The sequence below is a fragment of the Magallana gigas genome, chromosome 1 (assembly GCF_963853765.1).
Source record: "Magallana gigas chromosome 1, xbMagGiga1.1, whole genome shotgun sequence".
Classification (NCBI taxonomy): domain Eukaryota; kingdom Metazoa; phylum Mollusca; class Bivalvia; order Ostreida; family Ostreidae; genus Magallana; species Magallana gigas.
The window spans coordinates 13,579,851-13,651,939 of record NC_088853.1 but is presented as its reverse complement, the minus strand read 5'-3'; the positions used below and the strand labels follow the sequence as shown (position 1 = coordinate 13,651,939).

The 72,089-nt window shown below is 33.7% G+C and overlaps 2 protein-coding genes across 9 annotated transcripts; both read right to left on the bottom strand.

Moving 5' to 3' along the window:
* Positions 1-16,902: 16,902 nt before the first annotated feature.
* LOC105335421 (neogenin) lies at positions 16,903-56,209 on the bottom strand. Of its 8 annotated transcripts, none has more exons than XM_034465668.2 (28): positions 55,904-56,208; positions 51,933-52,095; positions 46,673-46,803; positions 43,196-43,483; positions 41,820-41,985; positions 41,222-41,364; positions 40,655-40,927; positions 39,856-40,033; positions 39,229-39,374; positions 38,630-38,812; positions 36,753-36,904; positions 36,207-36,465; positions 35,459-35,656; positions 34,810-34,905; positions 34,143-34,323; positions 33,367-33,512; positions 31,694-31,801; positions 30,852-31,049; positions 29,113-29,232; positions 27,438-27,609; positions 26,771-26,979; positions 26,372-26,515; positions 25,718-25,885; positions 24,260-24,286; positions 23,595-23,684; positions 22,237-22,437; positions 20,415-20,551; positions 16,903-19,452 (listed from the first exon to the last, which is right to left on the bottom strand). In XM_034465668.2, exons 1-28 carry the CDS (start codon positions 55,983-55,985, stop codon positions 19,354-19,356), a joined length of 4,458 nt encoding a protein of 1,485 aa, XP_034321559.2. In that variant the 5' UTR covers positions 55,986-56,208; the 3' UTR covers positions 16,903-19,353. The 8 variants fall into 8 exon arrangements, with proteins under 8 accessions (XP_034321559.2, XP_034321561.2, XP_034321564.2 ...); XM_034465670.2 differs by having other exon boundaries at positions 29,122-29,232; XM_034465673.2 differs by lacking the exon at positions 22,237-22,437.
* Positions 56,210-58,941: 2,732 nt separating this feature from the next.
* LOC105332725 (riboflavin kinase) lies at positions 58,942-67,573 on the bottom strand. The gene is made up of 4 exons (XM_034465667.2): positions 67,405-67,573; positions 63,351-63,502; positions 62,674-62,776; positions 58,942-61,870 (listed from the first exon to the last, which is right to left on the bottom strand). Exons 1-4 carry the CDS (start codon positions 67,559-67,561, stop codon positions 61,701-61,703), a joined length of 582 nt encoding a protein of 193 aa, XP_034321558.2. The 5' UTR covers positions 67,562-67,573; the 3' UTR covers positions 58,942-61,700.
* Positions 67,574-72,089: the final 4,516 nt, after the last annotated feature.

Below are 72,089 nucleotides of genomic sequence, written 5' to 3'. Positions count from 1 at the left end.
AACTCTTTCACTGTTTTCTTTTCGTAATGTATGTGATCAATTGAACTATACTTTTTAAAGCTGCATGGTCTGATTTTTGCCTACTACTATATCAAATAATTTTCCACACAAACCAATTATCTTAGAAAGTTACCGTATAAACTTTTGCTTATGTACACTTGCAGAATCAACCTCCTTTCAAAGTTAAAAATTTCTTTATAGGCATACAAAAAAAAATGTATCATGGGATTGTTTAAGAAAAGGGAACGTTTGGTTTCGTCCCATTAATGTTTCAGCTTATTCCCACCTGTTATGCATCGACTTTAAACAAAACAAACGTCAGAAATATTAGTGAATAAAATGTGTGAACAAACTGTGCAGGTTTATTTTTGATATGCTAGAACATTATTCCCATTTAAACTCTATTAACAGCTATGTCAAATTTGTAATACAATCACCACCGCTTTAACGTCAGGGGCAAATTTTAATAGGAGGCGAAATAAGGTGATACCCTTTTAATGTTGTTTGTTTTGTAGAAAATTTTTCTATATTATTACGTCATTGAAATATGGCCTGCTTGACAGAAAAAGCTACTGTAAAGTCTAATATTATACACATACTTAGAATATCTATCGTTTAAAAGCATCACAATATTTGATATAAAATTGGACATGGCAACTTCAAATTAAACTCAACTGATTGTTTTAGTTTTTATCAACATTACTCAATCCAATCAAATACTTATGTAAAATTTCCCATTTTTTTATCTCTTAATATAGAGAAAAAGAATTTCTCGTACTATGACAGTAAGACTAACATGGCTACAGTTATGGAAGATTATGTCAACATTGACAGCAAGAAGTACTTGCATGCATGATGCAAGTTTAATTAAGGTGATGACAATCTAGTTACATCTATTAACTACAAATATGTAATGCCACCTAAAAAGGATATTTGTGTTGCTTTGAAAAAGTTTTTAATTATCTGCAAGGACAGTCAACGTACCTGACAAACAATTTTTACTATTATTGCGTACAACATTTTACAACATGCATAGATATGAACATGCAAATCACAGGGATGTTAATTATCATGTTTATATATATCATGTACAGATCTATACTTGAATATGTTGTGTACTAACACAGTTTGATGGTGTCGTTGATCAAGAACCAATGTGCAAGGTTGTATATTCATAATATAAAGGCTGATGCATGGGGAAGAGCTTAAAGCCATCGCCATTTGTTTTCGTCCAAAATATTTTTAACAACAAGCGGGATTTAAATGCTCTTAACAGTAACGTTAGTCTTTAAAATATTTTATCATATGCCAATTAAAGTATTGATGGATATTATCTTGTGTGTAAAATAAATGATATGGTAGTACAATGGCTAAATTCAGTAATTACATTGTATTTACGACACGTGGTCGTGGGAAAACACGTCTTCGTACATCACTGTGATTTCAGCACAAAATACTACGTATGTTCCTTATCACATTGTTTGCGTTAGCTTATTAAATGATTTGTCGAATACCTACCAGATCTCATGCATACTTCGACAGCCACAAGCATCGTATCTTTCCAAAAGCTCGAGTCGCACAAGCTCAGCGCACCTGTTTGCTTCCATGCCGGCCATTTTGTTGACAGCTAAAAATAGTCGACGTCACCGATCGATACAAGCGTCGGAAAGGAGCAGATCGGAACCAAACGACATTTCAGGTTTTCATTGAAAATGAGTAAATGGTGATCATTTTTACACAGTGAGGGGGTTTGATATTTGGTTTAACTCTCTTTAACAAAAATCAAACCCCAAAAGGAATCAATTACCAATGATGGAAGTTATTTACGCCAAATAACATATCTAATGAATATTCATGAGTTCAAAGTTTACTAAAATAAGCCCCGCCTCCAAATTCCAGACTTAACAGTGCTGCGTATACACCAGAATTTTCCTTTGGATAAAAAAGCGGTTAGCAACTTAGTGCATTATATATACTCAATGACGGGATATTTGTTCTTACTCTCAGCAACATTTTAGATATTTTATATGACTTTATTTACAGCATCACCTTAATGAAATCCCCATATTTCACTTGCATCGCTCAATAAACTACATTCGTTATGTATCAAATAAATATAATCGAGGAACATTAGAAATGTACACATTTTGCGTTGGTTTCAAAAGTTAAAGTTAAATTTTCTTACTAGAGAGACCAATTGAGTCTGTAATGTATATGATTAAAAGAATTACCTGTCTATGAAAATGTCAGACCAAGGTATATTGACTGGTTCATGACTTCAACATCCTCATCATTAAAAGGTCGCTTAACATTTTGGTCTGCCATCCAGATTCCCTAAATACTACTATTTCAATGTGCTAACATTTACAGATAATCTCCAATCGTTAAAATATGAATAATATATATCAAGCAATTTGTGTAAACCATCAGGCGGGTCAGAGTTTAAAACTATGTCATCCGTATAAAATTGTCAATACAATGATGATTCTTGAATATTACCATCTTGGCAAAGAGATTTAATGAAGGAATTTTCAAAATCATTTGAGTGTAACGAAAAAAGTACAGGAGATAACGCCACGCCTTAAACAGACTGTGGACAAATGTATTCGCACGATCGCGTTCATTTTTGAACGCGTTTATCGCGTATTGTACAATTCAGGTTGTCTTTCTTTGCATAGGCACAATTCAACCCATCATGAATTGGGGATGTAAATACGTATCATGGCGTATCAGAATTTAGGTGAATAATAGGTTCGTTGAGCCAGGTGTATTGACATTATATCTGTAAAATGAATTTTGTAATTGATAATAAACTCATGTCACTATAATAAACTATTCACTTACTTACTTACTTACTTATTTACTTACTATTTACAACTATTTTTATTTTTTATGTACCAGCATCGATCTCTGACCAAATGTCCCTTTTCTTGATTAGCAAAGAGAGCATGACCTGATTTTAAAATGATCACGATATATTTGTTGCGCCTCAGATGAGGCATATTGCATATTTTGTATTTTGGCATATCGTAACGAAAACCGAATAATTTAGATAACCAGTTGATTACAATAAAGATATCTAGAAATAACTATGATAATAAATTATTGATATAGTGTCACTAGTTTTTCATAAAAATGACTATAATGAAGTGTTGCTAGTATCTTTTATAATTGCTATAAAGTAGCGTTAATAGTGGGTTTTTTTAAATTACTACAACAAAGTTTACTTAGTATCTTTTTAAAAATGATTGTGATATGTTTTAAAAATAGAGCTACTAGTAAACATGTTTCTTGATATGACTACAAATTCTACAATATAGAATTATCATAATACAAGTAGTATCTCTTACCTTTGACTAACCCAAAAAAATACTGGTAAAGAACTATGGTAAATTGTGTCTTAAATACGAAAGTTTATTGACCTCATTGAATTTAATTGGTCGATACCTAATCAATGGTATGATGTCAACGTCATACCATAGTTCAATTTATCATGTTTGCTACATAAAAAAGATATTTCTTAGAACGATGACTAACGAGCTGACATACGAGGACCGTTCAATAAATATTGCCATCGTTGTTACAAAAAATAACACAGTAAGATGTTTTTTTTTATTTTTTTTAATGGTTACCTTCAAAATATTCTCCTTTAACAGACGCACGTAATTTCAACCGATTTATCCAAGCTTTGAATGCATTCATAAAATGTTTTTTGGGGGAATGGTATTCATGTACAGATAAATGACAGAGCCCAACTTTTTTTAATTTAGGAAAAAGAAAAAAGTCACAGGGGGACAAGTCAGGTGAATAGGGAGGATGAGACAAAACATATTAGCCTTTTTTCACAGATGATCTCACAATTTGGGATTTACGTGCTGGATCGTTGTCATAAAGAAGAAGTCGAATGTTGCGAATTCAAGACTGTATATAGGGGTTATATATCAGCTTCTCAAAGGAGTATTCGATGATGAAACGTGGTCGGATAAACGGTCATAAACAAAATATGAACTAAATCATGCGTGAAAAGAAAATCAAAGGTCAATTGAACCCTGTAATTTAATGGAATCTGATTAGTGATATTATTTATTGAACGCCAATTCAATTCAATTCAATTTATTCTCTCAAACCATTATCATACAATGGTACATGAGGTACAATAACATATTTGCATTAAATTGTGATGTCAAGGGTCTAATAAATTATAAATAAATTATAATACATCATAGTATTACATGTGTTAGTAAGCATAAGTAAGTAAGAGAAAAAAAATAGTAATAATACAAAAAGTGGTAGAAAAAAATAGATCATCATATAAAAATTTAATACAATGTTTCATTGGTGTTCATTACGCGGAGAGTAATAATAATAATAAATGCTAATATAGTTTAGGCTGGACAGCAGAATTGATCTTGGATATTCAATATAAAAGAGCTTAATTTTTTCAATGTTTTGATGTTCGTTGTCATCAGCAGTTCCCTAAATTTAAATGTACTTGGTTTTTGAAAATACTTGGTACATAGGAATTGCTTACGTAAAGTTAAGAAAAATTTACACTCAAGAATAAAATGGTATTCGTCCGCTAATTTACCACTATTACAGAGTGTGCAGCTTCTGTCATTTACAGGAATTCCATACCATCTACCGGTTTCAATCGGTAAACGGTGATTTGCTGTTCTGAATTTAATAAGTGGTTTCCAAAATTTTTCAGTAAGAATGCCTAAGTATTTTTCAAAACCAAACTTTTGTTTCAAAATTTTATATATTTGACCTTTAGATGAATTATCTATATCTTTTGCCCATTTCTGAATGAACTGGTCCTGCAATCTTTGTTTGATGGCGGCAAAAATTCACTTATCATTAACTATTGCAGTACATTGTTCTGTCCAGATATTAGAGAACCCACATGAGTCTAAAATATGTCGTATAAAATCAGTCCATGGATTTACACAGTCATAATTATACATATATTGGTTTGCTAAATATTTGTAAACAGTAAACACAATCTTATTGTCTTGACTTTGGATCATTTTTGTACAATAAGAAATCATTCGAGAATATACAGTTACGTATAAAGGATAACGACCTGATTCACCATAGACCATATACGTTGGAGTACTACTTTTCATACATAGAATATATCTTAAAAATTTCAAATGGATTTTTTCAATAATATCTATATTCTCGTAATCCCAGATTTCACAAGCATAGAGCAAAACCGGCACTACTACTTTATCAAACAAATCAAACTGTTGTTCCATGGGTAGATAAAAAAGTCTTATTTTTCTTATAATACTATACATAGCTTTCTGTGCTTGCTCAACGAAGTGTTTTTTTTTGCTTTACAAAAAGATCCACTTCTGGAAAATACAGTACCCACATATTTGAATTCACTCACAATTTCAACAACGTTATTATTATAATAAAAAATGTTTTTTGGCTTAGGGCCTTTTGAAAAAACTAATATCTTTGTTTTTTCTACATTGACATTTAGTTTCCATTGGGAACAGTACACATGGAATTCGTCTAGTGCTTTCTGGAGATCATCAGCGGTCTCAGACATAATAACCGTATCGTCTGCATAAAATAACAGGCAAAGTTTCAAGTATAACATCAACTCATCTTCAATGGAAGAACTAATACTTTGTAACCCAACAATATTTTTATCTAATAAAAAATTTTCTAAGTCATTAATATACAATGAAAATAAAAAAGGAGATAAATTTTCTCCTTGACGCACACCTATATTACAACAGAAAAAATCAGATGACATACCGTTCATACATATCTTAGATTTTGGCCCTTCCTAGCTAGTTAACTTCTGTTGCTATTTTCATATGCATCTGCCTTGCACTTTATGAATTCAATTTGTATATTTCTTGATTAACGGTTATATTGATAGATGCCCTTTTAACTACGCCTGTGTATTTCTTTATCTCATCAAGATGCATAACATTGAGCTACTTCGTGCATCTGATTAAAAGCAAACACGGCTGGATGGTTGATGCCATTTCCGGACTATAATAAAGAGTTTTGTGTAGAGATAGATTTAAGTATTATAGTTTTAAACCTAAAGTTTATGTTATTTCTTTTACTAAATACTAGTTTATAGGTAAAGAAATCTTTTCTAAATTTTAAGCTAGATCTGATGGTTATTTTGTTGACCATCCAGCTTCCTTACTTATTTGGTTTTGCTTTTTGTTCCTGGATTTGTAAAAAAAAAAAAACAAAGAAAAAAACAAGGCATATATGACATTGCTATTTATAACAATAACTGAAACTATTTAATTTCCCCATATTAGTTTTGATCCCTATCTAGTTCCAAATAAGAAATAAGAGCTCAAGGTCAAATTTAGGAAACTGAGTCAATTCGTAGATACAAGTGACATACTACATAATTGCATTAAAATGAAGCACAAACCACCTTCCCCATTGGCTAATTAACTACAGTCATTATAAGCTTATTTTTTATGCATTTACTGCTTTATTTAAAATATTTTACGTCACATTATACTAAGGTGCATATGGAACAAAGGGTCCTCGACACTCAACTGTTTATATCGTCCACGGTTGTTGTCTAAACCTGAAGTGTAGTAGGTGATACTTCGGTCTACCGACCCGCATGTCCCGAATTTAAACCAAGCAGGACATTTGGGTTTTTTGTATACAGTGAATTTTTAAAGTTGATTTTATCTTTTTTTCAGTCATATTCAAGTCGAACGCATGCTAAATTTCCATGCTTTAAGACTTGTTCTGACACAAGATGTCTGTTCTGCAAACGCAGCTCTGATGCAGAGGACTCTTCTAGCCCCAGTACTGGCCGGATTTACAAAATTTATGCAAATACTTCTTGTCGTACTGAGAACTGTATATACCTCATCAATTGTAAATTTTGTCTGAAACAATACATAGAGGAAACAGGAGACCTCCCCAAGCGCATCAATAACCATCGTTCCACCATCAAAACTAAGAAAATTTAAGAACCCGTCGGGGAACATTTTAACTTAGATGGTCACAAATGGGAGGACATGATGGTTTTCGTTATTGATCACAACCCAGACTGGACAAAAGCGGAGAGAAAAAACAAAGAAAAGTTTTGAATGCATATACAAAAGGCATTCCGCCATTTGAACAGACTTATATTTCCACTATATAAATTGTTAACAGGGCCTTTTTCCTTCACATCAATGCCAATTGCCACGTCTTTATCATGTTCGACAAGCTAGTGTAATAGAAGCCTAGGCTCAAACACGGGACCCTTCAGCTTAAAAACCAATGCTCTACCGACTGAGCTAAAGGGTTACTCCACTGGCTTGTGCTAGTAGGAGCGTAGCAGTACTGAACCTAGCATATACCTTATGCACACTTTTACATTAGCAAAACAATATAGCATATTCTAAGTTCTCCATTCAAGAGTACCTACGGATCTGTATTCCGCCTGCCCCCCCCCCCCTACCGTCTCAGTCAGACATGTTAAAAAACAGTCGACCAGAATCTAATTCCTTAACTTTATTCAAAAAGTTCCTACATATTTAAATTCTATCTGCCTTAAGCTTACCCCTTTCCCTGTAAGATATGTTGAACAGGTCATTGAGAAGAGCATTTGAAAATTCTATAAAACGAAACCTCAAACTTTTTACATGATGATGATGATGATGATGATGATGATGATGATGATGACACATAATACAGTCCCCACCACAGAGGCAGTTATAGTTTTATAATCCCAGTCGGCAGACCACTCTCAGAGTTACTGTACTTTTTATCTTTACTGTCTTCCCCATCTAAACAACACAAAACAAAAGTGCAAGCATTTGCATGATTATTTATAGGTGAAGGGAAAACTCTCAATTCCTAGAACCATTCACTGCCAATCAATCCAATCTTAGTAGAAAGTGTAATTTCAAATGTCACATTTCCATAAATGTCATCACATAAATTACATTATAAAACGATTTCATAAATGATTTATCTATCAAAATGGAATCATCAAATTTAAATGTGCAAAGAAAATTATTAAAGGTACATTATGTAGCCTTTACAAAAATTAAGTATATAAAAAAAAACAGGTCGAGACCACCAGATTTTGTGAACTCGGCATAAATTTGCATGCTAACTTGGCCATCTGTTTACTTTTATCGACAAACCAATCAGGTGAATGAGTTTCAAGGCATTGAGGACTACTACAAGTTTCAGTGTTAACAAAGCGTATTGAAGATATATACCATTTTGAATTGTCCCTTGGAAACTCATTTTGAATGATTTTTCGGAATTAATGAAATAAATATGGACAATTATGTCTAAACTTTCATTTCTATGGTCAAATTTTCAAAATATAATGCAGATGAGGCCTTATGTCAACCTATTCAAATGCCCCATTGTACCGTTTTTTCACGTGATACTCAAGATTTGGGACAACATTATATAATTAGTAGATTGCGCATTTATATTTTCTCCACAATGCTCAACGTACAAAATACTATATGTTACATAGCTTGCTATTCTGCATTTGTATATATGTGCATTTCTATTACCGTGGCTATTTACGTATGTTAAAATTGTACAGTTACTTGTCTTTATTTCTAGTGCACAATAATAAAGTCATCAATAAACAATTTTGCAGAATTTTTCTGATCAAAGTCTGTTTGTACCTGTATGCGTATGTTTGCCAGTCTTCTGATACTGATCGGTGTTTGAAGCAACAATTGATCAACTAAAACAACAGTATTTTTCAATGTGAGCATGGAACAAAGTTAATGGTTCTAAAGTAAAAATCAAGATGTACAAATATTCCGGCAAGCAATATGATATTGTGTATAAAACAGAAAAACTATTTTATTAGGTAAATAACAGCTTTAAGGTGGTGCAGGATACTTGCATATTGTTTTGTATACTTCCTATTGAAATAAACAATAAAGTATAAATATAATATTTTCCTCCAAAATAATGTTACCTGACATTGAAGCGCAATGGGTTAGAGCAATTACATGTCTGTAAGGGCATTGGAGTCCGAGGTCTATTTTTGGTAATTTTACTATTGATATAAGTGAATTGTCATTGGGGGGGGGGGGAGATAGGGTTTGGACCCCTCACTCCTACCCCTTCTCTAAATCCATGCACATAGAAGCAAATCTAAAACCGGCAACCCCCACGGAGAAGGGGCATAATTTAATATTGTTTGTAATGGTAATATATACTTTCTATGACATGAAATGTTAAGATTATTGATTAACTTAAAATTCACATGCAAACAGTTCAACCCCAAATTGCACATAAAGTGCTGCTCATGTGTATTATCATATGGGAAGGGATCTCGTCCTTCAGTTATGAAAATTATAATTTTTAAATGTATTACCAGAGCTTGCATGTGACCTTCATTTTTAATTAAACTGGTACAAAACAGTGTTTTTAGGGGCAAACACTTGGTGCAGGTATTACTGTCTAATGACAGCGTCTAGTTTTGTTTTTATTTTAGCGGCATTCACTAAAGCGTATTTCGGTCTGCTTCGTATCTGCTTCATTTTTAGGTTCTCCATACCCTAGAAAAAAGTTTCGCATACAAGTCCAACATTCTATATTTCTTAATGATAGGGAAATCTAGTATGCGGTTGACTTGAAAATGATCAATTTGGGAGAGAGAACCAATTTTAAAAATTCAACGTCATATATAAAAAAAAACAAAAGGCTCTACTGAGATCGAACTCGGGACATGCGAGTCGGCAGACCAAAATATTACCCATTACACTACAAAGTTAACATGTTAAATTCCTTTATATGGAAATCTAGCATGTGGTCGACCTATAAGTGTCTGATAAAAGATCAATTAAAGGAGAAAATAATCTTTTAAAAATTCACTTCATATAAAAAAAACCAAAACACTGTTAGGTTTACACTCGAGACATGCGGGTCATTAGGCCGAAGTATCACCCACTACACTACAGGCTTAGACAACAACCAAGGACGATATAAACGGTATCATGAGTTCAAATCGCCATGTTGTGATGTACTGTCATTAAAAGTAAAAGTATTGGAGTGTCGGGGACCCTTCATTTCACTTTTACCTTGGTAAAATACATGTATAACGTAAAATGATTCGAATATGGCGACAAATGAACGAATAAAATGGCATACTATTACTGTAGAAAATCGGTCGAATGGATGGGAACGTGGTTTGTGCTACTGTCCTTTCCGATATATTTCATTTTCACCCTGCGCACTTATTTCATTTCGGAAACTAGATAAGGATCAAAACTAAATATGTGAAAATGAAATAGTTACACTTATTGTTATCAATATCAATCTTATACCGGTATATCCCTTGTTTTTTACAAATCCTGGAAGGTCAACAAATTAACCATCAGATCTTACTCAAAATATTTCTTTATCTTTAAACTATTTGTAGAAGAAATTCCATGTATTGTAGGTTTAAAACTTTAATATTTTCCTGTATCTCTATACAAAGTTCTCCATCAAAAGGAGATGAATATGATCCGAAAAGGGCCAAGACCATCTAGCCTTCTTAATCAGATGCATGCACGAAGTAGCTCACTGTGTATTATATTGTGGAGATAAAGAACTACTTATGCGTGGCATCAAGGAATATATAAATGATGTACAGGACAGGTGCAAAAAGCAACAGAGGTTAATAAATTTTTTAAGTCATTTTTCTTTTCATTTCCTCCATCGACCAATTAAATTCAATGAGGTCACTGAACTATCGTATAAAAAAGGCAATGTGCCGTAGTTTCTTTACCGCGATTTCTTCAGTTGATCAGAGGTAAGAGATACTACTTATATTATAATAATATTTTAGTCAATTTAAGATAAACTAAAGCATGTAACTCTGTTTTATAGACGTTTTAAATATATCAACATCATTTTAAAGAGATACTAACTAAGTTATATTATAGTTACTTTTAAGAGATACTATCAACACTTCTTTTAAGTAATTATGATATGCTAGTAACGTCATTAGACATGTAGTCATTTTTATGAAATACTAGTAACAGTATGTTTTAGTTATTTTTAGAGATACTATTGACACTATATTGTAGACTTTTTAAAAGGTATAGAAACACAAGCATTTTTTAAAAGTAATTTTTTCTATTTAAAAAAATTTTAAATTTATAAAAAAAAAATAGAAACACTTCACCACACTTTGCTAAAGATGTGGGTTGAAATAGAATCATTCATTTCTGCTTCGCAGCAAATATGATGTGAAAAAATGTTAATGTACGTAGTGTAATGATTCAATGGACCAAAGTTAATGTTTAAACTGGCAGATGATATTTAAAGATGATATTGTTGAAGATAACATGAAATAAGATGAGTAAGGTTTGAAATAGCATTTAAGTTTGTTTGTTTTTTTCTTCAAAAATGTACTGTTATAATATTGTATACTTCCTTTGAAGAACTACTGATGCATTTCACATTTCTATTTTTATATTTTATTTTGGTATCTTTAAAGCCATCAAATGGTTATCAAAAATTTTATGTTTCCGTTACGATATGCCAAAATACGAGGGTTGTTCGGAAATTTTTGAGGCAACACAAATATCTCTCTTTCTTAGAGGCAAATTTTAATGAAAGGACTTTATATGATAAGGGCCTAAAATGGCCCCCTAAAATGAACATCATCATTCTACTATCATTCTTTGTTTTCTTAGAACAGATATATATGTGATGTGTTTACATGATATTCGTTTTGGTTCAAGTGCCCACAATTTAGAAATATGATATTGTAAAGACAACCTTTTCCCGCCATTTTTGCATTTTTAGCGTAAAACAGCTTGTTTCAAAGCAGTTTTTCCTTTCGAAAACATAGAGCGCATTCTTGAACAAATAAAATATTTTAATCAGAGATGTATCTAGCCAAGACTAATAAGTGACACAAAAATTGTCCTTGTTCAAGCATGCGCTCTATATTTCCCATTCGTAAATAGATAAGAAAAATGTCAATTTTTGGCTGATTTTGATTGAATTATAGAAATGGCGTCACTTCTGACGTCATATACTGCCAATGAGTGCAAATAAATCAAATAAATAGATAAAAAATATATTTTATATCAACTCTTCTAAAAAATTAGTGAACATTTTATTGTACCCAAAACACTTAAAAAATGGCGAATTATGGGGGCCAAATTTAACTCTTATCATATATAGTTCTTTGGCATGAACATTGTAGAAACCTAACCAAATAAATGAGCAAAGTAATATTACAAAATAAATAGTTTGTTTATGACAGTACATAAACAAGTCAGTGGTCGGGGTACCCGGCGCAAAATGAACTCGGGGTTTAAAAAACTTAAACATTTTTATTGTAAGTGTTGATAGACCTACAAATACTGATAAAAGAAATCAAATTGTGTATGTTCATTTTGCTATTTATTGTGATTAATTTTTGTGTCAGTTTTACTAGTGTTTGAGTTGAAATATGAAGAGTGAACTTGAATATTTCCCAAGCAATTGAAATTAGACGGTTTATTGAATTTTGACGTCAAGGCGGCGGAGCGAATATACATAAAATTGGTGTGAACTTCGGAGGAAGACCTTTTTTTACCAAGAAATTGTTTAAATAAAAACTATACGATGGAAAAAGGCCAAAAGTTTCAGTTAATTGGTTTTTTTTTACTGATTGTCTTACTAGAATTAAAACAAGGTATCTAAATATGAAGTACTTCTTCATACAAACTGATTTTAACAGTTCTAAGATATTTACTGAATGAATGTAAAAGAAGTTTCACAGTGTTGACTTAGTAAAGGTGAAGAAATAACCCGATTTTTTTTTTACAATGACTGTTGCCATTCTAAAATAAAAAGAAACGATGAAAGATAAAGAACAGTTCATGTTTTCCGTTCGTGTTTTAACATACGACCAAGGAAAAACGTTAAAATTACGATGCGATGATTTTTTGGTTGCGCCGGTCATTGGATGTAGGTAAATTTATTAGTTTACCAGGAACAAACAAATGATGTCATCAACTTCAAAATGTTTACGTTAATAAAAGACATCCTGGTTTATTTTTTGATGAAATTGCAAAAAATTATTATTTTTTTCACACGGGAGTAGAGTAAATATCTCAAAAATGTCCGAACAACCCTCGTACAAAATGTACAATATAAATGTAAAAAAAAAGAAAAGAAAGGAAGGACATTAGGCCTAGGGCTGCGTATTACAAAAAAAACTTACGACTTACAACCAAATTAATGAATGCTAATTAATCACAAACTAATCAATGTTTTATTCTCATGTCTGTAGAATATATGATGGACATCATAGTAGTTGTATAAATAAAGTTCTCTCTAAGTTTTGTTCTTTATATATCATTTCACGAGACTGAAAATATGTATGACTTTGTCGTAGGTTCTTTTGTAAAACACAAGTCACAGATCGATGCTGGTACATAAAAATGTAAAAATGGTTGTAAATAATTGATTCCGTTTGATTATCGAAGAATAAGAATTTATAAGGGTTTTTAAACTGTAATTCGTGTGAACAAGAAAGAAAACTTTCAGTCTACAATGTAAGAGTAAAACATAAAATAGCCCAAAAAAGCGTTAATTTTTATTTTCAAGCAGATTCTACGTATTAATAAGTACTAAACAGCTGAAAGAAAATTATCATTTTACATTGTCTAGAATGATTTATATTATTCTATTGTTTATTATGCACATGTAACTCAAGTTACACTTTTTATTATGAACTTCTCTCAAAATTATCATTGAAAGTAAAGAGTCTGTTGATGGACCGATCGACAGACCGACGGAACAACAGACCGACAGACAACAGCAAAGCAATATGCCATCCCTTCTTCGAGGGAGGACATAATAAAAGTTTATAATGCATTATCAGTTTTTTTTATAGATCATCGTACAACAATGAACGGGTTGCTGTTGCTCGCTGTCGCTCTCGCTGGCCTTGTTGCTGTCCAGGCAGGCAAACGTCAACACGTGTGGGGTGGATTGAACAACGAATGGGGTATATTGAACAACGGAAGGAACGGCATTTGGGGTGGATTAAACAATGAATGGGGTGTATTGAACAACGAATGGGGTATACTGAACAACGAATGGGGTATATTGAACAACGGAATGAACAACGTTTGGGGTGGACTGAACAACGAATGGGGTAGATTGAACAACGTTTGGGGTGGACTGAACAACGAATGGGGTGGATTGAACAACGAATGGGGTATATTGAACAACGGAAGGAACGGCATTTGGGGTGGATTGAACAACGTTTGGGGTGGATTGAACAACGGATGGGGTATATTGAACAACAACTGGAATCATCATGGCCGTTACAGGTAAATGGGGGTGTAATTTAATGGTTTCAGTTTAAATCGGAATTCAAATTGCAAGTGAGTCCTATCGATTTTCTTCAACTCAGTGTTAATACTAAAGAATATCAAAAGTATAGTATTTCATAATTTTTCTTCAAATTAAATTTCATATTTTCATAAGGTTGAGGAATCGAAATAGAATTGCACCTTATCTCCAGGATAATTGCTATATCATTTTCTAAAAAAAATAATCTTTATTTAACGCGCATGTTACTTACACAACGATAGTATACAAATAACCATATTTATGATGTAGAAAAAAGGTCATCGCATGGGAAAATATATTATTTCTTATAAAACAAATTTTTTTTTTCTAAAATACTCTATGATTATTTGTTTTCTTTTTACAAAATAAGACACCACACCGGGGGTTATCACAAAAAGACCGCTGTGTATTAACCTGGGCCTTACATCAGGGCTGGACGTCTTAACTGATATTTGTAAGTAACAGTTATATAATATATAATACAATAATATATATATATATTACACTTTCGTTTGCATTTCTACCACTTGTGTTGTTAAATCTTTCTCTCTCTCTCTCTCTCTCTCTCTCTCTCTCTCTCTCTCTCTCTCTCGTCATTTCTTTAAGGAATGATGAATCATTCTTTGGGTATTATGAGGTGATACAATACGGTGGGTGGGGGGGGGGGATCAAATGCAATAAAGCCCGTTAGGATTCATGATATTAAATGTGATCACGGATTTGACCATCTCATTTAAAGAATGATTTCTCATTCCTTAAAGAAATAACTTGAAAGAGAGATGGTTAGAATTTATTAACATAAGACAAGTGGTAGAAATGCATATGAAAATATAAAATTTAACATTTATATAACTATATCATCAATTGTACGATTTAATAATGAAATGAATGTACTGGGCCATACATTACAAAATCAATTTGTAGCATCATCATAAAACACAGGAAAATGCAACTACTTGGACAATTTCTCGTGTTATAGAAATATCTCTCTCTCTCCGTATCTCTCTCTCTCTCCGTATCTCTCTCTTTCTCTCTCTCTCCGTATATCTCTCTGTATCTCTCTCTCACACAACTTTTCTTGTTTAATTCTTCTCTTTTTTTAATTTACAGGACACGGCTTGTTAATGGAATACTCCACTACTTTTGTACTATTCAATAATTCTTGAACGTAATAAAAGATAACGCAGCTTTTTGTTTATTCTTAATTTCCAAATCATGTATATGATATTGTGGTATTTTAATCAAATCACAGGCATATAAAGTCATACATTTTTCTCATATTAAAAGTTTATGACAATTTAAGGTAGAGGGTAATATATTCAAAATGTTTTGCTATTTGGTAATTAATAAACTGTCTTAGACTATTTCGGAGGGCAAATCTCTTTACTGTGAGAAAGAAAAAAATAAAGTGATAAAATTCTAAATTTCACTTCAGTAAAGGCTTTGCCAAGAGCATGGCAAAAATGCTTTCTAATATATTTAAAGCAAGTTCCCGAGGGAGATTCTGCCTTTCATTAACCTCTGCTAGTAAATTTACAATACGCCCAAGAGCTACATCTCTCACCTGAACAACAGTGCCTTGTTTCATTTTATTTAAACAATTTTTAAATATGAAACTCTTTAAACTCATTGTAGTATACATGTAATTATATTTTAAGATTTGACAATACATTAAATGGACGTGGTCACGATTTTGACTTACCACCTTTTTTATGTTGACCATTAAACACATCTTAGTGCCCAAGTATTAATTCGGGGGGTCACAGTTTTAACAATTAAAAATCTACACTAACTGAAGATTCTTGCATAGCAATCTCAGACATTGGAACAGTGTGGTTTTTAAATAAAATATATTTTTTTTAAAATACCAATACATTAATATTTGGATTATGATATTTGAATTTCTCTTGGGAACAAGTATTTGTCCGGGGTCACGATTTTAACATTTTAAAATTTACACTAATTCAGGATGCTTGCAGAGTAATCTCACAATTTTTAGTTATGTTGTTCTTGATAATTTTTTAAAAACATTTTTCATATACATTTCTATGTTAAAATTTGAACTCCTCCTGGGGCCCCAGTATTGGCACGAGGGTCACAATTATAACAATTTAGAATCTACACTACATGTATCTTAGGAAGCTTGTATAGAAATCTCAAAAGTTTTAGCTTTGTAGTACTTAAGACCCATCCTGGGGTCCGAGTAATGGTCTGGGGTCACCAATCACCATTCTAACAATTTGGAATATTCACTATATATACAAGCTCTGGTGTAATGTTAAATATTGGCATTTCTTAGTGCAGTAGTTCTTGAAAAGATTTATAAAGACACACATTTTACAATTATCTACTTTGCATATAGGTTTTCCATTGATTTTTACAATTTAGAATCCCCTTTTCATAAGGATGCTTTGTACCAAGTTTTCTTTAATTTCGAACGGTGGTTTTAGAGAAGAAGTTAAAAATGTGAAAACTTTACAGATGGACAGACAGACAGACAATGACAGACAACAGGGGATCAGAAACGCTCATCTTTAACCTTCGTTCAGGCAAGTTAAAAAGGTAACAAATCCAAGATGTTTTATTACATAAATTTTATTATGAAAGATGTTTTGTTCAGGGTCAAAAAAAAAGTCTACGATAAATCAAACACAACCAAAAGCGATGCCAGTGACATCATGCATCACGTGATTACTAAATATAATAAAATACGGACCTACGTGTAAAACCAGACGACTGTATATATAGACTAAGTACACAACCATCGATGATAAGCAGTATGTCAAGAAAACACCAAAAGGATACACAGAGTATCATTGCTTTATAAAAAAAACAAGTAAAAAAAAAAACAACCAATAATATAAAGACGTTTAGCGATATCCTAATGGCATTTAAAATCAGTTCAATATCAAACTTCACATTAAGTTTAAAGTCCGAGCTATAAAAGTTTTCAGTGGTAAATATGCCCATCCTTTTTTTTAAAAATAATAAACATTAGGTTTTCGTTTTTAAATAAATTGCATAAAAATATTACAGTTCACGTATTAACCATGAAATGGACAGGTATATTATAAACACATCACAAGTAAATAATGAATATGCTAAAAATAAATTAAAAGGGCAAATTCAGCAGGTTAGGGTCAGAATCAAATAAGTCTAGGTCAAGGTCAGGTCAAATATTCAAAGGTGACCCGTGAAATACAAATAAGAAACACGTGTAAAGCCAAATTTCCAAGACGTTACTTAAAAAGTACAAAACTCAAACTAAAATTTCTGTAGTGGTCAAGCCCCTAAATATGAATAGATATGGTTCGTACGTTTTGTTCAAAGTCAGGAGTAAAAATTCCAAAGAATAGGTCAGAATTCATTGAAGATTTTACTCAAAACTCGTACCACTGGTCTGATACAAAAGGATAAGAAGGAAAGTAAAAGATGAAGATAGTAGACTTTGTATAAAGATGTATGTAGAAGTTAAATACAGTTAAGTGAATTCATATTAAAAATGACACGAAATGTAGCAAGACCTGAATAAGTTTGAAAAAATGAAAAACATTGCCTACAACCTTATCTTGTAAAATCAAAAATATATAAATTTTAACACAGATTCCAAACTGACAGTAATCATGATGAAAACAATTACATGGCTTTGTAAACTATGCATGCAGAACTCTAATGATTAAAATAAAATAGCACCACAAACAGTTATATAATCTGGTGGGTCTTTGCACCCAATGTATTTGATTCTATAAACATTCCAATGATTTGTGTTATGATAGGCGTTAGAAAATAGCGCTAATATTATATCCTTTGCAATTTACATACACTGTTAACCAACTATAATTCACTTAAAGTAGATTTCACAGATTTTTCGGAGACAAAGAGGACATTTGTCATCATTCAGGCTAATAATGCCTTAATTTGTTTTAGGTTTTATTCAAAAAGATATAAAATGTTGCAAAAACTCACTGCAAACAACCTTATCACTAGTCAGGGGCTAAAAAGAGCAAAAATTCAAAGTTGTCGCAGAAAAGTTGGTTTCCAACAATGTCACTGAAGAAGGGAATATCTGGGGGGTTTTCTTCAAATAAACAGATGCAAATACCGGTAGATGTTTTCTGTATGAGATTAGCATATATCACTCAGTGACAAAAGTAATCATTTGTAATACATTTGAGCCGATTTGATGAAATTGGCTTATAATATCAGGAGTATTCAATGATAAAGTTTTGGCTTGGACATGTTCTATGAAAATGTTGTTGATGTGTTGATTCGTTTGATACTGTTTTACTAAACATACAACAAGACAATATGTGTATCATGTAATGTATAATGAAGGCAGCTCCAACATGTAAGACAACCCTATCTCTCTTTGAAAGCTGAGCATATTCTTTATCAGAATGAGGTCACATATTCAAAACGAGGCTACAGACTCAGAATGAGGCTGCAAACTCACACCGCGGCTGTAGACATCAAGTTATTCCCCCAATACATAAAGATACACGTGATATCATTTCTTTGACTGTTTTTAAAGCATTTTAATATTGACACAACCTAGAAACAAATCTCCCTTAAATAATGATTTGAGAGTCCCTCAATGACCTAAGATATGTTTCATCACCTCTTCTCCTTGAAAACACTGGTTTTTCCTTAAGTTTATAAACAACCTTTCACTTATCAAGTATAGTCACACTATACAATGTACAGAAAAAACATGTGAAAAAAAAATCAGGATCATGCCTTCCACACACGACAGAAATGATATTATAGTTTATCTAAGGTTTTCCCTTGACTTCTGTTGTTTCTGAGAGCAATCATGAATTCGTCCTCTTCTGGTTTGATCCCAACAGAGGTCAGTATTTGAATAATACATTCTTCTTCAGAAGTTATTTGTAATTCCACACATAACTTTCATGGTCAATCTCCCACTTACTTTGTGAGGAAATAGAAACACATGGCACAGTGAAATATATTCAAGGGAGACAACTCCATGAAAAAAAAAATGTCTTCGTTTCAATCTATGCTTCACTTCTAAACCTCAAAGTTTTGCTGCGTTATGGCATTCAGATCTTTCATCAGACAATCCAAATTAGCCATTTCTGCTGAAAGTTCCTCAGTACTTTCTGACTTCTAAAATAAAAAAAAAACTCACTTTAAAATTGAAATAAATCAAAGTAACATATATTGCATAAAAATTTCATCTCTTTCTCAGCAATAGTGATATCAAATTGAGGCAAAATTCTCAAAAACGTGTGAATGGGCAAAATAACAGCATAAACATTATCTAATACAAGTTTGGACTAACAAGCAGTAGTCATTTGAAGAAAAAATCTGATGAAAATAAGAGAATACATGCAGTTATTTTAGCAAATTCTTAAATTTCACTGTCCCTATATACATTTATGAAATTTTGCTTTAAAAAATACAATTTTTCTCAAAAATTTCAATAACTACAATACAATATATAAAAAAAATAACAGTGAATTTCATCAGATATTCAGAGGTAATAATATAGACATTTTTACCCCTGAAAAACTTAACAAGGAACAATAAGTCAATCATCCAAGTGCGAGTTATCCCCCTGGTCAATGCTAACTGGTTAATGAACCTTAAGGTCAGACGACATGTTCCTCGAGAATCTTTTTTGTATCTCCTCGTAATAAAAAGTTCCAATAAAAAATATTAATTTTATAATTATTTTAAAGATGATTCAAATTTAATTGGATGTGGTTATGTCTCTAGATGGCCGAGTGGTTAGAACCGTGGCCGCTCACTGCCAGAAGCGTATAGGTTCTAGGGGTCGTGAGTTCAAAGCCTCGCCCCGGAAAAAATAGAGTTCCAATATAGTGAATTTTGCTGTGCTGTATATGTATTTATTTTTATATCAGCAATTCAAGTGTATTTTCAAGAAGATTATATAGGAAATTGCATACTCTAGTATTTTGCAGAAATGCCTGGTAAGGTACCCTAATTTTTTGCAAGAAGGCTTGTCAAAGTAGTAGTAAACCATTAACAAATTCCTGGAAAAAGTTATCTAAAATTGAAGAACGTGTCGTCTGACCTTAATCTGTTTCTAGACACCTGGAACTTACCTGTATGTCTGGATCTACTCCGGCCTTCAGCACGACGTCTGGAGCTTTGGGCTTTATAACAGGTATGGCACGGGGTTTGATTGGAGCAGAGGTGAGAGGAGGCCCGGCCTTCTTATAGGGAGACTGCTGGGGCTTGACTGAAATAGAGAAAGACGGGGGTTACTTCAACGAAGTTGTACTTTAATAGATTACACTTATTAAGAGGGGCATTTAACCATTACTACATGTGAAAGATAAAGATAGGGTTACTCCAACACTGTCTATACTTGCAGACTATTTTAAATTGAGGAGTTTTGTACCATAAGGTCTTACTGTATTTTTCTTTTTAAGTACTGAGTACAAGTTTAGAAAAGAAAAATTATGATGTAACAAAGTTTTGGAAATGGGAAATACAACTAAATTCGCAGCAGTTTTTGCATTTAGCAATTTACTCGATGGAGTAACTTTAAATATTTAATCATCAAAAAATTAAATGGTTGTTAACAAAAAATATGTACTTTACTTTTGTAACTAATAAATGACAACTTTGCCTGAAAAAAAAAAGATGCTGACTTTTTCCTTAAAGTACATCCATTTATAAAAAAAACATTTTTTACAAGTCTTATTCCTATGCTGACATATAAACAACTACATGTAGTCACAAAGGGAGATGAATAATGAATGGTTTGTCAATCGTAGAAGACAGAGAACCAAGACTTTAGTTCTAATGATAAAACCGAGAGATTTCCATTTTTACCGCAGAGTGCTGATGCTTCAATTCAGCGTCTTTTTCAACAGAATGTAACTAAACTGAAATTTTGTACATTTGAAAAAGTATTATATGAGTACGTTTTAATCTGAAACAAGTTTTATACAATCTTCTACAGGATTTGTTTTTCATTTGTTTATGTTATTATAAATGCATTGAAATACTGTGTGGTGCAAACCCTTTTTCTCACAAACAAAAATTAAAGAATTGGAGAACAGAGAACCCAGTATTGCCCAATTACTGGCCTATAATACTACGATACAAAGTGGCACGACATTACACATCGCATGCAGAATAATATAACAACATGCAAACATTGAAAATAAAATTTGAAGCATAAAAAGGTAAATACATCAGCAAGAGGCTAATCTGTCAAAGAATGAGGGTGATGTAGATACAGTAATGTTTTCATTTTTATCATTTCAGTGGGTTACAATTGTTTGAGGGGGTTACTACTGTGATGATAAACTATACTTCTTTTTACACTGAAATATTCTGCAAACTTGGCACACATAAAAATTCTTTTGGCTTACCCCAGGTTTGATAACAATACACCTATTGATTGCACTTTAGTAATGAATAGGGAAGACTTTAAAAATATCACATATTGCAACATCTGTGAAAATCAAAGACCACTAATTCAAAGAATATTTACTTGGTCAGAATCAAACTTTACACACATCCAAAGGTTTATTACACAAAAAGAGCATACAGATGTCATACTATGAGAGTTTAAAGAGGAATGAATATGATTTGTACAATACCCTGTTACAGATAAAAAAATAATGCAGACCCTCAGCTTGTGTCATGATTATTTACCAGCCATCAAAACTCGCTGGATGATTTTGTTTGACTGGGCCTTTTACAAACCACATGTATATCAACTGACATCTGACATATATGATTCGTGAGTAATTTGTACATCCTCTGCCAAGGGGCAAAGGTGACCTTTGGTATTACTAAGTTTATTATGTCAAGGTCACTAGTCGAGGAAAAGTACCAAATGAGACTCCTTTGCAAAACTCTCTGAAGAGAAGAGCCTTGATTTTACCATGATATCCTGCCCCACCTTACCTATCTGATGTTTTGGGGTGCTATGGTGATGAACCCCTGAGAAGAGATTTGATTGGTTATGGGGGTTTGGGGATGTGAAGCTTCTCATTGGTCGGTTTCCTCTGGGCAGACTGCGGTGGCCGTCAAACTCGTGCTGTCCTGGCGCAATGACGGCCATTGGTTGGCCTTGACCTAGGGAATGACAGTCAGGGGGCTTCTGGCCTGAAATGGGGTCAAAGGTCAAAGGTTCAAACAAAGGTCAGACAACTAAAAAAAAATGATAAGCCAAATCAAATAAGTGGAAAAAGGCACTTTTTAAGCAAATTATAACAGACTGAAGATGAATTGCGAAATAATAAATTTGTAGAGTTCCAATAATTCATGAATTTTGCACGAAAATGAAACAATAGCATGAAGTTAAGCATCAACTTTGAAAATTAAAATTAAAAGACAGACAGATTTCTGAGTGCAAAGAGAGAAGCGATATTGTGAACTAAAACTAGACAAATGCCTAGTGCACCCATTAATCTAGTAAAAAAAAATTAATGATATTAACTTGACAAATCAAAGAAGCACTAACAGTTGGATAACAGATGTTGAAAATTCAGAAAATGAAATGAAAATGTTATAAACAGAACAGTGTGACAAGTATGAAGAACACCAAAATCCAGACACAGCGACAGTCAGATGGATGGACAGACAAATGGACGTTATCAGACGGCAACAGATGGATTGATAGAAACAGAGATAAATCATGAGTTAAAAACACAAAAAACACAAATGGATAAGTAACAAATGGATGAGTGAGGGATGGAAAGAGGCAAACTGTACAAAATGAGTGACTCTGTTGAAAACTCTGCTCTTGTCAAAGCTCTGTTCATTCCTACTGAATCAATTTGATTGTGAGGAATTTCCTATCACTTTTATAAACATCTACTCTGGCATTCAGCTTGCATAGTTAAAAAAGGTGAAAATTGCCTGCAAAATAAAATCCTTCGAAACAATTTTGATCTTCAGACAAAAGAAAAGGGGAAAGGGGGGGGGGGGGGGGGGGGGTGTTATGGATAATTGAGAGGAAAAGGTCATATATATCTTAGCAGGAGTGGGTTTTTGACAAAATGTTCTTCATAAATTTCTTTACAGGTTTTTTTTTGCTATCATTTTATGGAATGTATGTTAGTATTAAAGCATGGATATACACATGGATATACACACACATACATGATAGTTATTGGTCAGGACCAGTAAGACAATTGTCCATACTGACGCACAGACAGACAAAACACACAAACTGACACACATGCATACTGACACACAGACAAATGCAGGCTGACACACAGACAGATGCAGGCTGACACACAGACAAAGGGAATACATGCCATAACCAATGGATCTACTGGAAAAGGAACGGTCGTCATGACAACTATGCAGGCTGGATGTGTCATCTTCATCATAAATGGGACGCTTGTCTGTGAAGCAAAAGAATTTGTCATTTCACTATATGGGAGGAAGAACACACAGAAAAAAAAAACCATAAAAAAGCAGGGAAACAATAATCAAAAACAATACTTGTTAAAAACATCTACAAGTTAAACTCTATTTAGATATATCTACACATATTCATTTAGAACTCTACTCAAATTAGAGGAAAAAAAATTGAAAAGAAACATATCATCAAGTCTATTTTCTAGGCTATTAAGAAAATCATACTAATTTGGTTGGATGTTTAATTAACAGGAAAACATAGAAACTATATATGAATTAGACACCCAATTCGAATTTTTTTTTACCCTCATCCTAAAATGCCCAGGTTAATAATTTTTACCCTCATCCTAAAATGCCCATAATAATTTTTACCCTCATCATAAAATGTCCATTATAGTTACCCTCATTCTAAAATGCCCATAATAATAGCTTGCAAGTTAAGAAGTCAAGTTTACAAGACAAATGGAGTGATGGTAAGAGGTCTGGCTTTGTTGATACTACATATTAATGAGAGATCTGTTAATTAAAGGATTTCAGATTTATAGGATAACAAACTTACATGCATAATCTATCGGGTAGGCTTGAACTACAAAAGAAAAAAAACAAACACAACATCAATCATGCAATCTACGGAATATAATCAAAGTCAATGTTGCAAAAAAATAGAAAAAAATGTATCAAAATTTGTGGAGAGAGGCATTAAAATATTTGCTGCTGTATACACAACCAATGATTTTATGTTGGCATAATTCTATTGTAACTGAACTAGATGAGGGGTGAAAAATCAACAACTTTGTGTGACACACTCTGTATGATATTACAGTAAATGTTGCATTATTTAATTGAAAAGAGCACAATGCAACTCAAACAACAAAACAGTGGGGAAATATCCATGATTACAAAGGCCGTAAGAAAACTCAATGCAATCCTGTCAAACAAGATAAAGGAGGGAATACCAAATAAATGAATTTGTGTAACACTTTCTATAATCGTAATGTTATGTTAATCTGTGGTAACACTGCAATGGGTTCAAATTGCCAAAATTCGGCTCAACATCACAACAGCAATACTCTTGCTACTACAGCCAGTGGATGCATTTCCTTCGATTACTGTGTCAATCAATCTAAGTTTGAAAATCCCTAAAATTGACACAGAAAAACAAGTCTGCAGGCTAAAATTGTAACATTTAACCATATTTTTTTCAACTCTTGGCATTGACTAGAAAGAGAGACAGAAGCTGTACTGTAACATAACATTTCTGGATGCTTCTGAAAATAAGAATACACTTCAGAGTCTCTTTTAGGGGCTGTGGTTGTTTCATGAGGCTTGGATGGTTTTTATTGTAAATACTTTTTTTACAACAGAATCTGTCTCAATCTTTCACCTTTTTCTAACTTTGGAACATTTTTGTAACCAAGATTTTTGTCACCAATTATCAAATCATAAGCTATTCATACAACCAAATTCTCATACATTTATTTGCAACATGTATCTGTAACTGAAATAAAACCCTATAAATCTTTGAAAGAGTTAAAGAGAGAGGTTACATCCTTTGTATATTGTATTTTCAGGAAAAGTCAAATAAAAAGTTTCTGTCGTTTTATTTCTTTCTAGTACTGGTATTGGGGAAAGGGGGTGGGGAAGGGGGGAGAAAGATAGGCTTATGTGAAATTTAATATAGAAACTGGATGGTCAACTAACTTAAAAAACATAAATCTGTGTAATCTGTGTGGTGGATCGAGCATGTCTTGGGGTGGGTGATAGTTCACAACAGTAATCTGTGAGGTGGATCCAGCACTGTCTGGGAGTGGTTGGTAGTTCCACCAGAAATCTGTGAGGTGGATCCAGCATGTCTTGGGGTGGGTGATAGTTCCACCAGAAATATGTGTAGTGGATCCAGTATTTACTAGGTATGGGTTATTGTTCAGAACAGAAATCTGTGAGGAGGATCCAGCATTATCTGGGGGTGGGTGGTAGTTCACAACAGAAATCTATGAGGTGGATCTAAGGTACTTACTTGGTGGTGGCTGGGGAAGATCCCCGGCGTTGACTCTTGGTCCCCCACTTGTGTACTGCATGTTGTACTGAGTCCGGGGGAATCCTGGCCGAGACATTACCCCCGGCTCTCCCCGATCCAGGTTCGGGTTGAGCGCTCCATTAGGTAAAGCTGTCACCATTGCAATGGCTGCAGAGATAAAAAATCAGGCGGGATTAATTGACATAGCATACTGAGAAGACGTGCACTTGAAATAGGATATATATTTTATTTACTGGTGTTATGGTTCTCTCTTTACATAATATGTTATCATAAAAATTGACAGTATATAGTAAATATCTGGATGGTAATATCAGTATAAAGAATTATGGGAGATCTTGCCCATTCTTTGGTTGGTAATGGGCAGCAATTTCATAAACTTTAAAATATCATAAATTTTCTAAAAAACCATTATAATTGGTCCAAAAACTTCTTATTTAGTATATTATGCATGTCTGTTATTTTTCACATTATCCTTGAAGCCATATTTATCTGTGATTTAATGCAAAATCAGTTTGCCCATATTGCCTGCCATTTGTGCAGTGAGCAATTATTGTAATTACAGTACACAAGAGACTAATCACACAAGGCAAGAGAAAGACTTCTGTTAACACCAGACAGACAATAAATACATACGTTCCCTAGGTGGAGGTTGAGCATCCACTGGAATCATTAAGGGTTTTGTTGCCTTGGGGCGAATTATCCCAGGACCGGGTTGTCTTGGGGGAAGGAACCTCTCTCTTTCATCGTGATCAGAGGGTGGATGGTAGTACATTTCATCTTTTAATGTAAAAAATAAAAAATAAATTTATATAGGAATGCAGTGACAATGTCTTGAATTATAATCCAAACTTAGAAATGACTAGAATATGACTTGAATTTTAACTTGAATATTGGAATGTCAAAAACATGGGTTGAATTATAATTCTGTAATCACAATGCAAACTTATAATTTTTACAATACATGAAAAATAACACATATATAATCCATATATTCAAACTTATTAATGCCTTGAACAAGACTTGAGTTCTTACTTCTGTCCTCGTGGTAGGGTGGCAGGTCGTCCATTGAGCGGTAGTCGTTGGAGCTTCGCCGCGTGGTGCTCATGGTCAGCGTACTCTCACTCCTCTGACCTTTGTCGATGTTCTTCATCTCCATGTTGTCATGGATCCAGAGGTCAGGGGGCTTTAGGTCACGACCCTGACCTTTGCCTTTCACAGGAGACTGCTGGTTTTGTTGAGCTCTGAAAGAAAAAGATAAGCCTTTATTTGATCAGACTTTTTCATTCACATCATTATCATGTCTGTATCATTTAAGACGAGTAGGAAAGCACTTTAGTATATTCTAAGTTTTTCATTCAAAAGTTCCTACAGATTTGAACTCCATCTTCCTTCCCCATCTCTGTTAAATGTGTTGAATAGTCTAGCAGAGTTTAAGCTGTCTGTCTTGATTTAAAAAGTTCCTCTAAATAAAGGCAGATTGCTCACTTTTCCAGTTAGACATATTGAGCAGGTCATTAAGAAAAGAATTTGAGATTCCTACGTTTCAAAAAAACTCAAATGGGGTTAATTCTAGATCACAAGTTAAAAGCCCCAGACAATTACTTTCGCCTTTGTTCGTTGTTTAGTCTCTTACAGTAGAAAAAAAAAACTCAAATGGGGGTAATTTTAGATCACAAGTTAAAAACCCCCGGACACTTACTGGCGTTTGAGCCTTTGTTCGTTGTCTCTTCTCTTACAGTAAATGACAGCGATGACGATGATGATGACACAGAATGCCGCCCCCACCACAGAGGCGATGATAATGTTCATGATGCCGGTGGGCAGACCGCTCTCTGAGTTACTGCCCCTTCTCCCCTCACTGTCTCGACTATCTATAAAACACAACACGAAAGTGCAAGGATTAACGCGATCATAATGTTGAAATTGGCCAAATCACATATGGAAAGTAAAAGTATTGGTAAAATTACAATGCAAGAGATTAGATATTTTTTTCTCACACTAATAATTCATGTATTTAAAAGATTACATTAGCAATTTTCTTTATTTTTAGTTATGAGACTAATAACTGTAGTTGAGAAAAGGTAGATGGACAGTTATATCTACAAAATGAAAAATAATATCAAAATGGTTTAAAAGACAGATAATTAATCAATCCTAGACAATTACTGTGGAATCATTAGATTTCATGGTGGCTCAATTTTCATGGAATTCGTGGGTACCTCTTATCCACGAATTAACATCCTCCACGAATTAATGAATTAAGGTAATATAGTCATATTTCCTTTGTAGGTTTAAGGGAATACACGAAATTACATCCCCAAGAACTTGTAAAATTTAAGCAATCCACGAAAATTGGCCCCCATGAAATTCAATGATTCCACAGTAACACAAAAGGTTCGAAAATTCATAATCAACATGTTGACATTTATTAGGAATCAAAATTTTGAACAAGATGCAGTATATAATATAGAAGCATGTTCCTATGCTACAAAAAGAAACTACTCCTTAAGAAGAAGAAATTTTACATTTGTAGGAAAGAAAATTGAGATATGAAAAAAGAAAAGACATGCTTTTGAAAGAGTTATTCAAGTTGAAAAGTTCATATTACTAGGAAGGGTAAATATATGCTAATATTTAACATACAACTGCAAAGAAAGTTTGAAACCGAAATATCTCCAAAGTACAAGAAAAAATCAAGCAAGAAATTATGAGCTAATAATAATTAAGAAAGCAGTGTCCTGAATAAAAAATTTTACATAAGAAGTTTATACAGCTAGTTTATTAAAGCATTTCACATTTGTCGATAGAGATAATTCTGGTAAGCTTGTAAAGACTTTAGTTAGATCAGGGTTAGTAAAGACAAGGCAAGGCAAAAATTGAACACAATGGCTAGTTCTCAGACCTTCAGAAAGAGAAAAAGAAATGCAGCATGGATAAATGTTAACTCCATATTGAAAAGGAAATTAATTTTTTTAGATTTTAAGTGAGAAAAATATAATTAAGTTATTCCCCTTTTCAATTTTTGAAAAAAATGAAAATAAATACATTAAAAAGGAATAGAGCTGCAGCATTAAATTTACAAATTTGAAGATTGAGAAACTAAACATGAAATGTTTTGGCCTAAGCAAGGGAGACAATACTGTGGTTTCCTCACTATTCACTGAATACCAATTTTCGTTGATTTTGTTGTTGCATTAATCCACAACATTAAATTTCAATTTCTAATAATATATATTAAAGATAGGATAATTGGTCCAGATTTTATGAGTTTTTTTGAAAATGCAATTTTCACTAAACATGCTAAATCCACGAAAATTGATGCCCTTAAATATTAATGAAACCACAGAATTAATTAAGGCAGCACAAAGACCTACTTCCGTTACCTCCCACGCTGGGTTTTTTCGGGTCCTCGGACAAATCGGGCATTGTCCCTTTCCCACCGGGACTGATCCGTGGATACTCCGGATCAATCTGGCCACCACCACTTCCGTCCGCTACAAACATGCCCCAAACAACAGAAACCATTAGTGCCCCGACATATTAGTAGATCCCGACACCATGAATCATGTTCACTGTTAACAATTCAAGGAGGCTGTGTGGTCGACAAATACCCCATTAGATCTCTCTTAGCTTTGACAAACGATATTTTTGGCCATAAAATTAAAAAAAATTTTAAATATTTAAAGCTTTAAAATTTTATCAATTTCCTGTATCCTTATACAGAACTCTTCTTTAAGGTGGAATAACACATCGTCATAAAATGGCTTACCTCTGATCAAAACGACATTTTGTTTTTTTAAGGGATTTTATCGATGGCAACATATAACTTACTTCATAGCCAAGTGGATAAAGTGTTGGGCTTGAGTTTGAATCCCGCAGGGGCTTTTGTTGTTACTTACTGAATTGATTTTTTTTAAAATATTCATTTTTTATCCCCAATTTGCAATTTTTCGCTTATTTGACATATGTATAGTTTATTTATAATTATTCTTATTCATAATCAAATAATCTACAGTTAATTTGAGTGATTTTTCCCAGGTGTGTTATTCCACCTTAAAAGAAGGAGATTAAAAGACTCTAAAAATGGCCACGACCATCAAGCCCGTTAAAAGCTCAATCATAAAGGACAAGTATTGCCCACATTAACACTGGGATGGGTAATAAGACATGGACTAATGAAAAAGGGACTTGTTTTGACAATAGCAAAAAATAAAAATTCAGATACCCATGTATTACATCTTGATATTAAAAACAAAGGATTTTTTTTTTTCAAATTAAGAAGAAAAGATTATTGTATTTCATTTTGAAATAACTCTATAAAGACAATACCAAATCATCAAACATATTTCATATTGTCAAAGACTTCAATAATCAAAAGATTCAAATCTTTTAAGCTCCCTTTGAGATGCCATTTGAAATTCAACAAATATAACAAAATGGAGGAGTAGATTCTAGAATTCTACGGTTGGAAATGGGTCGCTCCCATTTTTTGTGTATTTGACCTCTGAACAGTGACAGATTATTAACTTAAAGACAAACAAACAGATTCACAAATACATTTACCGACACCCTTTAACCCATGCAGTTTTTGCTGTGTAAATTACTAAGAAATAAAGTGTTATATATTGGGAAAGCTGTGAAACATCACCAATCTTAGACACAAATGAAGCCTGACAACTCCAGTGATATGGTTGGTTTCTGTATATCTGTGATTTGATTACCTGGTTGCCATTTTCTGATTACATTTCTCTGTGTGGTCTATCTTGAGGTTATAATTATTTCCAGGGACCTAACTTAAAGTTGCATGTAATTTTTTATTTCTTTTTTTTTTTACCCCTCAGAGATTGTCTGACCTACCATAAGGTAGCTATTTCCAGGGGACCTTCAGACATTTTACTGTAATTTTCTATGTAACTATTTACAGGGACCTTCTCCATTATGTTTTTTAAAGTAAATTTTCTGTGTTTTTGAGGTTTATTTTGAGACCAACTTTGAAGTGTTTATAAATGCCAGTCTCGGACAGTGGACTATAACCCTTGTTGTTGAGGCATTTTACAGCAATTTTTTCTCTGCTTTTGTGCAGGCTACAAGATAGTTATTACTAGAGACCTACCTTGAGGTGTTTTATAGATGACGGTCTCAGACAGCGGACCGTAACCCTTGCTGTTGCGTGCCTGGACCTTGAAGTAGTATGTGGTTGAGGGGGTGAGGCGTTTGATGGTCGCCGACAGCTCATCCCCCTCGAGGACCCCATCTACCACCCACTCACGCAGGTCCTGCTTTGGGTCCGTCGTGTAGAAAACTAGGTACCCTACAAAGTAGAAAACCCGGTCTCAGCATGGCAACAACACATGGAACATGTCGGACATAGTGCATTTCCATACATGTGTAACAGGTAGTGAAAAGTCAAGTCAACCAGGACTCGAACCCAGAGCCTCTGGCTTTCTGTGCCAGCGCTCTAACCACTGAGCTAATGAGACCGGATATATTGACTGACAGTCACACACCTGTTAACCCGGTCACAAATGTGTTATGTGCAACTGAATATTACTATTATGTGAAAAACCAGGTACTCTGCAAAAGGTATATTGCTTCAGCAAGGCTACAACACAGGTTATATGTGATCGTTCAGAAATGTCATATTTTTATCTTACTGTTACACAGTAATCTTTTCATACAATGGAATTAGACTGGAGTTATGTAAACAAACTTTGCCCTCTCCTGAACACAGGGAACAAGACGCAGGTGAAAGTACATGTGATATGGAATGTTTTTACTCACAGATCTGTTTTAAGCATCTGTCCATTATTTTTTATTCGCTGTCCACCACAATTCTGTTTACCTCTGGGCAGAGTTGACTTTTGTGTAATATGTATACATCAATACATGTGTTATATTTCTCGCTGCTGACCAGATATCTGTCTACCTGTGGGAAGAAAGGGGGTGGGAGCTCACCTGTGATTTGTCCGTTGGGTTTAGCTGGGGGCTGCCAGTTCATGATGACTGCCCGGGGGTCGTTCTTCTTGGGGACCGGGGTCAGATCTACAGGGGCTGTAGCAGGAACTACCATGAAAATAAAATCATTAATATTGTTTATGCATGTTAATACTCAAACAGTATCGCATAAACACATTCCTTATCTATACTCTACAGTGTCAAATTATAATCATGAAAGAAACACTATCATGGCATCTTCCCCACACACTTCTATTATAAATGTATTGAGTCAGAAATAAGATAAGTCACAATTCTTTGCTGTTTTGCTGATATATATCTACTGTAAAACAACTTTCATTTGTGACAATTTTACAATTTTCTAAGCTTCATATACTTAATTTATTTTTTTGCAACTCTCTCTTTGTAAATAAACAAATGTGGGAAACATCGTAGTCAATATTATTCATTGACATTATCTTACAAAGTATTCCACGTGCGAGAAAAGTGACTTGTTAAATGAGGAGGGGAAATTTTAAAATTTAGTATTGTCAAATACTTTGAAGATGCTACTTGATACTCCGATATGCCGAAGGCTGGATGAAAAGAATGTCCCCCTCATCCAAGCATTCCCCCGGATGTGATGGATGAGGGGCATTCTTGGAAGACAGCCTGAGGCTGAGGAGTATCAAGGTTCCCTCCCTGTATGGGTTTTGAGAATTGTTTATCCCACCTCAAATAAAAATACATATTTGACAATAAATTTGCTTTAAAATTATGAGTGTTTATCGCAGTGGGAGCACTATTTATACGGTATGTGACGTCACTTCCAGGTAGGTTTTTAGCTTTTTTGAAGGGCGATCCCGAGCATAATAGCCAGGAAATAATGTATAAATAAATATTTTAAAATACTAATTACCATTCCTTCATGGTTCAAGTCATTATTTTCTTATTGTGTGGCTTAGTTTCAGAATTTGCTCATGATGAACTGCTTTGTAGTGAGTATCGCTATGATAATGGAGGAGGGAGAGGGAGACAGGGCTGCTGTATACAGGGAAATATTTGCCCCAGTTTTATTTTCCCCTCTTTAACCATCATTGTCAGCGGGCGAATTTAAGACTGGGCGAATTCCAATTTATGAGCTGTATTTTTTAGAATTTTATTTTGGTTCAAAAACCTGTTAGAATGGTAAGTCTGCATGTCACTTAAACTTTCATGATAAATGAGATTTGAAAAAATCATTAATTTTTGTCAGAAGAAAGATTTCTCTTCTAAGCAAATCAATTTTTGTACAAGATGACAATAATTCAATTTTGCTTCAATAAAGGCTTCTTAACGGCTTTTAAAAATTTTTTTTTAACACAAAAATAAAGCTAACAGAAATTTACAAGCCACGATATTTTTTGTCATTTTAGCAGAAAATACCATTTTCGTTAAAAAAGAATTCAACATGAAAATTGCAGCTCGTATTGTTTTAATAAAACACTGGGTGAATTCAAGACGGGACGAAACTGTTTGCAGGTGGAGAAGGGCGAAAATTACACGGGCGAAAATAACCCTGTATACAAGATATCATATCTCATAAATATTACATACCTTCCTCCATGGTCTTATTGGACTCTTTCATGCTCCATTGCTATGATAATAGAGGAGGGTAAGAGGGGGGAGGGCTATAACTCATTAATATTACGTACCATCTTCCATGGTTTTGTTGGACTCCTTCATGCTCCATGGACTTACGCTCCGCCCCTTCGTGATCTTGACGTCAAACTCGTACTTAGTGTTGGGACGTAGGTGGTCAATGTGAGCGTTTAGGTCTGTCGAGTTCAGGTACCAGTACCTGTAATCATTCATAGCGCTCATCAAATGTCACTGTACCTTATCCATATGTTTACATTTTTTAGTGTCTGCCTGTGATAATGCTACGTATCAATTTTGTTCTATACACTCCAATAATGAAATGTTTATGACATTGACTTCGTATGTTGACGTTTCATTTTATTGTAAAATTTATCATACTCACATTTAAGTCATATGAATAAATCAAATACCATTGAGTTTTAGTTACTCCTTGATTTTGAAAATGGTAAGTAATATTAGATTTTAAAACACTGCATTTTTTTTTAGCCAATAACAATTCTTGTTCTTTTCATGATAATCTAATTCCTGCTTTTTTTACGCTCTCTATTTCATTGCAAATTACTGGATATGCAGAAATTATACATCTTTTTTATTATTTTTTATAAGGAACATTTTTAATTGCAAAAGATGACTGACGCAAATTAAAAATGCTAAAACATTTCTTCCATTTTTGCAAATTTTGTGACACCCTGAAAAAACATTGATAAACCTTGATAAACAGTTTGATAATTAATTTGATGCAAGGCGTTATCATACAATATAATTTACCTATTATATTGTCATTTACCGCCTCTGATGCCAGGCAGTGCATTCATGCAATATAATTTACCTGTTATTGTCATTTTCCGCCTCCGTTGCCAGACGATATCTGACAGTATAATAACGATTGTCCAGCAGTTTCTGACTGGGGCCAATCGAGGTGTCGGTCCAGGTCAGAACAATGGTGGACGAGGACAAAACCATCGTCTTCAGACCCACCGGGGGAAAAAGTGGAATGAGCCTCTCCTCCACTGAAATAAAGGCAAAACTAACATTACAAATCAGTTCATCACTGAACATATGAATTGATTAAATGTAGAGAAACTGCCATTTTGATAGAGACTCACAAAAATGTTATAGGATAATTTGAATACATGTACTATCTTGGCATTTGTAAGTTATATAAAATTGACAGTTATACAAAGTTTCAACTTTTTAATCATATTTCAATTAGCAAGATACTGTATACATGGAAATATTTGGCCCCGTTTTACTTTTGCCCCCCTTGTTGGCGGGCGAATTAAAGACTTAGCTAATTCCAAAATTTCAAATATTCCTTCTTTAAACACAACTTAGTCTGGGCAAATTCAACCGTTTGCAAGTGAAGAGAGGCAAAAATAATGTGGAGCAAAAACAAATCTGTATACAGTATTTAAAATCAACTTATAACGGACATCATTCCATTATAAGTTCATGGTTTTGGGGCCTGGATTCCTATAATCAGGGGTGTGCCTTACCGGACTCCTTGGTGGTGATCGCTGTGGTGTAGCGGGTCAATCCCTCCCCTTTGTTGTTCATGGCACGAACCGTAATCACATACTCGGAGGAAGGAACTGTAAACAAAACACAGGAATTCATCGGGAGGGAACAGCAAGTCCACAGCATAAACAACAGACAGCCAAAATTCTAAGCATTATACACACAGTAACAATGTGATACAGTTCAGATAATGATTCATGACTTACTGTGGTTTCATTAATATTCAAGGGTATCAATTTTGGTGGATAAGGTGAAAATCACAATTTCAAGGATACATAAATTTGAGGCCAATGACCCTATTAATACAAAATGTTAATAGAAACTGCACTTCAATGAACATTTCATGGATCAACTTAACAACGAAATCCACGAAAATTGGTATTCAACGAATATTGATGAAACCACAGTATTTAGGTTTTCTTTAGAATGCATAACTAATGTTCAGCGATTGTCCAAAAAAAAATTTAAAAATTAACTATGGAGCAGTTCTGAACTAAAAGTTTTCTTTAACATACACAAATGATTTATAGTGCAATGAAGAGCACCACAATGCATCAGCACAATGGACACATCCTTAATGCACATAAAGTACTCGGTCAAATTCTGTATCATTAGCTGTAAGCTTACTGAGGTTCTCTATTGTGTATATTTGGGTATCAGGCCCAAGGACTTTCTTCTCCGAGTCCGGAACACCTTTCCCCCACCCCAGGACGTAGCCCCGCACCACGATCTTCTTCTCCGGGGGAGGGGTGGTCCACGAAACTCGAATGGAGGTCGCATGAGGGGTCACAGTCACTGTGCGAGGGGCATCAGGTACCCTAGACTCTGTCAAGAGAAACAAAGTTTCCTGTACACGTAATGTCAATTTATACGGTATAAATAGGCCCCTTGTTACCAACAGTTACAAATCACTCAATTCACTACTTAAGGAAATCTACTCAACATTTTGGACATAAAATTTATTAAGTCATTAAATCTTATTAAGTAATTCCATACATATATATTATATATATTCTATAGTTATATCTATATAGTTACATAGCTCTTCTTCTAAAGGTTATATTCTGTAGGTTCCTAATTAAACGCAAGGAATTGATATCCCCATAAAATCGTGAGAAGCTTATCTTGTAGATTTTCAAATCTCACCTTCATTTTTCGAGCAGACGTAAATTAAATGAAACTATGATAAAAAAATTTTAGTTCTTGCAATTTTATATTCAAGTGATTTGATACAAAACAATTTAATCATGGAATTAATTTCTCGTATAAAGTAAGGAATCTACTGTATAAATATACAATCTAAACAAGTACTTGACAATCCAGCCCTCTTAATTACGAGTCCTAAACACTAGAGAGGAGACCCCCCCCCCCTTACCATCCAAATCATCTTCATAGGTGGTGGCCTTCAGTTTGGGAGTCAGTGGTCCACTCCCGTTGACGGTCAGAGCTGAGATCCGCACCTGGTATTCTGTCATCTTCTCCAGGTTAGTGAGGGCGTACAGACGGCGGTTCCCATCTGTGGTAACGGTGGCTCCGTTTCTGGAGGCGCCTTTCATCTTGTAGCGGATCTTGTAGCCTGTGATTTTCCCGTTCTGGTGCTCCCGAGGGGGAGGTTCCCATCGCACAATGAGTGACTGGAAAAAAATGGTGTTCATTATAACCCATATCAGAATCAAAGAGTTTTAATGTAAATAATAATATAAAGTACCATCCATTTCAGAAAAAGAATCAAGAATTGATTATTTTGTGGAATTATTAAATGATCTTCATTAGCAAATAGGTTGAAGATTGTTTTTTTTTATTTCCTTATTATTGCAAACTTTCAAAATTAAAGAAGTACTGAGTTGAAAAACTTTCACAACTTTGATGAACATGACACAGTAAAAATTCTATAGATTTTGATTTAGATTTAGATTCTTACCGTAGAACTTGCGGTTTCAAGCGTGGCGTTTTGTGGTGGTTCTGACGGTTTGTCTGAGTACGTCTTTGTGGTCATTTCCCTTGTGCTCATCCCTTCCCCATTTTCATTCACAGCCACCACACGGATTGTGTAGGTTCGGAATGCCATCAAACCTACAAATCAGAGGGAGGAATCAACATACTGAATCATGCCATATGAAAAAACAAGATACATGAAGTAAGGCTGTATCCAGGAAAATATTTGTCTTCATTTTATTTTCATCCTGTTTGCCATTGTTTTCAGCTGGAGAATGTTTCAAATTATCTCTCAAAAAACATAACTTCATTTGGCCAATTCAAGATGGGGCAAAATGGTTTGCAGATGAAGAAAGCTGCAAAAAATACAGGGTGAAAATAACCCTGTATTAATCTAGAACTGTCCTATTGGGACTAATACCCCCGCTAGGCTAATTTCAAATGGGACAAATAATTGAATTGAATAATAAAGGTTTGGAACACATACAAAATTTTTTTTCTAGAATTGTAAAAAAAAAAAAATTAGTTAACAATGAAAAATTTAAATCAAAATTGTCAGAATTTCACTGTAAATACATATCTATAACAGTAATACATTTACAAATGTATGTATTTGATGATATATTTTTTTAATTTAATTGATTTAAAGAAAAACCAACAAAATGACAATAACCCCTCCCTTTGCAGTGAATAGAAATAGCCAAGCAATGCTCTTCTGTTGATAAAACTTTCAATATCTTTCTAATAAGAGTCTTGACAGATGCAATTAGTTGTTTCAAATTTTCCTCACTTTCTCCTTTGTCACAATGGAACTCCATATCAGAAAATTGATCCCATAGGATTATGATTTTCTTTGATGAACTTGTTAAATTTAATAAACTCCCAAAACATTACCATAATTACCATACTATGTAAAAATATGTAAAAAAGGAAATTTAATATTACAAACAATTTTAAAATTGCCAAAACACTACAATCATATCAGTAATTTTGAATTTCATTTAAATTAATGCCCAATAGGGTCACTTCATCAATTTACTTGACAAATAAATTTAAACAACCTCTAAAAATAGTTTAACTTCTTTATTAATAATTATATTATTTATTTCCATATAATGATAGACCTGTTGGTTTACATGAAACAGTTTTAAAATAGCCCCAAAACCATCACCCATTTTACAGATTATCAATTTCCCCTAAACACATGCTCCATCTGAACCATGGCTCAGATAATGGCTCCCTTGGGACAAATGAATTCAGCCACACTTGTCTTTGATGTTTTTATTAGCTCCTAAGAATTTATCATTGACAAACAAAAACTTTGCATTGTCAGTTGATAGAATACTTATAAAAAATAAATTTTTTTATTAATTAAGACATAAAGACAAAAAACTCCATCTGGATGTATTTATATAAATATATTTTAGAGTGTTTTCTATTAATTAATTAATAAAATCTGTAAGGATTACCTCCCTTACTTTTCAACATTAGTGTACAATATATAGAATAAGGAAAATAAAAACTGTCATAAAATCATTAAATCTTGTCTGATCTTAACAAAATTTGCAGGTGCACATCTTCAGATGGTGTTCAACATATGTACAAATTTTCAAACTGTTCCATGCCTTAATAAAAAATTCTATAGGGGGGACAAAGTTGCGTCTACAGACAGACGGACAGACGGACGGACAGACAGACGGACAGGGTGAAACCAATATACCCCCCTAAACTTCGTTTGCGGGGGTATAAAAAAAACACTTCAATCTTCTAAAAATTTTATTAGAAAGAAGTGGAAAAAATTAGACTTTTTTTAAACCTAGCTCTATCTTATTTAATTTAATTTGATTCTCATTCAATCTTTACCTGTCAGAAGTTTTCTGGTGTCCAACACCTCAATCTGTTTGGGTGATCCATGAGAGTCCTCATAGCTGAGGAGATACTTCAGAATCTGTCCCTTGGGCTGTAGAGGTGGGTCCCAAGTTACCAGGATGGACTCTGGGGACTGTGGCGTCACTCGAATGTTGACCGGTGGACTTGGCACCGCCACTGAAAACATTTGCAAGAAACTGTTACATTTTACCTTTAAAAAGCTTTCCTAGAAAGTGAAAAGTGCATTTCCAAAATACATCACATAATCAGAGTATCAGATCTACACAAGATCAGAAACCAAATGTCAATTCATGTTTATCTTTTAAATTCATGAGGCCTATTTGCAAGGATTGCCAATATGTTACTGGTTTGTTGGCAATATATTCGATTTCCTTTCATTATCAAAGAACATGTTCAAATCCTCGTTGAAGATTAAAACTCCAAGGCGAGGCGTACTAATTCAATGGAGTCACCACAGACATTCATGACGTCACAGAATTGGTTTTTATACATGTATTTGTTTTTTGGACTCAAATTGTTTGAAAATTAGGAAACTTAAGACCACAACAGCTTATTTCTTGTTTACTACTCACCATCTTTTTCGGTGTCAACTTCGATGCTTGCATAGCTCCAGCTGTACTGGAATCTGTTGAAGGCCCGTACCTGGATCTGATATCTGGAGTCTGGATTAAGCCTCTGGAGTGTAGCCTCAGGCTGTGTGGTATTCAGCATACGTTCTCTGTAAACACCAATGTTATATATACTCTCACACAAAGTTAAGCATGTTACTTGCAAACACTAATGATATATACATGTGTCTACTGCAGAAAAGAACATTTAACAAAACCTTTAACATATGTTCTCTGTAAGTATCCCTGACATTTAACCTCAAGATGTTTAACTCTGAACTGTAAAAGTGGTTATATACGCTGGTGGTAAATTATGCGTTTTCTGGAGTCAAACAATAATTTGGGGAATTAAATATACAAATTCATTAATAACCACACGCAAATTTTAATCTTTTTACCATACCCGTAGGGGTATTTTACACGGATTTAACCTTACCACATAACTGTTGTAAATTTCACATAAATAACCACTTTACAGTAATAGCCCGCTGACCTTGGACATATTGACCTTGATCTCAAGACCTTTTACAGCATGAGCTTGAATCCCAGTGCTTAAACCTGCTTGACCTTTAACCTCTTCTCTTGACCTACCTGAGAGAGCCCTGCTCCCTCCAGAATACAGTGTACCCTGTGGTCCCCCTATCATCATCTTTGTCCCATCGGAGTGTGATGAACCGCTTGGACACAATGGCAGCCGCTAGACCAGTGGGCTTTGAGGGCGGGCTCCTCTGTCCTCCATAGGAATACCCGTCTGTGAGAGTGGCCAGTGCTGCAAGATCAAGAACAACAATTTGTAGAATTGGCAAATTTTCCACAACAAAAAAAACAAAAATTGGTCATTGAAATTGATGTTTGAGCAGATTGAGCTGAATGAAGAAAGCATGGTTTATCACACATGTTGTGGGGTGACATCACAAGCTGAGATAAAGCTTGACTCTTTATCAGTAACAGCAAAAGCTGAGTTTAAGCTTGTCTATTTTATCACATTTACTGTTAGGTAACATCACAAATCTGAGCCATAGATTGACAGTTAATCAGATTGTTGGTTATTTGTCACACCTTTTGCTAGGTTACACCACAAGCTGAGCTATAGCTTGACAGTTAAACTGTTGGTCATTTGTCACTATTTATGTTTGGTTACACCACAAGCTGAGCTATAGCTTGACAGTTAAACTGTTGGTCATTTGTCACTATTTATGTTTGGTTACACCACAAGCTGAGCTATAGCTTGACAGTTAAACTGTTGGTCATTTGTCACTATTTATGTTTGGTTACACCACAAGCTGAGCTATAGCTTGACAGTTGAACTGTTGGTCATTTGTCACTATTTATGTTTGGTTACACCACAAGCTGAGCTATAGCTTGACTGCTGACTATTTTTTACACTTACTGTTAGGTAGCACAACAAGCTGAGCTATTGCCTGGATGCTTCCTAGCTCGTTGCTGCCGTGACACTGATAATATCCACTGTCAGAGGTCACCAATCCCATAATCCTCAGGTGGTCTTCGTTTTCGATGATGTAATTAGACTCCTGTAGCGGGAGTCCATCTTTCGTCCATCGGACCTCTGGCGCTGGGGAACCCTTGAGTTTACAATTAAAGATGGCCTCTGTTTTCTCGTATTTGCGGACGCTCTGTGGTTTGGTCTCAAAATGAGGCCGAACTAAAAGAAATACAGTATATAAAGATTCAAAGTGGTTGAAAAGAGAATTTATCATACATAATATCCTTTAGACTCTAATGCAAAGAATAATGCAGCAAATGAATATTTTAATTTCAAGATCTCAAGGGGAAAGACTACATTTTCATAATTAAACTAAAAATTTAATTTTGGTTCCAATTAGAGAAGCTCTGAAGTAAGGATATGACTTTACTGTAAGCATAAATTTGTTATAAGCTTGTAAGCTTGTTCACTGTAACAATATTTAATGATTGTAGGTGAGAGTCTGATAATTACCTAACACAGTGAGGGTGGCCTCGGCGTCTATAGAGTCCTCTAGGTTATTGGAACGACAGGAGTAGGTCCCAGCATCAAAGGGCTGGACATTGAATATCTGCAAGCTGCCCGCCCCCTTCAACTTGAGACGACCCTGGGTGCTACTGAAAACCAAACAAAAGACTCATATTGACTCATGACACATCAATCAATCCCGATATAGAAAGCCAACTAAAGCCAATTAAAGAATTTCATTTAAATTTATAAAGGCTAAAATTTTCATTCAACTTTGGGTTTTCCAGGGTGCTACTCAAAACAATCTCTACATCAGAAGCATATCTGTTCAGATATACAGAAAATCAAATACTCCGTGTAATTTCGTTAGTGTCTTTTGCCACTGAAGATGGAATAATTCACTCACAATAGCAGAGAAATGGGAAACAAATGTGTTTAAAAGGGCAATAGGCAGTTATTTTTTTTTAAATTAAGGATTTTAACAACTATTAAATAAACAACAGGAGATAAACTTTATCTAAACAGACACAGGACAAAATAATGGTCAGGAATAGTCAGGCAATGTGCATTTTAAGGGGACCAGTCCACACAGCGAATAGCTTACTTGAAGATGATGGTTTCTCCATCTTTAAGCCAGGTAATTTCAGGCTTTTTCCTCAGGGTGTCGAAGCCATTGGCCCCACAGAACAGGATGGTGGAGGAGCCTTCTGGGATACTGGTGTCTCGGGGGGTCGCCACAAACCACGGTGCGGTGCCGTCATCAAAGGAATCTACAACAAACAAAAGACATGGCCTTTATATACTTGTGAATTATGAATTTGACTTGTATGTATACCTACTAGTGAATAAAAAATTAAAGTATCAAACTTCTAATATTCTAAGATGTTTCCATGGGTGAAAAGATGTGACAGAGTTGTTTTTTGTAAAATGCAAGACTTGAAAAGGGGAATAAGTCAATGTTTTTGTTTTTTACTTGACATGGAAAAAAAAATTATTCCCCTATCTAATTTTTTTTTCTCGACATTGTAAAAAATTATTCCCCTCTCCAATATGGTGATAAAATTTCAGGGGTGAGCAATTACCATCGCCCCGACCGGGGCTACCGATTTTAGAGGTCGGGCTAGCAGAAATCCTCACTGTGGTAGCCCGTCGGGCTAGTAAATAATAACGATGATAAACGAAATCAAACTTCCGTAAGTGTCATTATAACGTCGACTGATTTTATGTACGACTTAACTGTTATGCAAAATCAAGATCTCTCATTCCCTTTAATGTATGTGCATTGTGCATACTAATTGCTGGTCCGCATGACAATGACGCTTTGTTTTCAAACATGGAGAAGTACCTGACGATAAGTAAGCGTAAATATTCGTTTGATCGCCTTTATGACAACAATAATCAGCAGTTGGATACTACTGATCGTAATGTCGATAAAACTATATATATATATTGTTTGCATTATTATCTATTTGACATGTTTTAATTCAACTGATATGAAGAAAATGTTGGGCTAGTAAGTTTTAACTTTGGGCTAGTAACTTTGCTACTGCCAGTAGCCCCTGGGCTAGTAGCCAATTTTTGTAATTGCACACCCCTGAATTTAGCATTTTGCAATGTAACAGCAACACAATTATTTGACTCAGTGTTGAGTAGTGTCCGTAAAACCATTCCTTTAATTTGAAGTATTTTCAGAGGTAAAGGATCCCCCAACTAATCAAAATATATTGGAGAATTGGATCACATGTATTCCACTACTAATTTCCCATATTCATTTAAATCATTTTGTGCACAGATGTAGAAACATTTGACCTTCAAGCGGCTGTGACCTTATTTTTATTCTCTTTAAACTCATGTGCATGACTTGTGAATTAAATGCCTAAGAAACAAGATTAAATTTTAAACCTCAATAATAGAATAAACATTTATTTCCCTGCAATTCCCTGTAACCATGGTAACCAAATTAATTTGCTTGACCCTGACCTGTATTTCCGTTCTGCTCGAGCTTGGCTAACCGGCTACTCCTGGCTCTCTCCGTGTTTTCCACCTGGCAGTAATACGTGCCGAAGTCCGAGAATTCCACGGGGTTAATTTCAAGGACTCCGTCCGGATACACCAGGATGTTGGGCTTGAAGTCTCGGAGAAGGCTGTTGTCTTTGTACCATGTGACATTGGGGGCGGGCAGTCCATCACCTTCACATTCAAACATGGCTACCTCTTGGAGGTAAATCTTGAGGTCCTGAGGTTCGCGGATGAAGTTTCTAGAGAGATCTACAATGATAGGGGATTATCTCCTTAAAAGTTTTATTTACATTTTTCCAATAAAAAAATCGACATTATGTTTATATAACATGTATAATGTGTAGTTCCATCATTTGAAATATACACAGGATGAATGACCATCTTTAAGTCCTCCTTAAAGATAGCTTAAAGGTGTTTAAAGGTAGCTTAAAGACGATCTTTAAGCCACCTTTAAGCTACCTTTAAGCTATATGTATTGCTTAAAGGTGGCTTAAAGAAAGCTTAAAGATGGCTTAAAGGCAGCTTAAAGACTATCTTTAAGCCACCTTTAAGCCACCTTTAAGGACAACTTATAGGTCCTTAATGTCCAAACTTCTTTAAGCCACCTTTAAGCCACCTTTAAGCTACCTTTAAGCCACCTTTAAGCCATTAAAAAAATTTAATTCAATATTGTGCTTAATTTCCAACAAAATGTATTAACTTTATGAAAGAAAAGGTATTAAAACGGTTTTTGTTCTAGAAAGAAAAAAGAAAAAAAAAACCAAAAAAAACGGCCGCGGTGAGAATTGAACCCGGGACCCTTAGTTTACTAGCATAACCACACATCCACTGCGCCACGGCAACTTACATATTTATGAGTGTTTTTATATCCTATATATCAGTGGATATTGAATCGCTGTATTGAATGTGTTTATTTGAAAAGATTTTGACAAACCATTCAGTTTGTAACAATCAATTATATCTAATTTATAAATTACATGTATGCATGTATTTAGAATGAAATACGGAACTTGGTCTTCAGTGAACAAAAATATATTATACCTAAATGGAAACCGTTAGGTTCACTATAGTAGGCTTTCTTAGTTAATAAATTTAAACCGAGTAGATATTCGTAATTCATCTAATTTATAGCTATAAAAATGTAAGAAAGAAAATGAAATCATTTCTTTTATTATATGCATTGATACTATTAGGGTATTTGTTCAATTTCCCGCAATTTCCCGGTTTTCATGATCGCGGCGCCGTTCCAATATGTTTAAATATTTACATGTAATTGTATGTACATGATTTTTAAACTATCAATTCTTTAACAAACAAAATTACCAATTACCGGTGACGTATTTACTGCATGTGGCAATTGCAAATGACTTGTACATACAATTGTATGATGTGCCAGGCCGGGTATATTTGACATATTTACCCTTATACATATATTTAAATAATCAACATCTATTTATGATCACCGGTACATTAATTAATCAGCCTCAAGATTTTACTCTTACGTACATGTATCGTTAATTTGTAGACGTAACATCTTTGAAACCCAGAGCTAGGAAATAATACTTTGAAAATGAATTACAAATGTAAATTAACTTTTATTCACTAGACTTATCGTATACTCGTACATACTAAGATTCAACGCCTTTAGAAACCCTGACGTGCACCTGGGCACACGACACACCTGTTGTGTATATCTTGTATATTCTGTGTTAGTTCCAGGGGTTTTCTTAAGTTGGACAAACAATAGACTTTAATTAGATATACACAAACATGCACCTGGGCACACGACACATCTGTTGTGTATATCTTGTATATTCTGTGTTAGTTCCAGGGGTTTTCTTAAGTTGGACAAACAATAGACTCTAATTAGATATACACAAACGAACAAAACTATGTCTAGACAAACAAAGCAGATATATCCTGCCCGATATAACAAAGGCAGTTGAGAGTCTTTTCATCTTTAACATGTATCTAGCAGATCTAGAGTTAGAAATAATGAAAATTGAAAAAAAAAATACAAACCTTAAACCGATTAACAAATTAAATCATGCATTTTTGGTTCATTATCTTTATTTTGTTTAATAACCAGATGGACTGAGAGAGAGAGAGAGAGAGAGAGAGATTTTTCACCGATTAATTTATAATAGGAAACCAACATATTTTAATTAGTTTTATGCACATATTAAGATACAGAGACTGCGCTCCTCCCTACAATAATTTTGAAACCCCCCAAAAATTATAAAGAATTTTATAACGGCAATCTGTGTCCATCGGAGCGGTGCTGATGATATCTGTGTTTAATGGAGCGACGATTAAAACCGCCTGGAACACCCCCCCCCCCCCCTTCCTTGGAAATTATATTATCACTCGGATGACCCCCTCCCATCTCTATAAAAGAGCTTTTGCATTTAATATATGTTTTTATTGTTCAGCTTGATCAATATTGACTTAAAGGCCACTTAAAGACAGTGTAAAGGCAGTGTAAAGAGAGCGTAAATGCCACTTAAAGATGCTTAAAGGTGGCTTACAGGTGGCTTAAAGGTAGCTTAAAGAAGTTTGGACATTAAGGACCTATAAGCACTTGCTTAAAGGTGACTTAAAGGCGGCTTAAAGGTTGTATAGCCTTTAAGCTCCTTTAAGTCACCTTTAAGCCACCTTTAAGGACTTGCTTAAAGATGGTTTTTCGCCCTGTGATAGTTCGTTTCTTTTTTTTTCTTTTTTTTTTGAGAGAGAGAGAGAGAGAATTTAAAGTTCATTTTTTTCTAAAATTTGTATCTACATGTACAGATACATTTTTAGAGATCAATTTGTTTTTAAATTTATCCTGTTTTAAGGGAAGAGAGAGAGCAGAGCACTGACAATAATAGAGGGATAGATCAGCATTCTGTTGGTTCTCTTCCAGTTTCTGTTTCACCTATCTGTTGTAATCATTACCCAGCATTAATTGCCTGGGCACTTCACCTCATTTCAGCAATACTGACTTGCCAAGTCCTTCATCAAATTGTGAAAACAAAGGAACTTCTGTGCCTGAACTAATACGATTTCAAACTCGGACAGAAATACACTGCTTCATACAAAATTTACTTCATGTATGTAGGATATATCAAATTACAAAACACAAAACTTTCTGATTTTAATGCATTTGTTAGTGTAACTGTGCTCCAGTGGGGTTTTCCACTTCTATGAAATAAGGTTATTCTTTTGAAGCCTTTTATTAGTATATATGTACTTTTATCCACATTTATATATTTAATATTGACAAGTGTCCCATACCACCTTAATTACAACAGCCTGCTGAATCTAAAACATTGGGAGTTCTCTTACAACCATGGCTGGGTAAAAGTGAAACAGGAAAGAAAAGTCCTTGAATGCAGTAGTTTTAAAAAATATAGTTGGCCATAGAAAACAAATTATTTCTGGTTTATGGCATGTACTCACAAGCTGTGTGTAGGCTGGCGAAGCGGCTGATGATGGCCCCGGTCTGGGGGAGAGTGGCCATGCACTGATACAGACCCCGATTTGAACCATCGACATTGGTGATGTGAAGAGATCCGTTTGGCCAAAGAATACTGTACATAGAAAAAAAAAATTAAAATCAAAATTCTCTGCATGAATGTACTTACTTAATAAAGAATTAATTGAATTAATTTTCTATAGCAGGGTTAGAGCAGAAATTCTTTTCCTTCAAAAATCACAATATATATAATTAGAATTTTAACAAAAAATTTCCATTGCCAAAATTTCATCATAAAGAAATGGTGTAACTTTCCATCTACTACAGTAAAAAAATGTAGATACATTAAGATTCTTTCAAATTATGATATTTCTGAAGAATGATAGTTTTTTTCTTTTTAGAATTCCATCATAGATTTTGTTTATAAATATGATTTAATTGAGACTAAAATTCCAAAATTTCAAACTGGATTCTTGTTTTGTACATGTTGTAAAGTGAGAACATGTTTTTTTTCTGTACAGTATAATATTTCATATAAATTATCCTGTTTTTAAGAAATGCATCTTCATGAATAATGAACCAAATGTGATGGAGGTTAGGAGTAAATGCAGCATAAAAATTCCTTCAGACTTAAGTCGAGAGAATAAATTTCTGAACAGACAAATTTATATCCAACAAATACAGCAGATCCTTTGGAGCTATGAATATAGCCCTGATTAAGTAATTCCATGCAGACTTTGTGATTAAATAATTATCCTAAACTTGTCAGAACCGCTGGATATAAAGAAATTCAGTTCATGCTTACAATTAATGCTTCAAAGACTCAAACATGAATGAATCATCTATGCTCTCTCTCTCTTTCTCTCTCTCTCTCATCTATCTCTCTCTCTCTCTCTCTCGTCATGTTTTGACATTTCTTTCTGACATGCAATAAACACAAACGTCTCAATGACCCTGATAAAAATTGCACCCCCTCAAATATTTCAAGCATTCCTCCGACTAAAGTTTACATTTTATCGTCATAAGCTGACAAGGAGAAGATCTCAGGAGACGATTAAAGCTATCCTTCGAGACTGGGAAGGCAGTTATCGGGAGCTCGAATCTAAAAACTGGGAACTTTCTCTCTTAATTATATAGATATCATAAATCACCTCCACCAAGAAATATGAATGACTTGGAACATATTGGCTATTTCCTTCCTTTGACTTTGTGTTAGTAATTGACACTAGCTGCAACCTTCCAGCATGTGTATTTCACCAACCATTATATATCCCTTTATACATGTCAAATACCCCCTTCCAAACCCCCCTTTATCATAACTCTCAAATTCAAGTACTTGATTTCTTTCGACTATCAAAAAAGATCTTGAAAGAGATCTGATAAAGGTATTCTTTCAATGGCTTGTTGACAATATAACTGTAGCAATACATGAATTCTACCAAGCTTATCAGTACCTAGAAAGAATTCACCGCCACTACTGTAACAGTCAAGGAGGCTGGATGGTCAACAAATTATCCATCAGATCTTACTCAAAATTTTAGACACGATAGCTGCCATAAACTGTCATGTATGACATAAACTTTAAATGTTTACTACTTTTTATACTGTAAACCAACTTTTATGAATTCGCGTGCAAGAAATTTTCGCGAGGTTAGCGAGCGCTTTGTCGTCGCAAATATTTCTCGCAGCAAACCAATCCTTTGTCTATAGTTTTTAATTATAACAATTCTGGTCTGGATATGGCTTGATCGTGAACATTAGTCGTTGCGAACCAGTTTATCGGCAGTTGATCGCGAAATAAAGTCGCCGCGAATAAAAATTGGTTTACAGTATATTGAGCTCTTCTTCTCATGGAGATTAACATAGTCTAAAAATGGCCACGAATATCCAGCCATCTTAACCTACCAGGTACTAGAAAGCCAACATTGTACATATGGTTATGCTAACTGCATGGTTTTAATTTGAATGTTTCCTTATACATGTTGGAATCATTTTAACAGGAGCTTGGACTTTGGGTAGTTGTGTCAAACAGCAATGTGACGTAGGCCTGTCTGTTTCATTGTTGGCCACTAGCCATGGCTTTTAGAAATCAACAATCAACAAGATTTGGCAAGCTTTTGAGCGAAGGCTACTCAATCTGTGTATATTTCATTACGAAACCAGCGTCATTTTTAATGTGTTTTGACGCAAGAAATAAATTGCTATATCCTACTGAAAGTCCAAGGTCTTGTTAAAATGGTTCTATGTAGAGCTCTTCTTTTCAAGGAGATTGATTTTGTATAAAAATGACCGTAACTATCCAGCCCTCTTAACGTACCTGGTACATTGAACATGGTTAATCTAAGTGCATGGTTGGAAACAATTGTTTGACGATCATAGAATTTCACAAAATATATTACCAACTTTAATACATAAGACTGACATTTTTATCTAGGTTTCATTGACCCTGTGGTCAGTTATAAAGCCAACACTTGGGGTCACACCTTAATGGTAAGTATGTTCAATTATAAAGCCAACACTTTGGGTCACAACTTAGGGAGCATGTACCACACTGGTCAGACATGTAATAACTGAACTTGGCATCAAATACTTCTGATTATAATTCTTTAAAGTCTACGTTGTACGAAAGGAACAAAAGAATTTCAGAACCAAGAAAAGCATTCAAAGAAACTATAATATCTTTCATTGTTAAACAGACCCATTCATCTAAATTCAGTTAGAAACGTTTATTATTTTAGACTTCCACTGTATTTTCTGACCTGGTCCCAATGGCCCTTTCACAGAACATGAATTTTTTAACCAAGAATAAAACATGTGCATTACCAAGGTTTCAACAATAGTTGTTGAAACAAGTTTTCAAGGATTTGTTTTGTTGAACTGGTCAAGGAAATGAAATGTCCAATGAAGTGAGATAAATGAGTTAATATTGATCTGTAAGACCATTTGTGTTAACAAATTTAAATGTTTCCTCAAAACTGTTTTTTTCTTCCCCTGATGCCCACAAATATTGAGAGAACTAAGGAATAGTTTACTTACGGTAGATCATATCAATATGTAAACTTTATGCGATTAAGAGGGGAGCGGAAGAAGGTAAGAAACCAGGGCTGCGATTTACGAAAGAACTTACCATATGACTTACGACCAAATTAACAAGCTAATCAAAGTTTTATTCTCATGGCTGTTAAATATTATTATGGACATCAGAGTAGTTGTATAAATATGGTTCTGTCTAAGTTTTGTTCCATGAGACTGAACATATTTATGACTGTCGCAAGTTCTTTTGTTAAATGCAGTCCTGGCCTCTTCTGAATAGCATATTAAATTTTAATATGATCTAACTTACTAATAACAATGAAACATAACCCACTAATTCATTGGCTGATCAAAAGTTCTGCACCAACCAAATATCATCTCTTTTGTATACGGCTATCTAAGCTGTCAATCGAAATGTGATGTCCTGTGAACTTAAGGAAATTTATAATGTCTAAAAAATCATTAATAAAATAGAATATAAAGCGACTGCTCACTGGATGAAAAAGCGGGTTATGTTCTATGTACTTGTACTGTATATCACAAATCAAAATAGTTGGCAATGATGCATTCAGAGTTCTTGAAATCTTTTTTCTGCTGTCAGTCATTTGGACTGACTAACATCTGAAGTTTGTCAGTCCGGACAAATTTCTATCAGTTCAAAATATTTTAAAAGAAAGATGAAAAACTATATTTGGATTTTATTATCAATTTATTTTATTATTAACTAACTAACAAGCCTCCCAATTACTCTCAATTTTTCCTGATATGATTCCTCTTAACTTTCACATTCTGGCTTCTCACGTTCACATACTTATTTATTACTTCATTAATTTTAACTTCCTTCCTCTCTCTCATCAACTTTCCTTTTTTATCTTTCTTTCTCGTTCTCTTTTTGCTTTCTGCAAACAACATGCCACAGGGACTTAGTTATCGAATAGTGGAGTTATTATTATTTGCTCCCGAAGACATAAATGATTAAAATTAGTATTTGTGTGTGTATTTCTGTGTATTACAATGAAAACATTAACTTAAAACCCTGTTTCAATGTGTAAAAAGTGTATTTATATACATAAAAAACGTAAAAAAGACGACACTCGCCATCTTGTATTTATAGGGGGCCATCGGTTCACGCTATGTTTTAAACCAGTTCTCCAATTTCTCCACGTGATTTCTGACGATAACTATGTTGGAAAATGATCGAAAACCTTATTTCTTTGGCCTGACTATACATCTGCTAGTTGCATTATAAAACCAAAAATAATTACATAGTGTCGATATGTACTCTTATCGAAAGCATCGGAAGTTTACATATAAGTGACGTAAGTTATATTCATTAGCTGCTATTCATTAGTACTGAGATGTTCCGAAAACGTATGATCAGTCTAGAGAGAGCCAAAAATCTGCGAAAATCCTCTTGATTTATCGTATGCGTTCGGATCTCCTCAGTGATTACCCTGAATAGTTTGCATTAACTTCGTTGCTTTTGTACGAAATTTAGTCATGTTTTTGCAAGTTCCCCTGTCAACTTTTACCGGTCATTTGGACTGACAGGCAACATCAAGTAATCGGTCCTTGGTTATTTTAATCGGTCTTGCCGACAGGACCGAAAGATTTCAAGAACTCTGATTTTGCATGTTTTGTTGTTCAAATCTGACCAGAGACACCAAATTCTCTCCCCCTGATATTGTTGTACACCCAATGTACAATCTCTCCTAGCCAAGAATTTTCAATCTATTCCAATCCCCATAAAATCGTGGGGAAAGAATTGGATTGATAACCTTATGCTAGCGAAGCTGCCAATGTACTGACAACCAGCTTCTCACACAATCATTGATCTTAACCTTAATACATGTAATAAATTGGATGAATTGACAAATGACCTTCACCTTTGAAAATTAACCTTGACCTTAACAGAATTAGCCAACAGCATAATCAAAAGAGTTCCTATACCACTTTATTATGACATTATACACCTGTCAAAATACAGTATATCCCATTATTTATGGATTGATCTTGTCTTTGTTTTTAAGCGACCACGTGCTTTGCCATATCACAAAAAATACAATTTAGTAATATCATACCCAATATTGTTTGCAATAAGAAACTTTAACTTGTTAAAAATTATTGATGAACAAAAAAAACGAAAGTACCACATTTATATATCCCATTTTTTACAAGTATGGGACACTCACAAAAAAGGACGGTACATACTTTTGATCGTCAAGACCCAGGGGTTTCCCGTCCTTCATCCAAACGACGTTGGGCATTCCTGCTTCTGATTGGACGGAGCAGTGAAGCGTGGCGGCATTGCCCCTGGAAACAACCAGGTCGCTGGGCTCCTCTAGGAATGTGAGCTCGGTAAAACTGGTCGTTGCTGTAAGCATTAAAAAACAAATTTGTAATAAATCAGTAATTTTGGTTTCCATCCAAAAATCATGAAATTTTTTCACTTGAAAGTCCAAAATCTGAAAAAATGTTTCTGTCTTAATATTATGCAACAATATATAAATGTATAGATGATAGATCGAGTCATTCGATTGTACAATGAAAATAGAAAAAACAAGAGACATGAATAATGTGCAAAAAAATTAAAAACAACATCTTTGTCGACTCACATTTCAGGTATTCAGATATAAAATAGTTAATCACCAAACAGTCATTTTGTTTTCAGGGTTTTTTTATAATAAAGTAAGGCCTGTTCATTAAGATTTTCTCCCCGTTATTGTTGGGTTGGGTGGAGCTTAAGGCGGTTTGAAAAGTTCTTTGCAATTCATCTTCCAGAGTAAACACTGCTGTGAAATTGGTTATTTTGATCAATAGAAAAAAACTAATTTATCTGGTAGACATGGCCTTGATGATATCATTCAACTGCTACTGGTAGAAATGTTACCCATTGATACTTGGTCCATCAATGGTGTTTGTTTATTGCTCCAGATACATGGAATAATGTTTGTTTACATTTCTAGATTGTGTCGAGTTATCCTTTCTTTTTTAAAAGGACGATGACACTATAGTTCATCATACACATAGATAAAGATATACATTGATTGCATAAATGTAACTTAATCAATGCGTTTTGCGATTAGAAAATAAATAGAAAACTGGTGGCCATTATAATGTAGACATGAAGCTAAAGACCTTGGGTAAAGAGTGGTTTGTTTACTTTGCAACATCCCTCCAAGTAAATTTATTCCTTATCCCCACCCCCTTCCCAAACATGTGCAATCATCGAGGAGAAATTAAGGAAAACATGGAACCATTAGATAAGGCTATGTAATCTACGCTATCTAATTATTTATAGCATCGTTCAAAATTTTAAGCAGAGATTTCATTTCATTTGTAGAGTAACATGCAAGTAATAAAACAATAGGTAACCTGAGAATTTACTATAAACTGCTGGGCATGTCAAATTTTCAGTTTCTGCTGTGTTAATAATAGACACTCATGGCCATGTCTCAAATTAAATTATACACAGGCAATCTGATGGGTTGATGGAGATAAAGTAGCGCAGCCACAAGATTCTAAAAATTGTCTCGCAGAATACATGAATTATGAACTGAACTGAAAGTTGTGCTAAAATTAATTGTTTATTCATTACTCATGTTACTGAGGAAAAATTTGATAATTTAAACAAACATAAATCAAGTATAAAAGTTAATTTGCAACTTTAATTTTTTTTTTAATGCTGTAAAAGTGAAAACAGGGTTTATTCTTAGGACACAGGATAGAAATGGTGGGGAGGGGTGTTATATTTACTGGTGTTGATAGCTTTGTTGGACAAAATGGAAGCAAGTTTCCATCTGACATATGAGTCAGTAAGAGTGTCCAACAGTCGCAACCTGATAAAATAATTTAAATTCACACAAAACAAAATGGCAGGTTTTGGGTTCCCCCTCCTCCTCATATTTAAATAAATCTACAGTTACTATAAAGTGCACAGACCTGCTGGAGTAGACAGAAGGTCATAGGTCATTTCCTAATTAATCGTAGTTATGTCATGTAACCTAACTTGGTACCACCGAGTACATTTTTATCAGAGTTTTTTTTTTTTTTACCATGGAATTTTGGGGCTGGTGCAAAGTAGAGCAATTAATTAGTGAGGTTCTTAATCATCGTGAATATGTTTCATTATGATATTTCATTGGGGAGAAATGTTAAAGTTTGATCTTCTAAGTTGAAGTCATTTTATTTTTACAATTCATATGTAATGAACACATGAATTTTGTTTTAGGACAGATATATCCATGGGAAAACATCATGGTATCTGGATGTTTTTAGGACTGAATTTTCATTTTCGCCCCAAAAATCAGGCACACAAAAACCCTGCGATATTGAACCAGTATGTCTTTTGTCTGAGGCAATTAATATTTAGAGAGAGAGCTTCTGAAGTTATAATCTTATTTAACCCTTCACTTATACACAGAAAGATTAAATATAGAACAAAAATTCTGTTACAAATGGCTTCATACATAATAATAAAGATACAAGACTTTTGTTCATTCATTGCTCAAGTCCTTTGAGTTATAAGTAGCTTCTGTTAATTATACTTACTCTGTTTAATAGAACTTTGAAAGACTGAGGAAGCCAATGGCTTTCCTATTCAGAGCAAACTTAGTTTGTAACATACACTAATAATGCCAAGGAAAGACCCGATGATGTACTTTTAAAAGAAAACATGGGAAATGCTGAAACAATTGCCTTTTTTTTAATGCCAAGGATTTAGAAAATGTTTTTTGACTATCACATTACAAATTCAAGATAATCTCACCTCTGTAAGAAAAAAAATATTCTTCATCTTAATGAACTAAATATTAGTGAAAAAATTGATATGGATTGAAAGTCATTTCATTTTAACTATTTCCCAGTCACAGCAGGAAAGGGGGTGATTGGTTTACACTAGGGAGGGGTTTTTTTCTGTAAGAAAGGGAGGTTTCATATTGCTCAATAAATACATAGTCATGCTCTTTTTTTTACTTCAGGATACATGTAACATTAGATTTTGATTTTTCGAATCAGATTGTCACACATAAAGATCAGAAGACATCATTTTATTCTTGCAAAAGATAAACGTGTACAATAACATATCTTTGAGGCTTGGGCAAGGGGTTCTTCAAAGGAGGGGTCAAAGATGCAAGCTTGTCCAACAGAGTTCAAGAATGAGTTAGATAAATGGACAGGAAAAAGATAGGTGTGGGGGCATGATTGCGGGTAGGGGTGGGTGGGAAGGAGAAGGAGGAGGATGCTAAATAATCATGTTTTAACAATATTGGCTTTTGAAGCAAGTATGTTCATTTGGGCCTGATTGCTGCATTTTGGCAGTCAAGCAGTGGTTCTGGGGGGATGGTTTGAAGTGGGTTTTTTTACTGCTTTGGGGGGAAGGTGCGGTTGTAGTCAGTTTGTAAGAGTGTGAATACTTTGGTTCTGAATTTTGCAGGGATGGTGGTGTATAAGTTAGTTACAATAGTACAACTCACTACAACTTGTCTTGAGTGGTATTTTGAATTGGTTGCTGGGGAGAGGGGATAGTTTTTAGGGGGGATACTGGGGTAATAATAGCAAGCAAGGAGGCTGGAGTAAGAAATGTCAAAGTTGGGTACTGGTCGCTGCTTGGTGGTTGAACTCCTATTCAAAGTAGTAAGTGGAAACAAAATAGACGTAACGTAGGCATTCGACCACCAAAATTGGGAGTCAAACCACCTAACAGTGCAGTGGCCATAGTTCCTCCTGATAAAGTCTTAAGAAAGGGATGAGGGCTTTGAAGTGTGAGGAAAAAAATTAAGCAGGAAAATATTGACTTTGAGGTTAGCATTTGAGAGTACAGTTATACTATAAGTGTCATATAGTGATGATATACATATGTCATTGTGACCAAGTAACAGAGGGTAACACTCAAGCCTTTGTCCTTGGATAGAAAATTGGAAGAGCCTCCCAGGGTTTTAAAAAAAAAACCTTCATTTTAAAAATGCAATGCGTTTCTAAAATAAAACTGTCGGTGTGCTTCGAGCCTGCTTTATAAATTAATATATATGTCTCTTTGAACACGCATAACGCTACCAAGATCAAAAACATGAAAGGGGGCACCGACTTCATATTATAAACGACAAGCAAATCAGTTGTCCCTGATTTTCGCTCACATAATACACATCAAACCTGGATGGAGAAATTGGATAGAACTAACTCACCATGTACACACTTTAAACACACGACTGCAAAAGTAACAACACAGGACAAAACTGTCCGTTTACTTCTTTCGGTTAAATCCATTTTTAAATCCTCTGCTTTTCCACTAGGTTTATCAAAATATGCTCCTTGAAATTTCACATTATTTATAAATCCTTAAGGAATCGTTCTTTTCAGTATGTATAACGGGAAATTGCAAAAACGAAGTAGTAAACTCGACATATTTTTGTCTTTTCTCTAACCCGTCGCCATTTTCTTTTTCACAACACAAAAGCCGAGGTCACGTTATCCATATAAGGAATGACCCCAATTTACATACTTGACTGAGGCGGCGCTATTCAAGGACGGTAAACTTACCACATTTTAGAGTTGTCGAACTTTCTGTCTTTTTAATTTTTCAGGCATAAGTCGGGGGGGGGGGGGGGGTAAAAAAAGGATACAGAGAAAAAAATAAACATTTTTTTAAAAAGATGTATGCAGATATTGCATATTGTCAAACAAATAATATTGAAATAATATTTTCAATAAATTGAAATATGGGAAATTACACACCTACAAATAGAGACCGGAGCACATTCAACAGTCAACGTTTGTTGCCTATATAATTAAATGCAATAATAAACTCATTTTTAAAAAAGAATATAGGAACAAGGAAAAAAAATAAAAGTAAAAGAGCAGCAAGGTAATAAAAAAGAATAATTATATTAGGGCACAGTACTTATTGTTTACACTTTTGACCAAAATTAATTATATTAACGTTACATTTTACAGACTGATTAGTTTTCTCCAAAAGTAAGGACCGGTTTCAGGGGGAAGCAAGTCTATGTATTTTGTAAGATTTTAAAAAGAATCTATATCTATCTATCTATCTATCTATCTATCTATCTATCTATCTATCTATCTATCTATCTATCTATCTATCTATCTATCTATCTATCTATCTATCTATCTATCTATCTATCTCTCTATCCATCCATGCATCCATCTCAAATTCTTTGATGTTAGTTGATATTGTCAAAATATCACTAAGTTGACAATGATGCAAGGTATGTGTAATTCTTGCTGCGTTCGCCACAACGCTAGCACCGGAAAATATACATAAAAGATGAAAAGAATGTAAGTTTAATAGGTACCCCCTCCCCCCCCCCCAAAAAAAAAAATAATTATGAAATCATCCTCACTTAAATATTAATTCGTTAATTCATATACATAAATCATCTTTAGGCAACACTTCATGAATCTTGCAATTTATAAAGAATCCAACAAACATGAATGAACTTTATAAGGTTTATTTTCATTAATATATTAGTATAGGCCTATATGTAAAATATTACTGTCGTTGTCAGGCTCGAATCCCCATATATAAGACGATTATATGGCTATTTCTCATAGTGCGGTTAGATAAAAGAAGCCATATATATATATATATATATATATATATATATATATATATATATATATATATATATATATATATATATATATATATATATATATATATATATATATATATATATAATCATCTTACATGGGCCTTTAGTTTGACTCTGACATCATCATGATTATTTCGTGCAGTCTGTGATTTTTCTCAGGTCGCTGTAGGTTTCGACAGATCGGTTTGCTAAAGAAATAGAGGAGACAACACGCAGTGAATGTAAATTTACTTTTATTATTTCATGAACATGGATTGTCGCATGCTTTTCTTTCAAACTTTAGTTAGTTAAAATCAGATTTATTTTCTTATTACAAATTAATTATGAACACAACAAGACACGCTATGGTGTTTGTCACATCTCATGCTGTTTATAAATATGCCGTAATATTTTGAAATTTTACTCCGAAGAACCTATAGACTAACAAAAACATGACACGAGCCTTGTTTACAACACAAAGCATCGAACTCTGTATCTCGCTTGAAGCTTGACAACTGACATTCAAATAATGATTGACCATTCACTAAAGCTTAATCATGTTAATGAAGCTTTTATTGTTTAAACTATGGCCATTTACATATAAATTAATGAAATTTGATTTTTAAAGCTAAAACATGTTTTGTTTATATAATCATATATTATATATAACCAACAATTAACTAGAACCTCTAAAGAATAATAATTTGGTCTTTTATATATATATAGCAGGCGGACATACATGTACATTGTATGCAAGAAGTTTACTTGAAACTTAATTCGTTTGCATATAGTAAAAAAAAATGTGGAGCAAAAATTGTACATTTTATTGAATTATATTAATAATACACCATGAGTTAATATCTTAATTATGTTTTTCAATAAGATTATGTAAACGTTTTAACAAACTATATGCATGTGATCTTTGACAAGACAACTAACGTACATGCACCCTTTTGCATTTTGAAATAAAATCCCACAATTAGAATTTCGATCGATTAAATGCAACCAACTTTTAAAATACTAGCCCTTTTACCCCCCCCCCCCCCCAAAAAAAAAAAATATATAGGACACCCCAAATAAGTGCCATTATTAATTATTTTTTTTTATTGCTATCAATAAATCCAAAGGAGACTATATAATCCCTCCGTTAACCCATTTCTTTTACCTCACCATAGACTTTTATGTCATTGGCCTACAGATTTCTATCAAAGCCCATCAGATATTATATGTTTTATACCTCAATATTTACATTTTTCAGTGTCTTTGTCCAGATGATAAATCTACGAATCAAATTCGTAACATATAATTCGATACATTACAAATGACGTATTGTAGGGCCGCAAGCGGGGTTTGCATAATTGAACAAAAATATTAAAATGTCAATATTAATGTTTGTAAAAAATTGGTGAAAAAATATATGAAGATATAAGTAATAAGGATAAAGAAATCATTCTCTGAATATTATGAGGTGATCTAATCCGCCATCATATGATGAAATCCAACATGCATAACGCCCTTTTGGTAACCCTTCCAATTTTAAATTGAGACAATTCTAGTATATACTGCTGCATAACATTTAAACCCAGTATAGTATTCTAGCTGTAAGTCAGAATGAATGACAAAAAATACTGAAAAGTGATGTCTTTAATTTCTAAACTCTATGAATCTGTAAACACAATTTTCAAAATATTCAAATTTATTGGCACAATATTTATCCAATAGAGAAAAACATACATTGAGAACTTTTCAATTCTTGGTTTGAAAATAAATAAGTCTTGAACTGATACAATCTAATTAAAATTAAAATTATCCGTCCGCTTCCAGGTTTTCGATATGTCGCGTGGAAGCGTATCGTAGGGGAGCGGAATTACAAGTCTAATTTTAATTAGATTGGATCTGATAAATATCTATCTACCCTGCGTATACTGAGACACATTAGATTTGTTGATTTCTGATTTTCTTGTTATATGTATAATTTTCATGCTGATTATTTTGATACAAAATCTCTACATAAATATATAAATGTAAATGATTAATAAACTCAAAACAACAGACAAAATAACTCGCAATTAAATATAAACATAAATGTATATTATCAATTGATACATACATGTAGTACATGAAATATGTTGCATTAAAATACCAAATACAAATAAATGCTGGTACCTTTATCTCATCAGATGACGTGATATCTCATTACAAAACACAAATATCTCATCAGATCTCAGTAAAACATCTCATCATACCAAGTTATCTCAGAACTGGTCATTGACATTTTCAGATCCTGTACATACAAAAACTCTGAACGATGACCTGATATCTGATTACAAGACACAAATATCTCACCAAATCTCACCTCAACATCTCGTCATTGTCTCATTATACTAAAATATCTCAGGGTGACATTTTCATCAAGTTGAAAGTCAATGTAAATGAATTTGTAACCTCTAAATGATATGTAAAAAAAAAAATCCACTGCTCTGAATAAAACACAGACCTAAAGCTTTGATCCCTTGTTCATATGACGATTCAGTGTATATATATAGCCTGACATTTATGGAATAGGATATCTCTAAAATATGATATCTCAGAAGATCAAAGCATATTATCTAAATTGTTTCTATTTTTCTCCACACAATAACAAGTTGACTGTAACAGCATACAAATAATCCACATTTATACATTTGTTTAATGTATAATTATGAAATCTTCACAGCAATAACAAACTGCTATAACAAACATTCTTGCTTCAACATAAATTCTTCTATGAAAACATAACCCAAGGATTTCACGAGCGTATACTGTAAATGATTGTTCATTATTTCAACAGGTGTTCTTTAATTCACATATACCGAAAACCAACTTTTCTTCACAAATACTTTATTTCACCAATAACCTGTGCTTACGGAGGCTGAATGATCCACAAATTACAAATCATGCCTACCTTTATTAATATAGATATGATTTGTTCAGCTATAAACTATTATTTAGTAAAGAAAATTTTTTCCTATATCTTTAAACAGAACTCTTCTTATAAAGGAGATCAAAAGAGTCTAAAAATGGTCATAGCCACCCAGCCCCCTTAAATGGTTCACAGTGACCAATCTTAAAGATGAAGCCTTTGTAGATATAAGCATATTATACGAGAGGCATAAAAACGTGACCGTAAGCAACAATAAATACCTTTGACAAGAATATTGCAATGAACCTTAAATGCTAAATGTTCTCATGTGCAAATTAAAGTTAAAGCATGTGAAAAAAAGCTGGTTACCAGTATGTACAAAAGATAAAATACATGTATCTTACTGTATTCAATATCTACAGTGATAAGCATTGCATTCACTCCCAAAAATGATCAGGATAAAACAAGCGACAGTATGAAAGAACTATGGCCAAATTCTCTGTAAAGTACCTAAATTTTTATCATCACACTTTTAAGGATGAATATAAGAAAATACGCTCTTCATATATAGTTTCAACTCTAAATCTATTCTTAAAAAATTAAATTTGCAAATAAAACAAAGTATACTATTAACTAACATGACATCTTAATTAAAATCTATAAAGTACTTAAAATATATTTTACAACTAACAGTTTGAAAAAAATAATACATAGCAGAAAGATTAATTAACACATGTAATCATTTAATTCTCACATACAGCACATTATGGCAATTTATTTTTTTATTGGAAAAGGAGAAAATCTCAATTTTTTCAATTTAAACCAAAAAATTGCAAATGGAATTATTTCCCTTTTTAAATTCAACAATATTATGAATATTAATAATAGTTAAATAAAATACTTGCTAGCAACATCATATTATTTAGAAATAGAAATTACAGATTAATTTTTTGAATGCATATCCTATTCTGTTTATGCATGTTGTAAGGTATTTTTTAACATAATTTTTTAAATACGCATGTTTAAAACAAGTACAGGCAGAAGTTGGGTTTCAAATAATCTATAATCATCCCAAGTAACAACTGAGATTATTGAAAGCTTTCTAATTTTCGCTCAAATTTGGAAAAAGTGTTAATCCCATTTACCCACCCAGATATTGAAAACTGGGTCAGAAGATGCCAAACAGTTTTTTGGGTTTTTTTTGTAAATATTTAGCCTAAGTGATAATTATATATGAGATGCAAATATTTTCCAAACATAAGCTGTATGTACCAGTAAATAAATTTACATATAAGAATGAACATGAACATGTACATGTACGTCCTACATAAAACCAGATGATCGCTAGAATACTGCCGAGCATTAGCTTGACACCTTAAAAAAAGCTTGAAAAAATAATTTGGATTACCCAGAACATAAATACCCAACAAACTCTCTCTCTCTCTCTCTCTCTCTCTCTCTCCCTCTCTCTCTCTCTCCTATATCTCAACGTGATATATGGCTCGGACCATTTGTCTCAGGGATTTCTGCTTCCTCATTGCCCTTCCCACCAGAGGGCGAGAAGAAATTGTTTGTTTTGTACTTTAAGTTCTCTGGTTGGTCCAGTTTTTGTTTAGCCACGTAGATATCGTTTTCTATAGCTTTCACTAACTCATCTGAAATCAGAAAAAATGCCAGATTAATCCCACACATTAGTTATACCTATTGTCAAGTTCTGATGTTTTAAAAGAAGAAAAAAAATTAATTATTCGCATTTGAAGTTGTCTTGCTAAAATCCAATTCTTTGTTGTGAACAAATTGAAAATAGTCGAAATTACTAGATCTAGAAATAAGCATCACAAGAAAGGACAAACACTGCTTACTAATCAATCTCGACAAAAATCAAACAATACATGTACATTGCAGGTGCAATTCATCAATTTGAAATTGCATAACAAGTTTCAAATCTATTTTTAAAACCATAACTAGCAAAAGGATTGGGTAGAATGTAGGAGAGACAAACAGAAAGACTGAGACAAAGACTACTGTGTTTTCGTGGAATTCGTGGATAACCCTCACCCACAAATTGACATCCTCCACGAAAACTAATTATAAAATATTAAGTTTTCCTACTGAAACTGAAAACCAACGCATCCACGAAATTACATCCCCACGAATAAGCAAAAATCCACGAAAATTGGCCACCACAAAATTAAATGATTCCACAGTATTCCGTATACAGGATTACTTCCGACCCCCTCCCCACTTTTTTTCACCCTTCATCACTTGCAAACAGTTTTGACCCATCTTGAATTTGCCCTGACACAGTCGCCTTTAAAGAGAGAGAATCGGAGACATTTAAATTTTGATGAACCGCGCGAAAAGAAAACTGGGGCGAATATCTCCCATTATAAAGTTATCCTGTTTTACCGATGGACGACTAATAATACATGTTTTAAGTAAATGTTTAAAACGTTACCAAGAGAGGAGAAATCTTTCATTGGTCTTATATACCCCAGCATGACGACCTTCAACTTTGACCCATAAAAGTCCTCATTGAATGTGTGCATCAAGTAGGTCTCCTGGAAAATAATATCAGTAATCATACCACATGACTGAATTTATTTCAAAAGAAACAGAGCAAAATCCTCATAAACTAATTTTCATGTTACATGTACTGCCAAATCAAATTTTTTACTTCACAAGGACTTGATCTCAATCAATACATATGTCAATCAAAGAATGTGAATTTTCATTATGCAACCATGAACACCATTTATACATGTTGTTTCTAGGTATGCACCTACTATGGACTTTTTGGTGTTCGTGGATGGACTTACCATTGACATTTTGGCATTCTTGTATGGACTTTTGGACTTACTGTAAATATTTTTTTTTGCATTTTTGTATGGTCTTAGAAGATACATCTTTGGTGGACATACCATGGACTTTTTCAGTTTTGGTGTTTTTATATGAAGTTAGTCCGAGTTGAAATGGACTTTTTCAGTTTTGGTGTTTTTATATGAAGTTAGTCTGAGTTGAAATGGACTTTTGTTTTGGTGTTTTTGTATAGAGTTACAATGGACTTTTAGGTGTTCTTGCCAACTTCTTGGATGGATTTAACAAGGACTTTTTAGTGTTTTTGTATGGACTTACCATGGACTTTTTAGTGTTCTTGTAGTACAGGTTCCATCCGACTGACAGGACCATTTTGTAGACCTCGCCGTCATCTACACTGCCCCAGCCATAGTACACACCCAGGGGCATCTCCTTGGGCAGGTTATCCACCACACTCTCTGGGTAGTTGGCTGTAAGTAAGACAGCAACAGAGGAAATGTACATGAATTTAAAACTACATAAAACATTGCAATTCTTTGATCATTAAACAAGAATAAACCATCTTCTTAGGCAGCCTCTCTGGGTAGTTGGCTGTTAGTAAAACAGCAACATATGAAAAATACATGATTTTAACTACAGAAAAGTTACGAAAACATGGAAATTCATAGATCATAATTTTATTAAGATTAACCTTTGAATTTGCAAGACCATGTCTTTAATTTCATATCAAATTTTTCTTACTAGACATTTTACAATCGTATTTCATTGTCTCAGACTTTCTCTGAAACACCATCAACAACCCTTGAAACTTTAATTGTGAGCTGTACGTGTTAAATCTATGTTTAATCTGACAATCTGTTTCTATCCTGAGAGTCCTTATTTTTGACCTGTATAAGGAGTTTAATTTTAGATTGTTGAATGCTTCAAGATAAAGATTATGAGGGCAAAGTAATACTGTTTGGTAAAATATGGTGCATGTGCAGATCAATCAAGATTTTTTTCCCCAGGGGCGGGGGATATTCGAGGAGTCTATTTTCACTCATTTTAATTTTTTTTTTTTAATTTAAGACCCCTATCTAGATCTGCACATGTGGTGTAACAACAATTATTTGATAAATATCATTCTAATACCAGAGATGTATATACTAGAATTGTAAATACACCATAAACCAATGACTGCTTATTGCTGAAATTTTCCCAGTTTAGTTTTTTCGTATTTTTTTCAAATTTTGAAAATCTCTCCCCACACCCCCACCCATCACAACAAAAAATTCCTATATATTTGAACTCTGTGATAATATCGATATCTTTCTTTTTAATGTCCATATTGAAAGAGTTTAAATAAAATAGTTACCAAATACATGTATTTAGACTGAGAGATTAGACTCAAGCTTCCCCATGAGTTTTTCTAGTATCAAATGGCTAAATTCTACATGTATATTGTTAAAGAGACGCTCATAAATCAGTTTTTACAAGATTGGTAAAGGAGTGTAGAAAAGTCACCCAAATGTTTGAATTACAGAATTTTAAGAAAAGCTTTGGACAGGAAATTTATCTTATGAAACTTCCAAATGATTTAAGATTTATATTTACAAAATTTAGAACCTGTAATCATAAATTACCTATTGAAACTGGAAGATGGAATAACATAGAAAGATGTAATAGAATTTGTTCATTATGTAATAAAAACACTTTGGGTGACGAATACCACTATGTTAGGGAATGTCAGGCATTTTCTTTATTCTGCATCAAATTAATTGAAGAAAAATATTCAACAAATGTTAATACTTATAAATTTGGGAACCTTATGAATACCAATGACATTGATTCATTAAAAAAATTGTCCATATTTGTTAAAACAATATTAGCTGGATTTATTTAACTCTGTACTCTTCCTAAATTGACCCTGCATTCGTACATTTGTAAATATATATGTTTTTTTTGTACCTCATGTACCATTGATATGGTTTGAGAGAAATAAACATTCAGAATTGCACTAATGGCTGGTCTTTTCAGTGTAAATGGGTTTGGGAAGGCTGTGAATTACAATTTCAATAATCAAGTAAAAATTGAAAATAAAACTGAAAAAAAAAGTAACCAAATAGATAGATTTTCCAAATTAGTGCCCTTGTAATCATCACAAATAACAAGCATGATTAAAACAATTAAAAACAAACTAATAACTGTCCCAATGACCAGTTACTGAGTTAGTTTATAACTATTTCTAGACTTGTCAGAGTGCTTCTTAGTTTTCTGTTGATGTTTTCATTTTGTTACATGTTTATATGCGACATGCATGTTAATACGATTGTGTCATGTTGAATAAAATTTCCTGCCTATGCATGGTGAGGAGGGATGTTATGCAATGCATGAACACTGAAACAACAGTAGAACCAGAGAACCAGGAAGATGATTTATAAAATGTTAAATTTTAGAACAAAAAAAATGTCTACTGCTTTTGAAGCTTACCACAAACTACCTGTCATGTATTGTATCACAGGTACCCATCCAAATGTTTCTATAATCCCATTTTTTAAACTTTATATAAGTATTAAAGCGATTAAAAGTCAACAACATTCATAATTACATATTCTGTCAACACAATCAACTGGTAACCACTGCACTAAGGCCTAACAAAAAAAATTGTGTGTTTCGGGTAACCCGACCTAACCTACAAAAATGGCCCGATCCTACCATTTTTAGACAGTGTTTTAAAAATTTCCCCAGGCCGATTTTGCATGGCGGTACCGCCATGCATTGAAGATCCCCCGCCATGCATCACACAATGCCGCCATGCTTCCCGCTATGCATGTTTATTTCAAAGCAAAATTCTTTTTCCAATTATTACACATCTTAACTGTAATTAGTAGATATAAAGTTGTCGTTTCTCCGCTCAAACTTCAGGAAAAACACTTGCACCCGCAGTGAGCGCAGTTAATTTCGACATCGATCTCAGCAAGGGGGCACACGTGGTTTACGGTTTAAGGACTTAGCTTATGATTAAGATATATTAAAACTGAGTTTATTAATTGGTGATTAATGCATAAATAGAGACGTGATTACTTCTTGTTTTAATATAATGTGCTTTTTTCGACATCTCCGCCATTATCGAATGTTGTGGATTTTCCAAAATCTAAAAATAGCACAATGTTCACTCGATGGAGTTAGCTTGGATTCGATATGCTTGAACTCTTTATTTGCCGCAAGGATATTGGAAACTTGAAAAAATGTACATAATAAAGAAAGAAAAAACTACAGTTATTTGCAGAAATGCACGGAAGCGATGTCACATGACTAGAAACATCGTATATTGTATGCCTATGAAAATGATTGACTGTGTACATACACATAAACGGGGAAGGGGACTGGTGTCAAGATATCACAGAAACTTTCATATGGACCCCCAATTTAAACAAGAAATATTAACTGCCCAGAATAAGTTGAATCAAGTTTGCTGTAATTGTATGGACTTGTTCTGCCTATTTCTTGTTCAACACCCCCTAAAAAAATCTCATCTATATAATATGTAGAAGAAGGAGTGGGACAGAAGCTGATGTTGAACTGCCATGTGAATCTATATTTCTTGTGTTTTGTGAAAACTTGTGAGGACCAACCTTTTAAAAAACTGATTTTGAAAAAAAATGTTATTAGTTTTGCCAGAAAAAAACCAGAAAAATTGTATATTAAATATACACAGATATTAAAATATAATTATGAATTGAAATGATACTTGTTGATGTAGATTTCATGAAAATGCATCAGTTATAGTACATATCATGTAGTACGTTTCATCAAATGGTTATACTATTACACACAGTGATTTCGCCGGCTTAGGCGCTTTAATGCCGCACCTCGCACTTACTCTGACAAACTTCCCCCCCCCCCCCCCCCCATGCTTCAAAAATTTTCTGGGGAAAACACTGTATTACAGCCTATTACAGTGTAATAGATGTCTGATTTTATCCGATTGTGATTTTATCTTATTTCCAATAAAAAATACGTTTTTAAATATGAAACAAACAAACATTCTTAGGATTCATACAAAAAAAAATATGATAAAATAAAAAAAAATCCCTACCTACCTAACCTAATTTTTTCATCAATGTTACCCTAAACACACAATTTTTTTTGTTAGGCCTAACCACTACTGTCCGTATAAGTCCCGACTTTTACCCTTTTCTATTTGTAACCAGTAACATTGGTTACATCGTCACAAATCGGGTCCGTATGATGATTCTTACGATAGAAAGTCTTATCTATATCCAGACATACATGTACATCTGTACATGGGTGCATGTGCACTAAAAGTGTACACAGCATAATGCTATTTGGTGGGGCTTTTTTAAAGCGTATTTACGGAAATGAGACTCACCCGTGGGAATCCCTAGCTCCTTGCTGCCCCTTCCAAAGCCCTTAACGACTTCCCCCTCCGCGAAATGGGGGAGTTTAGTGGACATGACGGAATGAAAAGATCTCCCTGCGAGTTTGACGAATGTCGCGTATGTCGTAACCCTCATTGACAAGTTCATCTGCTTTTCTGGAATCCCGATCTCGATGTAATTTACACCGAATGTAGAAAAATTAGACAATATATATATATATGGAACGCCATAGCTGCCTAAAGGCCAATTTCATATTATATGAATTGGTATATCTTTTATATGCAATAGTAATAAAATTATATGCAGTTGTAACATCATTATATGCAGTGCTAACATCATTATATACTGTAATTTTTCCATTATATCCAGGGATAAAATCTTTATATGAAGTGGTAACATCATTACTTTATGTCGAAAGATCATTATGTGGAGTGGTTTATTAATTATATGCTATGAATAAATCTTTATATGATATGATAAACTCATTTCATACAGAGCTAAACTCATTATGAACTATTGTTCAATCGTTTATATGTTATGTGGTACACTCTTCATGTGCAGTTGCAAAATCCTTTTATGCATTGCAACTTCTGGACACTAGGTAATAAGGTCATTATATGCAGTTCTAACATCATGACTGTTATGGCGTGTTAAAATCATTATGTACATTTGTAATGTGCATGGTGGTAAAACCTTTATGTATTGTGTTGAAAGCTTGACATGCAATGTTAAATCCTTTATACATGTATGATGTGACAATTTTATTAAATGCCGTTGTTGAGTCATTATATGACGTGGTCAGTTCTTTCCATGATGTGATCATTTCATTATATTGAGTGGTAGCTTCTTTATAAAGTTTTGATGGGGAAGAGGTCCAGTTTTATTTTAATTAAAAAATGCCGCGTTCATTGTGACAATGGACATGTACATGTACATGTCGTGTGTTTTGAATTCACAAGAGAGAGAGAGAGAGAGAGAGAGAGAGAGAGAGAGAGAGAGAGAGAGAGAGAGAGAGAGAGTTTCCCTCATTTTGATACATCGATGTGTGATGTGTGACAATATACATGTCGTATGTTTTGAATTCACGAGAGAGAGAGAGAGAGAGAGAGAGAGAGAGAGAGAGAGAGAGAGAGAGAGAGAGAGAGAAGAGAGTTTCTCTGATTTTGATACATCGATGTGTGATAAAAAGTATGAATTTTTAGCACAGTACGCGTTTAATTTTAAAAATAAAATAAATTTCCAAAAATGTACTTTGTAGAAATTTAATACCCAATCTGTTTCTAGATCCGCGCATACCGTTAGGTAGATCACTTTATGTATCTTAATTAATGTTAATAAAGAACACTTTGATTACTACTTGCTAGCTAGCGTGTTTTGAATATACATGTAATTTTTCGGAGCTTAATTAATAAATATAATTATGTCTCTTTAAATACGTTTAAATTGAGTTACTTTGCTCTTGATTGTTATTTCAAATTATTTTAATAGCATCCATATAAACCGTGGCGCTTGGAAAAAAGTTATCCGTGCATCGCTTATTCATACATTATTACACGGCTTGCTTTTAATGATATCGAACAATATGTACATATGTTTTTGAAAACGACATATTTTACAAAACAAATACATTAACTTTATCGACTGATGCGTTTCTTTGTTTTAAAATCCTTCGTTCAGCAGCAGATGTTTACAATTCGTGTTTATAATGTGAAAAAAAAATTATGTATCCGCGTATAAAATGGTCTTATAAAAATGATATGAAGATATCTGCAACAGCTTATGGAAAATAGCACAGGAACTGCAACACCTTCGTTGTAGGATTTAAAATACAAAGAATACATGCCCGGTGAGCTTAAATTCTACACAGTGGATGAAACAACCATAAAAAGAGGTCAAGACCACCAACCAATTTCTTTATTATTTCTTAAAAATCAAATTAATTAAAAAAAAATGAAAACAATTTTTCTTATTTAAGTAAGTAAATGTAAATGATTTGTTATAGTGACATGTGTTTTATAAACAAATAAAGATACATGTATATGATATAATACCTTAATGAATAAACACCCGGCCCATCGGACCATAAAAAGAGGTCAAGACCACCAACCAATTTCTTTATTATTTCTTAAAAATCAAATTAATTAAAAAAAAATGAAAACAATTTTTCTTATTTAAGTAAGTAAATGTAAATGATTTGTTATAGTGACATGTGTTTTATAAACAAATAAAGATACATGTATATGATATAATACCTTAATGAATAAACACCCGGCCCATCGGACCTATATGTCACTTTATAAACATGAATATACATTTAATAAGTTTACGCATTGTTATTTTTATACAGGATAGATTGTCTGCACATAAAAGCTGAATATACAAATTTTGCCGTTTGTCTAGGAAAGTTAGATAAGAAAAAACCAGTGCAGTCTGAGTCCGACATGTTTAGTGATCGATTATTAAAGCCAATACTAGTAAAGAAATCGGTTCTAAGTTTTGAATAAGATGTACAATGTAATAAAAAATGAAATTCGTCTTCTATTGCTTCTACAGAACATATACATGTAATACATAGCCTACCGTTTACTCCCCCCCCCCCCTAAAATCGCCCTGTTTCTATTCTGATAGGAAGAACACCACACCTTAATTGTGCTAATATAGATCTATGAGGTTTGGGTATGTCCATTGTAACGTATTTTTCTAAATTAAAATCACGTCTATGAATAAAAATCTGTCTATTCCTTTTGTGGTGGATGCATTGATCAGTGAGTGGTAGCACCTACCTGGTACATTGAAACAAAGGTCTTTCGGCTTTGATTTTAAAACGCTAATGCTTCTTTTTTTGTATTTTTTTTTACTCTTAAATTAAAAGCATACTCTACTAATAATACATTCGATTTTTCACACAAAATGGGTTCAATGATTGATATTATGATATCGATTTTTAAAGGAAAGATAAATTCTCTCTCTCTCTCTCTCTCTCTCTCTCTCTCTCTCTCTCTCTCTCTCTCTCTCTCTCTCTCTCTCTTTGAATTCACAACCGTTTACAAGTTGAAAAGGAAATGTGCACTGATCGTCACAATGAACGCGTTATCTTACTGGATCATGACCTCTTCCCCAGTAAAAGTTTTCAGCGAGAACCGCGTAGATTCGTACGGTGCTAAAGGAATTCATCTGGAACTGCTTTCGCCGTGTGCAGTACGGACGGGGTGAGGGAATGTTGGCGTAAAGAGTACAATGTCTAAGGTTGAGGCGTGTTGTAGACCACAAGGTTAACACATAGGGTAGATGTGCAAGATTCCCGAAGGGTCCACCAGTATACAGTTCCAGAGAAATAAACAAACAATTAATGCAGGATTCCGAATTTATTGGCCGTCAGACTCAACGATGGCAACATTACAACAATTTAACAGACAGACATTTTACAAACAAGTCTGTTAATTATGACCAGTAGAGGCCTCCGGACTCAAGACTCTGGGTGAGTCGGACGTGGCCGAGGTTGGTCGCCGTATTCCGGACTGGCGATTGACCATTGTACACACACACACACACCCACCCACCCACCCACCTATATATATATATATGACCAGTAACAATAAGTAACAATTGACAGGTGATGACATAAGAAGGCAGAATGAAAGATTGACAGATATAAAGTAATTAGATAAATTCAATGAGTCTTTGATGTCCAAGACATGAAAAACTGATCATTGCACAATGTTGTTTTAAGATATTAGCAGTTCTTGAGACATGACACTTTGTCTATTTGAAATCACACTCATTCATTCTTTATTTCTTTAAGCTTTGCAGCTCATCAGCTTTTACAAATTAAACATATTAAAGTACAGAAGTGGGTATTTTACAGGAGACTCTATTACATTGTACATACATAAATATGAAAAGTTTGACATAAGTAAAGTGTGGATAAAGTTGTGGATTTGGAAACTTGATTAATTAATGGTAGTAATAGGATGTGATCGTGAGTCTTTAGCATAAGAATCATATAGATTTCTTAAATACATGTAGTTTCGTAAGACAAGAAAGAAGGGCGATAGGTACATGTGTATATAGCTGTAAGAAAATGTATTGGGTTTGAAATTTTCTTGGTGAATAGGTATTGTTCTTTACTAATTGTCAATTTAAAGTTAAAATTATTACACGAAAATTTATAATTTGGCATGTGATAATTTTTTACTTTAGATTGAAAATTACTAGTACTAAAGGACAGTAATTTGTCAGCTGTTTCCAGATGGATGGAATCTTGCACACTTTGAATAATGTATTAATACACGTGAACAATAAGGCTCCTCCGAAATTAAGAATGTTTGTTCTGAATACAATCAGACAAGATGCCGTCATGCGTTTTAGTTCCTTGATAGCGTTTTAGTAGTTGTTATTTCTCCACCTGATATGATAGTTTGTAATTCATGTCTTGCATTAGTGACCTTCATAGTCAAAGATCGTAAAGTTATATGGGTTCACATTAATTCTTTGTTAAATTTAAAATGAAATAAAATTGTATGGAAAATTACCCAATCATAAAAATAACAGACTTTAAAGTTCAAAAACTGAGACTATGAATAAAGATTTTAAATTGATAAGCATCAAGTATTTCAAATCATTATATCTATCAAGAATTGAACGTATTCAAGTGTAAAAAAATCGATAGCAAGAT

Bases quoted from the DNA above. Each gene is read 5' to 3' on its own strand.
- LOC105335421 (XM_034465668.2), bottom strand. From the start codon at position 55,985: ATGGATTTAACCGAAAGAAGTAAACGGACAGTTTTGTCCTGTGTTGTT. The intron at 52,096-55,903 runs GTGAGTTAGTTC...TAATGCTTACAG, and splicing joins GTGTTTAAAGTGTGTACATG to CAACGACCAGTTTTACCGAG. The intron at 25,886-26,371 runs GTATGTATTTAT...TTATCTCTGCAG, and splicing joins TCAACCTCCACCTAGGGAAC to CCATTGCAATGGTGACAGCT.
- LOC105332725 (XM_034465667.2), bottom strand. From the start codon at position 67,561: ATGAACTTGTCAATGAGGGTTACGACATACGCGACATTCGTCAAACTC. The intron at 63,503-67,404 runs GTGAGTCTCATT...TCTTACTTACAG, and splicing joins GGAGCTAGGGATTCCCACGG to CCAACTACCCAGAGAGTGTG. The intron at 62,777-63,350 runs GTAAGTCCATAC...ATTATTTTCCAG, and splicing joins AGAACACTAAAAAGTCCATG to GAGACCTACTTGATGCACAC.